Raw genomic sequence first — 71,867 nt, 5'->3', positions numbered from 1 at the left:
ATGTAATTTAAAGCCAAAATTTGTCTTTGACAAAAGAACCAAGAGGTTACTATAACATAAACGTACAAACATTCACAACAAAAAGGGGAGAGACTTATCAAATACTTAACTTAATCAGCAAAGTAATATAATCGTAATCAGATTTGTTGAAAATATTGAAATGCATAATTAGGGGAGAGGGATTTACATTATAAAAGAATACCAATCACCGTATGCAGACAATCATGATAGGATCTCTATAATTTTTAGGGTAACTATTTCGCAGTTTCTAAGATCCAGTTTATCTATCTTGGAGTGAGTCGATTGAATTTCGTTATATCATTAATAATTTAAATAAATATTGGTTATCACTTTTTTTTTCATCTATCTAAATTATAAATAACGTGGTAAAAACTATTCACTAATTTCAAAATAGCTAAATATGATTTTAGTAACCCTATGATGAAGTTACATTAAGACTCTTTAAGAGTTTTAACTGCAAATAATCACCCATAAATTCCTTTTATTGCGTTCATGGGCTCTCACTTGTTTTGAATACTACCCATTAAATAACCTGACATTGTTGTTTGCTTGCTTCATTGAAGGTAGAAAAAAAAGTTTAAAAAGGTTGCGCTCTAACTATAAGCAATATAAATGTCTATATGTTTTGTTGAAAATTTGTACTTGAAACTATATAAAAGACAAAATTTTTGCAGTTAAGCATTAAATAACTAAGTTGTCATTTGTCAAATTTATAATACGTCGTTGTCAAAAAAAAATTTATAATACGTCTGTTTTGATAGAAAAAAAAAATATATATATATATATATATATATATATAGGAAATGATTCATTCTCTATAATAATAATAATAATAATAATAAACTATATTTTAAATTTCTCTCTCTCTCTGATTTGGTTGCCCTAATTTTCTTCCTAAATGAGGTGAGTAATGAGAATTACCATATTCTTATGGTGAAAATTTCAAACTTACTCTTATACTTTGTTTGGGAGTTCATAAATAAATGAAATGGAATATATTTAATTAATGAGAAGGAAAAAAGGAATGAAATTATATTAATTTTATCTTGATGGGATATTTAAAATAGAGAAATGTTAACGAATACTCTAAAAATATTGGTTTAAAAATTATTTTTAGAAATATTTCATGGAAAAATGATCATAAAGCAATTAATGTTGTTGATGATTTTTTATATTTTCTATAAAAATGATGTTAAAATTTCTTAATATGGTTTATTAACAATTATCTTAAGGGTAGTCATTAACATGACCCTTTAAAATTATAGAATAAAAATGAACGAAATGTAAGTAACCTAATTTGGGACTAACATTGGAATAAATAGAATGAAATCATTTATAGCAACATTACTATTATACCCCCTATTTTTCAAAAATAAAATGTTGAAGTATAAGGATATTTTAGGAGTTTTAGTGACAATTTCATTAAATTTAATTTCATTCCCTTTGAATACTCTCAATTTTGGGTGGAATAAGAATTTGAAATTTTGAAAGAAAATTGAGAAATGAGTGTTCCATTCTACCAATTTTATTTTCTCCTATTTAAACTCTTAAAATAAAAGAAATATTCTAAAATTATTCTTTTTATTTCATTCTTTTTCTCCCTTCTTCCCATACAAAATGTTAAACAAGAGATAAGGTATCACTAGACTATAAAAGCTTTAGTTATGTTAAGTCACATCTAAGGGTTAGTACATTAGATGTTTGCCAAGATCAATGCCTATAGGGTACAACCGATATTAATGAAGGGTGTACTTATGTGTCATCACAAGACTTCAATGGTAGTTTTAGCGGGAGGGGCGGGGGGAGGGAGTGCATCATTCCAACTTTTGCTCCATGTCAAAGGAGTTTAGTTTTACTACCGAGTGAGTTGAGCCAAACGGTATCTCCCCATATCTGAAGTGCATGGGAGAATGCAGTTACTTCAGTTTTGAGCCCTTGGGAAGAGTTCAAATTTTCTATCCCACTTTTCCTGCTCCACCCTATACTCCACCAATAAAAATTTGCCACACGTTCACCTAATTAATTAATTACTATCATTATTAATTGATAAGTCAATAATGGTAGTATTTAATTAGTTAGGTGAACATGTGACAAGTTTTTATTGGTGGAGTATAGAGTAGAGTAGAAAAAGTGGGACAGAAGATTTGGACTCCCTTAGGAGAGGGATGTGGTATTTGTGCAGTAAAATATTACTAACTAGTTCAAAAAAAAAAAAAAAAAAGGAGTATTTTAGTTTTTTTCCCCATAAAAAAAATACAAGAGACAAGAGAGTTCAAGAGCTAGCTAATATGGTTATAAACAATATTAAATAGTTTTCCAATTTTTGAAATAGTAAAAAATCTAAATAAGAGTTAGCAAGCCAACTTGGGCTGTAAACGAGCCGAGTTTAGTCTATTATTGAATGATTAAGCTCGCCTCAACAACAAATATAAAATGTTCAAACTTGGCTTAATCTTGAACAAAACCTCCAAACTATCTAACAAGCTCAAGCTCAGCTTGATTTATTAGTCAAGTTGAACTCAAGCTCAATATCAAATTTTTGAGTTCGAAATCCAATACAAATATAGTATCAACCCCATATTAAGCACATTTTCAAAACTATTAAGTTTAGACATATGGTTTCAACCCTAATTTAAGCCCAGCCTGTATTTTATCAAGCCCTTTTATTCACAAACTTCTTCTTCTTCTTCTTCTTCTTCTTTTTTCTTAGGCTAAACTCGTTTTTTAAACAAACTTAAAATTAAGACTCAAATTTGACTTATTTAAAAACAAACTAACTAAAAATTTTTTTTTTTTGATTGAATCAAAGCAGAGCTATTTATGAATGGTTTGATTCATTTATGACCCTAAAGCTAAGCTTAACCTGAATAGCAACCTAGTGAAGATTTATCTTCTTTTTTTTTTCTTCAAGAAACTAGTGAAGATTTATCTTGCTAACTTGAAAGTGACTAGCCTAAACATCCTACCATTTATTTAATTCTAAATAATAATAATAATAACAACCTAGTGAAGTAGTGAGTAACTCCATCAGCTCTATAATTTATATAAATATAATGCCTAAATTTTAGAGTCAGTAAAGGAGTGTTTGTTACTATTATTTAAATATCATTACATGTATTTTTATATAATTTTTCACTTATATGTATTTCTACAAAATAATAATAACATTATTAAAAATATCTTACCAAACCGGATCCTAATTCTCTAAAGATTGTTCGTTTGCCTTGACAAATTGTAGTAGTGTCTGAGTCATACAGATTACAGACTCACCCGTGACAAAAATGTATTATTTCTACACATGATATAAAAAAAATAAAAAATAAAAAAAAAATAAAAAAATTAGTTACAATTTGTGTACCTACTCCTACAATTTGTTTACCTAGAAAACTTTAGTTACGCGCCTAAACCGCACCTAGAATTTATACGCTGAAATCTGTATCAAACAAAATCCAAAGACCGGTTTTGATTACAACCATAATTGCATGGCAAAGTCCAAAAAAGCCTAAAAGATTAACATTTAAAAGTACTTTCCACCGTACACAATTTATTTTTTTATTTACTAATCTTCTCACGCGCTAGTAGGGTATTTCATTTTTTCTGAAAAACATAACAATTTTCTTCAGCCAATAAAGTAGGAATAGCGACCATTTCGGGATTGAGTTCAGAATCTGTGTGTTTATATCAAACAGACCTTTACCTCAAGTACCTTTTTTTTTATTGGTAGTGCTACACAACTTTTTAACAATAAAAAAAATAAAAACAAAAATTAAGGATTTAAAAAAAAAAAAAAAAGCATAGGAAAATAAATTATATAAATTCATTGTATGAAGCTCCGAGTCATTTTGAGTAAATCCAAAAATATAAATAAAATAAAATAAAAGATTACATGAGAAAAAGGCCAAAATTGTGGGTCCCCAAGCACCTTCAAAGTGGGACCCACTTTCACCTTTCACTTTCAGACAAACACCCCCAGTACTCTGTCAGTGTGATTATTTAAGCAGAGTCATACAGCACATTCATTAAGCAAGAGTTGCAAAACCATTTCACGCGACAAACTTGTTATTATTATTATAGCAGTGTTGTAGTGTTGTGTTGTAGTGGGTGTGAAATTCTCTCTCACACTAGTTATTTTTCTTTCACTCACAAAAGAAAAGGAAAAGGAAAGACAAAAACCAGCTGTGTTGGTTTTCCTTTACTTTCTCTCTCCAAAAGAAGCTTAGAATAAAGTGTTTATATAAGAGAGAGAAGAGAAAGAATAATAAAAAGGCCATTGCTTTGTTAAGTTGAAGCTGCTTAAACAAAAGAGGATCACTTGCTTGCTTGCTTCCTTCATGGTCACCATGATGGGGTTGAAGCTTGTAATGTGGAATGTGGTAGTGGTGGTTTTGTTGGGTTTATGTGTTGGTATTGCTAAAGCTTCTGTGTCTTATGATTCTAAAGCTATCACCATTAATGGGCAGAGAAGGATTCTCATTTCTGGATCCATTCACTACCCGAGAAGCACCCCTGAGGTATTTTGCTCCAAATGTGCTTTCTGGGTCTCTTTTATTTTCTGGTTTTTCTCAGTTTCTCTGGTCTTTTGTTGTTTTTCTTTAACTGGGTACCTCTAAAATTCCCCCCTTTATAGCTTTTTCAATTTTTTTGAAAAAAAAAAAAAAAAAAAGCTTTATTTTTGTTGCTTATTTTTGTTTTCAAAGTTTGAGTCTTTTTGGTGTTGTTGCAGATGTGGCCAGATCTTATTCAGAAGGCTAAGGAAGGAGGTTTGGATGTGATTCAGACTTATGTTTTCTGGAATGGGCATGAGCCTCAACCTGGCAAGGTAATGAATAATGGCAGCTGTTTTTCTTTTATGTGAATCAATGTTATATTTATGGAATAGAGTATTTGAATTATGTGTACTGATACTTCTTATTTGTTATAGTATTACTTTGGGGGGAACTATGATCTGGTCAAATTTATCAAGCTGGTGAAGCAAGCTGGCCTTTATGTTCATCTCAGGATTGGTCCTTATGTTTGTGCTGAGTGGAACTTTGGGTAATACTAAATTTATCTGAATTCTAAAAATAGAAATATGTACATAAATTTACTGTAAGTTTTGAAAATCTGAGTGTGAGAATATATTTTCTTTTCAGGGGATTCCCTATTTGGCTCAAGTACATTCCGGGGATCAATTTCAGAACAGATAATGAGCCTTTTAAGGTTAGAAACTTCTGATTCTTACATCTGAAATACCCTCATGTATCTCAGTTTCTTTCATATGGCATTGATTTGATTTATTTTTCAACTGGATTTTGATTTTCAATTTGTTGTAATGAAGTATCAAATGCAAAAATTCACAACAAAGATTGTCAATATGATGAAGGCTGAAAGGTTGTTTGAGTCTCAAGGTGGTCCAATAATTCTATCCCAGGTTGGCACAGCACTGTATACTTTTTCACTTAATCCAATGAACTTCTATAATTTTTTACCAATAGAACTTAAATTTGTATTCATTTAATAATAAGAGGTAGTAAACTAAGAGAAGTATCTTTCTCTGCCGATGTTTGTGACAGATTGAAAATGAATATGGACCCGAGGAATATGAAATCGGTGCACCCGGTCAAGCTTACACCAAATGGGCTGCCAAAATGGCTGTGGGGCTTGGCACCGGTGTCCCATGGGTAATGTGCAAGCAAGATGATGCCCCTGATCCTGTTGTAAGTGCAGCCTAACTTTCTTTCCTTTTGTCATTACCTTTTTACCTTTACTTAGCATGTTCAATTAACTCAAACCAACCCTTGATGATCACATGCTGATGCTATGTTCCCACAGTCCTTTTAGTGGGGTTGCTACTCAATAGTGTGATGTCCCCATGTTAATCATCGAGGAAATGAATAATTATTCCTCATTGCACATGGCTAAACACTATTCTATCTCTGTCCTGTCTGTGACTGTTGTAATTATTTAATTCACTTTAGCAATTGAGATTTGTAACAGAGATTTATGACTCTGTTTTCTAATTAATTATTCACACATACATACACCTTCTAACTTCTATAGTGGCACAGGTAAATAATACCTGTAGCTTTTCTAAGCTTGTAATCCTAAGTTAATTGTTGTGAGTCGTGTATATTACGTTGGGTGCTTTCCAATAAAAATAAAAAATTGGTGTGAGTCATGTATCTTTGGTTGACTTCTTGGCTGTTGGAATTATAGTTTTATTATTGCTTTGTGCTCTGGTGGTTTATCCTTTCTTTCCTTTTTTTTTTTTTTTTTTCTTCTTCTCTTTCTAATTTCAAAGATGCATCCAAACAGATTAACACTTGCAATGGTTTCTACTGTGACTACTTCTCTCCCAACAAAGCTTATAAACCCAAGATGTGGACAGAAGCCTGGACTGGCTGGTAAATATGTGTGCTTTTAGCTTGAACTGGGCACTAGATTCTGTCATTCTTTGTTGAATATATAAATTTATTATGATTCAACCACTAACCTAGAACTAAGTGAGTAGATTGCTTTAAGTTATTTTCTGATTAATTATCCTTTGTTCTCTGTAACATGTACAGGTTTACTGAGTTTGGAGGTCCAGTTCCTTATCGACCAGCTGAAGACTTGGCCTTTTCAGTTGCAAGGTTTATACAGAAAGGGGGATCATTCATTAATTATTATATGGTAACTTCATTGTTTGTGTGGAGTGACTCCTATATCCTGAATAATTGATTGAACTGAGCTTTATTTGTTTGTTTTCATGTTTTCAGTATCATGGGGGAACCAATTTTGGCCGAACCGCTGGTGGTCCTTTCATTGCTACTAGTTATGATTATGATGCTCCTATTGATGAATATGGTATGCACAAAGGAGTTATGTTATTAAACATTTCATTTGTGTAGTTTTAGTAGTATAGAACCATAACTACTTATATGTTTTCCAATTGTTTGTATTCATTTTAATAGAATTTATTTTTTCATCATCCAGTTTTGCTGCACTTACATTAGTTTTCAAATGTCACTTGGCGCCCTGTGCCACATCATAGTGGAGTGGTTGCCGCTGTCACTTCACCATAAAGCAAGCAGAAATTATTATTATTATTATTTTTTTAAATCCCCCCATTTATTTCTGACTCTGGTGTAATAGCGACTATATTGTCCTTATTATGCACGGGGTGAGTTTGTGATGGAAATATCATGATTATTCTAATGACTATGTAAAATCTGATAATTTGATTAGTTATACAATATATCTGGTAAGAAAACAGTTGACCATCATTTGATGGGTAACACACATGTATCTAACAAGCTAAAGATTGACTAAAGATGACTGCAACCTAACTAGCTATAGTATCTTTTAGACCTTTGGTCATATAGAGTCATTTTCTTTGTATGCAGATTGTGATAACTTAAGATATTACCATGATATGAATGAAAAGATTTTGGATGGATGTAGCTCATTATCTGGCGGTTCCTTCCCTTGTCAAACAATCAAATCTATCATCATTATAATTTTAGGATAATTCATATATTCTCATATGGTGAAGTAAAAGTTCTTTGACTATTTAACAGTTTTTCCACCTAAGGAACACACTCACACTGACACAGAAAAACTGAAAAATTATCAACTGTGCTTTCTCCAGAATTTATTTTCTCCCTTAAAACTAGGATTGCACTGCATGAATTTTAAGAATTGCTATTTCTTTCTCTATGTAGGACTTCTGAGACAACCTAAATGGGGTCATTTGAAAGATTTGCATAGAGCAATAAAGCTGAGCGAACCAGCTTTAGTATCTGGAGATCCCACTGTGACACCACTTGGAAATTATCAAGAGGTTAAATGAATTTCTGTTTACTAAGAATCGTTACTCATTCAGTCATACTTCAGATTGGCTCACAACTAAAACTCACGCACAAAATTTCATTTTTCTGGTACAGGCTCATGTATTCAAATCAAAATCTGGAGCTTGCGCTGCATTCCTTGCCAATTATAATCCAAAAACTTTTGCAAAAGTGGCTTTTGGGAATATGCATTACAACCTGCCTCCTTGGTCTATCAGTATTCTTCCAGATTGCAAGAACACTGTATACAATACTGCCAGGGTGAGAAAAAAGGCTTTTGATACTCTCTGTTGAATTTCATTGGTCATGGTTGTCAGTACTCGAGACTTTCTCTGGTCCAAGCATATGCACGCTGCCTTGAAAAAATATTTGTGATTTACTACAAAGAATGCAAATGTTAGCTCTACCAAATAAGTTTTGATTTCTTTGAATCTTTATTAGAGGGTATTGTAAGATACGTTCATATTTCCACATGATACTTATGTTTAGTATCTCACTGCTTTGTGTTTTTTAACTTATATATTGATCTTCCTCAAAAAAGAAAAAAGAGGATTTTCCTGTCAGAAGCTTCCTGGTAAACAAACTTCAATAATTTATACCAAAATTTCTGTCAGGTTGGTGCCCAAAGTTCACTAATGAAGATGACTCGGGTTCCTGTTCATGGAGGATTCTCTTGGCAGTCATACAATGATGAGACAACCTCCTCTGATGACAGTTCTTTCACAATGGCTGGGTTGTTGGAGCAGATAAATACAACAAGAGATGCCTCTGACTATTTGTGGTACTCGACAGAGTGAGTAACATAAGCCCATACATAGTAATTTATTTTTTGAGAGGGGGGGGGGGGGGGTGTGTGTGTTTGTTAACGAAATATTTTCTTATAAATTTCATATGCCCTTTGGATTTCCAATCTTTTAAACGTAATATTTTCCCTTCCCAGTGTTAAGATTGACGCCAATGAAGAATTTCTGAAGAGCAAATATTATCCTTATCTTACAGTCTTATCTGCTGGCCATGCTTTGCATGTTTTCATCAATGGTCGACTATCAGGTAGGCAGCATATTGCCTGTTTCAGGCATTTTCTTAACCAACTTCTGTGGATAGTAACTTCCAATAGCCACGGCAATGATGAAAGGAATTTTGTTTAGTCACTTTCATTGATAGTGCTTGTTTATAGTCGTATCATTCTGTATGCTCTCAAACAAGGTTACTTTAACTAATAGTGCTTAATCACTTTGTGTTCTGCCCTCTTTAACACGCTACTTTCTTGATTTTTATCAGGAACTGCCTACGGAAGTCTAGAAAACCCAAAACTAACATTTAGCGAAGGTGTGAATTTGAGAGCTGGTATTAATAAAATCTCACTTCTAAGTGTTGCTGTTGGTCTCCCGGTTTGTCCTCTCTCTCTCTCTCTCTCTCTCTCTCTCTCTCTCTCTCACACACACACACACCTGATTTTTTGTGAACAATGTGCATGGCCATTTTCAATTTAACCTGTCTTTCCTGCTGTCTGTGATATGTTCAGAATGTTGGTCCACATTTTGAGACATGGAATGCTGGTGTTCTTGGTCCAATTTCATTGAGTGGTCTTAACGAGGGGAGAAGAGACTTGTCATGGCAGAAGTGGTCTTACAAGGTTTGTCTTCAAACATATATTCTGTATTCTTTCCCTGAAACGCTACAGAATCACTTAATTTCTTGTTTCCCATCAGATCGGTCTTAAAGGAGAAGACTTGAGCCTTCATTCACTTAGTGGAAGTTCCTCTGTTGAGTGGATTGAGGGATATTTAGTGGCCCAAAGGCAGCCACTGACATGGTACAAAGTGAGTTTCTCAAACCTTAAGTAAAGCTTCTTATTATTAGTGAACTTTGTAAGGTCTTGTTTAGGGGTTCCATCAAGATATAATTAGTGACATAATTGTGGTATTCTTGGTCTGGCACTTTCTTATATCTTGTTTTTAGTTCTTAAAATGAAACATAAGTTATGTTTGGAGTTTTAGCTGAATTACAACTTTTCTTGGGTGAAAAAAGAAAATTTAGATAGAAATTTATATCAGACATGTTTTCATATAATAAGGAATATGCAAGCAAACCCATTTAAGCGGCACTTTTCTGCTAAGGCCAGAACTGACATCGTTGTGTCATGTTTCAGACTACGTTCAATGCTCCAGCTGGAAACACACCATTGGCCTTGGATATGGGCAGCATGGGTAAAGGTCAAGTATGGATAAATGGACAGAGTGTTGGCCGCTACTGGCCTGCTTATAAAGCATCTGGTACTTGTGGTGAATGTAATTACGCTGGAACATATGATGAGAAGAAATGCTTAAGTAATTGTGGTGAGGCTTCCCAAAGATGGTAAGAGAAAAGTTATATTGCTTTAGAGCTTTGTTGTGCTGATAATGAACTATTGGGAACTTACAAATGCTAATAAATTTCAGGTATCACGTTCCTCGTTCGTGGCTAAAACCAGCAGGGAATTTGCTGGTTGTTTTCGAAGAATTGGCAGGAGACCCAAATGGGATATCTTTAGTTAGAAAGGAAATTGATAGTGTATGTGCTGATATCTTTGAGTGGCAGCCAAACCTCATGAGTTGGCACATGCAAGCCACTGGTAAAGTTAGTAAACCAATTAGACCTAAAGCTCATTTATGGTGTGGCCCTGGCCAGAAAATTTCTTCAATAAAGTTTGCTAGCTTTGGAACACCAGAAGGTGCTTGTGGAAGCTTCCGCGAGGGAAGCTGTCACGCCCACAAATCATATGATGCTTTTCAAAGGGTATGCTACAATCTTGCTTTACTTATGCCATCTTTTTTTGCCCTTGCTTCTTCATAATCCATTGCTATACCAAGTCAAGATGCTAAATGATAGCCTCATGCCCTCTTCCAGAGAAATATATACAAAGTCAATAATGCCATACATACTATAATAGATGCCCACTTCTAATTTTAATGCTTGGATGGTGCTCCAACTTAGCTGAGTTATATAAGGCATAACTTTTGAAAACTTTCATCTTTTAAATAATCTAAAGTGTTGAACCTGCAGGCCAACTAAACTTTTTGGCCTCTGTGTTCACACTTTTTTATGCTTTCGTACTTGATTCCTTAAACAACTAGTTCTTCTTGCAGAATTGTGTTGGGCAGAACTCCTGCTCAGTCACTGTAGAGCCTGAAAATTTTGGAGGAGATCCATGTCCAAATGTCATGAAGAAACTCTCAGTGGAGGCTGTTTGTAGCTGAAGTGAATAAAGGTCCTACATCGATTTTCTCAGGACCCCAATACAGAAATTTCAGCTGATATATTTTTGGATAAATTATCTACACGTCCAGAGCATCATGACCATTCATTTTGGCTTTTCCAGGGTGAAGTTGTACAAATATACAACACACTGACTGGCTAAAAGCATATACGGATTGTGAAAATGATAGTTGATAAGTTACATGTGTATACTAGCCATTGTGTTTTGATTGGTGGCCAGCATGTTACATGAAGGTAGAAGTGAAAGGATTGGTCAGAGCACGTTGAGATGATACTAATTGAGTCCATGTGCAATTTTTTTTTTTAGTTTTAGAATTTGGAAGCCTCTGGTTCCTGTAATGTTATGTTTCATTTTCTTGTAAGAAAGGTTTCAAATCTAATAAAAATTATCAAGCTTTTTTATTTGTTTTGCATTCTTCCACACACACACACAAAATCCTTGTTATGGTGCTTTTCTTGCTTCTGCATGCACTGAATTAGTGAATTTACAATAAGAATTGACAACAATAGCTGAAATATAAGGTACTAAATCTTTAAAAATTACTCCTACCTTCTTCTGCCATGGAATGTAAAATTGATGGAAAAAAATTATAAAACCTAACAAATGGAAAAATTTATGAGCCTACTTAAAGTAGACATGCACCTTTATTTACTGTTATATAAATAATATATTGGTCTTTTATATGCTTTGATCAGTGATCACAATGAAAGAGATATCCAAAGTAGGTTGTATTTATGCAACTCTACTTTCGTGTGTTAAAGGAAATTTAGATTTTTTTTAATTAAAATTTCTTGTATTATTTTTTGAAAAGCAAATAGTAGTGAAATTCATAATAAATGAAGAAACCAGCTTTTTTTAGCACATTGATGACTCATTAGGCCATATATTCATAATAAATGAAGAAACCAACTTTTTTAGCCCATTAAAGACTCATTAGCCCTATGGGCAACAAGTTGTGTAGTTGTCCAAAAAGACTGTACATAATAATAAATCTAAACTTTAGTTATGGTTGTGAGAGTTAATATTATTAAGAAGGGAATGTCAGCATAGAACCTTCAAGTAACGAAAAAAAAAAACAAAAGTATTACAATATAGTTTATTATATCAAAAGAAAATTTGTAATGTGATAGCCTTTTGTGGCCTCGTCTGCAAATATCCTTAAGCAATGCAATAGAAAAAATTTTAAAGCAGTACTCTGTGGCGACCTTTTACTGACTTAGTGAGTCATATAGACCACATATTTTTCAACAATAGGTTATGTTGGCATAATATTTATGATGAAAGAGGGAAATTATTCAGTACTTTCTGTGAACCAAATCACATACACCCTTGAACACTGCCTAAAGCCTAAGTTTTTTAATAAGCTATCCAAACAGAAAAAGGGAAGGAAAAAAATATTGAAATTTAGTCACAGATCCCAATTTGTCATCTCTTTCTTTCATAAGGTTGGGATTGTGTCCAGTGTATCAGTTACACTGGATATATTAAGATACGGATATATGTCCAAAACTGGACACGTATTCATATTTCAACGTGTCTAGTGCACTAATACATTGGACACAAGTTGTGTCACTCTTTTAATATGAGCTTCTTTTTCATCATAATTTCTTTATACATAATCAATTATTATTAATAACAGTGGCCGCAACCCATGCCAAGTGTAAAAAATTTTCAACACACAAATATGATAAATTTTGACAATTTATACTCGTAAGTTTGCCTACTAATCACTTATCCCAAATCTTGCAAAAGTAGTCAAGTTTTGCAACTACAAAACTAAAATAATAATGAAAGAAATAAAATTACCTAATAGGTCCAACCGTAATCAATCTTTTTGCTAAAAACAATTCCCAAATTTCTCAAGAGTAAATTGTAAAAGGTGCACATGAATGATGTAATGTAGGTGTCTTCTTATCTTAAATAAATGTAATACAGAAATCATATATGGGAATTAAAATTAAAAAATAAAAAATAAAAAAAAGAATCTAGAACACTTGCTGACATGGCACAACAGGAGATTATAAAAATTAGCAATATATATTTTTTTCAATGTAATTTTCACCATGCAGTGCATGGATTCGAGTAAGAGAGAATTTTGTTTGGAGTTACACTGCAAAGCAGAAGGAACAACGAACTGAAGGATTTTCTGAATATGGGTCTCCATATGGTCTAGAAAGACTAGGTTTAACTCAAGCTCATAGCTCAGCCCAAATATAGACCAGCTTAATATTAGCCCATATCTCAATGTAAAAATTCATGCTAGTCTAATAATAACCCATCCAAATTAGTCCAAGTAGTGGCAACCGTCCCAAAGGCCCAAACTCATCCCCCCTTGTTTAATTCTTCAAGTTCCAATATCAAATCCTAAGGTCAAATGGAAAAGAAATACCATATTACTAGCCCAAATCTCACAAGACCCATAAGAGTAGCAAAAGAATTCCTAAAACTTGCAATGCTGGAATGGGCTTTGTCCCAAACAAGAGCTTTGGGCACATAGTTGTTGGTCACGCTAGAGTTTACTTCATGGATGGGTGTTGGGCTTGTATTTGCACATGAGTGAGCACTTCAACATTCCACATTTGCAACATGAAGTAGCCCCATTCAAATTGAAACCAAGTTCGTAGATACCATACTTTTGTTTCATTGAAATGTCCTTTGATTTGGTCAATTTTTTTTGCTTTGATTTGGCCAAATTAAGAGTATCTTCTTGACACTTAACTCATTTTTTTTTGGGTCTTGTTTTGTTTACTGCTTCTTTAACTATCATTTTACTCTTTTCTATATTATAATAATAATTGAACAAAATTTGGTAACAAACTTAATTGCTCAATATCTTTTTATTGTATATGAATTGTGATAAATTTTCTATTGGATTATATATATTTTTTATATCATTCTTACTTGCAAAATTTTTAAAATTTCAAAAATCATTAACTATGTTACAATCAAATATTTAAATTTCTAAGCTATTTTATTCTTTCTTTTTTTATGAACTAAGCTATTGTATTCTAAAATTATGCATAAAAAATAAATTTATAGATCGAATAGTAAATATTATCTAATTAATACGAAATTTGACGTCCGTTTGAAGAACATAAATAATATGAAATCTAATTGTTAGATTTTCAAAAAACTTTTTTTTGGGCTACAACTAAAGTTTCTAACCAAAAAATTTTCATAATAAACTCTATATTTTGTTTATTGATGCTTTAACAATATCATTTACCCTTTTTCATTTTAAAAAAATAAAATAAAAAACTTTAACCATTACTTGGGGTTAGACCATTCGATCACAGCGATGGTCAATTTAGCTGACACAAGAGATTACGTAAGGCAGTAGATTAACAAGGTTTTTGAATGGGTGATTTGGAACTACGATTACTTGTTGCTCACTCTACAATTTGACCTAATATACCTTAACTAGGAGAGTCATTACATCAGATGGTCGGTTCCAGTTGACCATTAACCTGGATGGATGTAATTCTTTCGAAACCGTCAAAAAAGTAGACTCCACCTTCAACATCAACCATTTATTTTAACAATAAAATCTAGCACGTAACTTTTAGCATAATAATTTATTATTTTAGTAAATAGAAACTACTTTTTCCATAGTTTTATGCGCAATTTGTTAAAATGATCAATCATTTTACATAAATTATATCACTTTTTTTTTCATCACTCATAATCAATCACTAAATTATACAAAAATTGTGTTTTTATATTTATTATAATTTTAAAATAATTATACAAATATGTGACACATTCAAAGGGCCAAGTTTAAAACCACACGACCCCTTTAAAAAAATTAGTTTAAAACCTTATGACAACCCTTGAAAAATATTTAAAAAAAAGATCCTTCTTGAGCGAAAAATATTTTTAAAAAAAGATGAAGACACAGTCTCTAAATCTTGAGTGCATGACCGATTTAGCAATAAAGACCTCTCTCTCCCTCTCTCCAAAAGAAAGAGTCCATTCTTTTTGAGAAAGAGAAAGAGTCCATTCTGAGAGGTGTGTAAAATTAGTTTTTAATGGTCTGTTTAAATAAGTATTTTCCGTTAGTTAATACTTAATATACTTATTTTTATAGCATAGTTTTTTTTTTTTTAAGTACAACTATATTCTTAAAAAAAAAACCTTCCCATCAAAAAATATATATAATATATATATTCTTAAGAAAATTATTAAGTACTTCCGAAATATCATAAATACGTACTCATCTCTCTCACATAAATGGCGGGTCTCACCATGAATTTAATTAGTGAGACCTATCATTCATGTGAGAGGAAGGAATACGCATTTATGATACTCCGAAAGTATACAATAATTTCTCATATTCTTATCTACCTTTTTAACAACAAAATTTAATCCAATCATTAATCTATTTAACTTTGATTATTGAAGGTTTGTCCGAGGAAAAAGTTTCCACAGATAATCAATGCGCAAAGTGCGCCTTTTTGTTATAATACTGAGATCATAAATATTTTTTCCTATTTTAAAATCAAATTATATAGAAACCAAAATCTATTGCTTGGCTGTGTGCTAGCTATATATGTATATACTAGAAAAAAAGCATACAAATATGTTGGGAAATTTTTTTTGAAGAAAACAATTTTATACTATCTAAATTCTAATAAAAATTCAAAGCCTGTCGGTTATAATAATATTGGGTAAGCACCAAAGCAAAGGTATTAGTTAATTTATATAAAAATAAATTCATCAAAAAGATTTATATAAAATAAATATGTATATTTGATGATTAATTGCAAATATCATTGAGTATATGACATGAAGCTACACATATATTGAAAACTGAATATATATAGTTACCACTTAAAAAGCTTAAGTCATGAACTTTGGTAATACTTGTTAGGGAGAGATGAATTTAAAAATACTATTTATAACCTGCATGTGTGTTTGCATGAGAGAGAGAGAGAGAGAGAGAGAGAGAGAGAGAGTAAATTGATAGGAACGGATGTAAATTATACATCATATGTGTGAATGTGTGTGTCATATTCTTATTACATTTGAATGGAGATAAATTAAACATTTTTATCAATAAAACCATAAAATTAACTTATTATATAATATCTTCTTATTATTTTCATAAATTAAAATAAGCAACAATCCCAAATATAAAACCTTTGATATAGGTAACACAAATAATATTAGTAGAACTGCTTCTTTTGAGAGAGAATTTAAAATGACCTCACCAATACACGTGAGTTAGTCAAAAAAAGAAAAAAGAAAAAAAGGTTGTGATCCTTCACATGTGGCCAGTTGTAACTGAAGTTTAGTTGTAGTCTTGCACTTTGGTGTTGGTTGCCAGTGTGAAAGGGCTCCATTACAACAACAACAACAACAAAATTTAATTTTTTGATTTTTTTTAATAATCAAACAAGTTTTCAAGTTGTTATTTTCTAAAAATTATTTGACAATAAATATTTATAAAAAAATTTCTAATTTAAAAACACAAAAACATATAGTAATCTTTAATTTCAAAAACAAATTTTAAAAGTCTCTTTTAGAGTTGTATTTCAAACTAAATAAACCTTAATTGTTGTCCTTTTGATAAATACCAAAAAAAATGAATATTTTTTTTAAAAGAATTTCAACTTATGGCATCTATTACTAATGGTAACTTTTTATCATCAAATCAAGATATCAATTAAGTTTTGGAATAAGTGGAGATTGAACTCCAGATCTCATATACAACCATCAGAAAGTTTATCAGTTGAGTTAACTGGAATCCAAAAAAATAGACTCAACTACAAAAAAATTTAATAATTAAACTACTTGGAAGTTATAATAAAATGCTTTTAAAGAGTATCATGAAAGTGAGAATTCTTATTGTTGAAGTGGGCCAAAAAAAAGAAATGAATTTAGACTCGGCTACAAAAAAATTTAATAATTAAACTACTTGGAAGCTATAATAAAATGCTTTTAAAGAGTATCATAAAAGTGAGAATTCTTATTCTTGAAGTGGGCCTAGGGTTAATATTAATAAACTTTCTTCCAATTTCACTTCCCAATCATATGTGTGTTTTTTTTTTTTGAATTTGAACAAGAGGACCACACCACACGGTAGGGTTGACCTTTCCAAGCTCATTTCACACGGCTGTAAATCAGTCAGTTATCCACACACACACACACACAATAAAAATAAAAAAATAAAAATCAATCACACACATCAAAGCCCACCGTCACCGTATTCTTCTCAATCTTTCTTTTCACTTTTGTTTTGTTTTGTTTTTCTGTCCCACAGATAAAGCAACACCAACAAAAGAAAAGAGAGAAACAACATAGAAAAAACATCATTTGCAGTATCATCAAATCAAATGTGGAACCTTCAAAAACACTGTACTGCACTATAAAAAAAAAAAACACACACAAACGGAACCTCGAAGTACAACATTTTTTTTTTAGTTAGTACACAATCACAGACATAAACCCTCTCTCTTTCTCGTTTCAATGGCGGCTGTGCTGCTTTCATTTGTGTCAAATTCTGAGCCTAATTTTCCGTTTTCAATAGAGAATCACTCGCAAATATACAAACCCATGTTGTATTTTTGCTTCTTGGTCTTCTTCTTCACCTTCTTTCTCTTGGTTATCTCCTACTCCACGTACAAGAGGTTGAAGAAACCTGAGCAGAACCGAGAAAAGGAGGATACCCAGAAGCCAATTCGGAGCGACCAGTTGGAATTCGAGCGTGCTTTGGATGAAACATCGGGTGCGGCCCGTGAAAATGACCCGACCCATTTGACCCATTCGCTTCTTTTGGAGATCTTGCCCTCTGATTCTCCCAAATGGGACTGTTTGTTTGGGGAAGAAAAAGGTGGTGACCCGGATTCGAACGGGTCGGGTTTGGATATGGATGGTGTGGATCACGGTGGGGATCAGAGGGTGATGAAGAAAAAGAAGAAGAGGGCCAAGAAGAAGAGGATGAATTCACTAGCTGAAGAAGGTGGTGGTAGTGAAGAGAGGCCGTGTGTGGAAAGAGGAAACTCGGGTCAGGGTTCTCGGGTCAAGCAGGAGTTGGTATGTTTGTACCCGTTTACATCATCAAGTAGTGCCATGCAGAGGAGGATCAAGCAGCAGTATGATGAGCTTGTGAAGTGCAATGAGACCAAAGGATTGACACTGGCACAGGTTTTTTTATTTTTTATTTTTTATAGTGTTTTTCTACCCAATATGTTAAAAAAATTGTGACTTTCTTATTGATGAGGGTGACTTAGAAGTTGGTCTTGTTTTCTGTTCTATTATGATCTTTGTGCATTTTTATGGAAAATACTGCGAATTTATTAAAAAAATAAATTTCTTCGAAACTGATGATAGGATTGGTATCTTATCAACGACGTAATAAATAAATTAATCAGTTTGTAAATTTCTATATAGCAAAAAAAATTAATACTTGTAGGCTTGTTGAATTACTCAAATTCCATTTAAAATTTTTGTAATGTGACAAGGAACACTCTTAATGGCTTTGGGTTGCTGCTTGTTTCACTCACTCTTCTTGCCTGTGCTATGGCAGATAAATACATGCCAGGGATATGAGTAATTCCTTCTTTTTTAGTTGGTTGGTTGGTTGGTTGTTTTGGTTGGGGGGGGGGGGGGGTGGGGGGGCGGCGTTGGGGTGAAGCTCTAGCTTTTGTAAACTTTTAATCATGGAAATGTAAGCTTAATATGTTTGGTTTGTGATAGACTTCAACAAGAAGGGAGATAGTTGACTTGGCCTGAATAATACGGCAAGCTTTTGAACGAGTCTTTTAATGGGATGGGTTAAAACTTTCAACCAGATAGGTTGTCAATGCAGGTAGAGAGATTGATCAATCAAATAAAGAGGAATTAGGCCAGGTGGAGAATGCGATAGTTAGCTACATGTTATTTATGAGTTGATATCAAGACCTTGATTATTGGACTAAAACAGGTGGTGGCAGATTTATCAAATGTATATGGGGTCTTTGTCAAGTAATTCTTAGATACTCCTGAAGCATGGAGAATGGTGTCAGAGGAGGGAGCACCATTTATGTTCCGGGAGTACCTAAGAATTTTCCGTTTTTGTGAACTTGAGAGGATCTTGGGAAACATTCTCCATTCTTTTGTGGGGTTGGGTGGGGTTGTGCACACAGTCTCTCTCTCTCTCTAGGAAACATCCTTCATTCTTTTGTAGCTTCATTTGTGTTTTTCCAAAGTTTCCTTCTTTAAATTAAATAATCAACTGAGGTAAATAACTTGTGCCAGGGTGATTTATTTGTGAGCCTTACACCATGTCTTGGTTCAAGGAGAGGTAATGAAGGATTTTGAAGGTTGTCTCAAGGCTGAGGTTGAAATCAGTATACATTTGCCTTGTACCCAGCTCATGTTTGAGACACAGAATCATAATTCAATGAAAACTCAGGTCTTCCTAGGGAACTGGTCCTTGTGGCTGCAAATATCTCCTTATGCACAGCACACATGCACTTTAGAAGTTTTTGTAGATGTTTTGTTGCAAGAGCAATGAGGTGTAGAAGAATTGAACTATGAGATTAAAGCCTATAACTAGTTTTTACACACATCCACATATTATTGCTTTGCTCACAGCTCAAGATATGTTGTTGTTCTCTTCCTGAAGACAATTGATGGTTCACCAACATCATATCAGATTCTATTTGCCCTTGACGTTTTGATTTGATTGCTAAGAACCACCATTTATAAAATTATGTTTGTCTGCATGTATCCGCCACTACAGAATATCTGAGGTCAATACTATTCATTTTCATTCCCTCTTTTATATATGTATCATACATGACAGGTGTTCTATTCTTTTTCTTTTTGTGTGTATGTTAATTCTATTCTTATTGTTGTAATGTAATCATCTTTGAGAGGGATAAATTTCAAAAAATTTGATTCAAAAGATAAGATTAATCCCATGGTCTTTCTGATTTATAGTTCATGAAACTTGTGATATACATTCCCTTTTTTAAATTGGATGATTGACTGATTTTTTATCTAAACACCAAGTATCTGCAATTGTGATGACTTTACATGTATCACCAAGCATTTGTGGTTGTCATGACTTTCTGTATATACGTATTGCAGGTTGGAGATTTTGCCAATTGCTTGATTGAGGCTAGAAATGAGCTACAGCATAAGTATGTTCTAAATTATTTTGAGGAAGCTAAGTTTGTCCATTATGTTTGTTTTCTTTTATAAATGTTTTTGGGTTGGAATCATTGTTTAGGACTCTCCTAGTATGTTGCAACTTGTTCTTCAAGTATATAAACCTATACTGTTGTGTGCCATTCAGAAGCTCACAACTTATTGATTAGTACAGTGAATATTAGGAATAGTTTCTTGATTGTTTAGTTAATGGCAAAATTTTCTTCCTAATTTCCCACTTGACCCCAAAAAACTTGGTTATTTCTGAGTTTCTTTTTAAGATATGGAGTTTTTAAAAGCATTGACTACTGTAATTTCACCTGATAGTTTTCCAATTAATTTCTGATTTCCGAAATACGCCTTGCAAAATTTAGTATCTCCTTTTATTTTTTGGGTATGCACAATTCTCTTTTCTCAAATACATTTCTATTATCCTTTTTTCTATGACAGGGCTGATGTCATCCAACGTAGGTTCACTATTACTAAGGCTCTACTATTCAAGGCAGACAGATCTTCCTTCGACCGCCTCCGCCAACAGGTTGGTACTTAATTCTTGGATTTGTAGGAAGCTGATGTGTTTTCAAGTATCTTGCCACCCCCATAAGTGGATTAAATTTAATTCCTTGATTTGATTTTTCAGATATACAAGCTAGAATTAGAACAAAAGAGACTAGAAGAGGATGCATTTGTTTATAATTGGCTTCAACAACAGCTAAAACTCTCACCGGCATACAAAAAGGTGCAAATTTAAGTCTTATTTTTGAATAAATATTTTATTTAGGCCTTGAATATAGATGGTTGGTCTGGGAGACTGGGATACTCTTTCTTGTTCCTGTAGAAGCTGCTTATAGAAGCTAATTGTGTAGACAAGAAATCATCTATGAAGTTTATATCCCCCCTACACAACACTTAGTCTTAAAGTAATTGCTAATTCTTATATTTACAGAATTTACATTTTCTTTGCACACTCTTAAAGTTTTACTGAATACTGATAATAGTGAACTTTGTCAAATTCCACTCCTAATACTCTCTTATGAACAAAACAAAACAAAAAAACAACTGCCAAAACATCCTTTCTCTTCCCTCAATTCTATCAAACCAGATGGAGTCTTTAGTATCTCTTTCTGCACCCGGTCTTTGATAGGATATGCTGATGATTCTAACATCCTATCTCTTATGAAAGATGGTTGAAATTAGCGCTTCCATGGAATTGAAGGCAAAATCTGGGGAGCTGGTGGAAAGTGTGGACACAGACTTTGCTGACATTTCATTTGAAGATTTTTTAGCACAAGAAAAGAAGGATTCATTTTGGTATGCTTCATTTGTAGGATGACTTTTTTGTTTGTTTGTTTTATTTTTGTGCCCTGCTTATATAATCATATTTTCCATTGCTATGTGTAGGCAAAGAAATGGCAAATCAAGATCATTCTCAAGTTGATGACAATATTTGCTCTGCTAACCATAATCACGAGTTTCAGTAATTCAGTTCAGTTGTATGTATATCCAATACCCAAGTCTTGCACTGTCACGGGAACTTTTTTGGCTGCCGGTGCTTCTTCAAATAGGAATATAACCATTGCTAATATATGTTCAAATTTTCTTTATAGGATTTTTCTATGGAAACTAGTTCATCAATATGGATTTTGAATGTAGCATACCATGTTCTACTGAAATTTGGCATTTTTGCTAACTACTAACATTGCCTTTTAAGATTTGAAATGCAATAGATGCTTGTAGATCTTATGTGGTTTGTCGCACTAGTCATATGTTTTTTATTTGAAGCTTTTTCTAGATATAACTTAAACATTGTGATTGACCCTGTAAGCTTTACCAGATGGTGCACAGCTATATGTTTGTACTGTATAGTTGAGGATGTGACTATTGTGTATAAAATGTTAGACAAATACTAGCCTTTGTGCTTGCAAAATCAAGTAAGCTTTTAAGTGCTAAGGTGGGTGGTCAGAATCATTGTGGATATCATGCTTCTAGATAAGATATGATCTCCAAGGCAAGTGCAAACAAATTGTCTATTGCAAGCATTTAACACCATGTTGTTTGAGAGTGCTACCAGGTAAAGGTAGTACTTATCAAGAAAAAGAAATCATTTTTTGTTTACGTTTTGTGATGTAGAAGGTAAGGCTCTAAATGGTTATTGAAATATCAAGTATGGAATGCGTAAGATGGTAAAGCTTTGCAGATCAGAATGACTAGTTCAAGCATGTCACGCTCAACAGCGTGTACAAATTTAGGACACCTAAAACCATATTTGAAAATGCCTTTAAAACTAGCTCAAGGACTGAAAACTTAGAAGGGGAGAATAAGTTTAACAAGGTGAATCCTACATTTACCATCCTAAGTCGTGGCCCAACGATTAAGATCTTGATATGGTGTAGTTCTCGAGTTCAAATTTTGAGGTTGACAATGAGGCTTGTTTTTTTTTTTTAGGCTGAATGACAATGAGGCTTGATTGGACTTCAGATCTATTTCCTCCACCATTTGAAACCATTGCTGCTTTAGGTTTGGTTGAGATTTAGGACACCTCTTAAGCATATTTGAAAGCGTAATTAAAACTTACTCAAGACCATGTGGAGAATTTAAGTTTTATTGTTTTAATAAGGTGAATCTGATACTTACCATATATAGTCATGGCCCAATGATTAAGTATGGGTTAGATCTCAAGTTCAAATTTTCAGGGGTAACAACATGATACTGGTTTGACTTAAGGCCTATTTCCTCCCACTATTTGAAAAACTATTAGTGTTCTAGGTGAGGTTGAGTTTTAGGAAACCTCCAAAGATATTCAAAAAAGTGTTTAAAACTAGACCCCAAGGCCCAAAAAAGGGAAGAATAACTTCATCAGTTATGAAAAAAAAAAAAAAAAAACTTGGTCAATTCGAGGTGACTAGCGTCTTGAACTTGAGAGGGATAATAGAGTTTTTGGTTTAATTTCTGCTTGCTTCATTCATAATTCTTACGTACATAAATACTAGTGAGGAGATAATACTCATCACAACAAATTCCTAAAACATAGGATCCAACTCCTATTTGAATTGAAATACAAATACTAATCTTAATCCCAATTTATTGCAGAAATTCTCTTCTTAATCTACTGCAGATCTACTGCTGAAGCTTATATGAAATTCAAGAGCTTTATTTGAATTCAACTTGAAAACCAGCATCCTTATCCTCTTATATTGTTATCCACATGCAATGTAATCTCCTTTTGGTGTTGTCTTAAGTCTGAACATTAGCAGAATCCTAAACTCACCATCTAAAGGTTGGACTTGTCATGGTACATATATCTCAAGTTCCAAATTTTTGGGTACAACGATGTGAAATACTAATTTTACTTGAGGTCTATTTCCTCCCACTATTTGAAACAATTGGTGCACTAGGTGGGATTGAGATTAGGTTATGGTTCAACTCATATGAAGGAACGCCCACAACCTCATCCCTAGGCCCATATTTATAGGTAGATAACCTTATGAGACTTACATATATGAGCCCTCCTATGTGAAAGGGACAAACCTTATCTTATTTTTTAGGATAACTTCAAATTGGTCACCAATTTGTCCTACTATGCACCTTCCTCTCCCAGAGTCAACTTCTTTTTTTCTTTGGAATGAAGGAGAAATTTATTACATCTAAAGGAGGGGCATGGGTCCAGTTCATCCCTCCCTAGGGGGAGAAAATTCAAAGGGGATAGAGGAGGGGAAATCAGCCCATCCACACTACAATGGCCCAATGGGCAGTCCTAGAAATAAGTTATGGGCTAGGTAATTATCCTGTCCATTTACATAGCAAAAAACCCAACATACAAAAAGTGTATACGTCTGATTTCAACCATGATTGTTTCATTGTTCGGACTTAGCCCAATTCACTTCAGACTGGGCTAGCATAGATTGCTGTGGCCATGGAGCTTGAGTCTCCTTCAAAAATCGCACAACAGATTCATCCTGAACCTCCTCACGATAGTTGATGTTGACATAAATGGCAATTTTTTTTTGCAAAACTATACTATTAGTCCCTGAAATTTATCCTGTGAACATAATTTGTCCCTCAAGTTTCAAGTAAGCACTATTGGTCCCTAAAGTTTAAAAAATGAGTGCTACTAGTCCTTCAACTAACTTCTGTTAAAAATATTGCTTATGTAACTAACGGAAAAATTACGTGACATTTATAATTTTACTGCAGGTACTTATAAATTGACATGGCAACTTAAGTGTCCTATGCCATATCAGCTATTTAATTATAAAGTTGCCATGTAATCTTTAATTGGATTTTATTTATTCTTATGCCAAAAAAACAAAAAACAAAAAGAGATAGGATTGGCTTCAGCCCCTCACTCTCTCCTCCCCTATTTTCCCTTTCTTTACTTCACCATTTTCCAGTTTTCTAATCAAGTGGCCGGACCACCTCAAAGTCAACAATAATTTACTGGAAACTCTCTTAACAAAAATCTAGATATGAGTTGAAGAGGACCACCTTTGAGGATACAAAGTCTTTTACGTAACTCTCTTTCTAATCTAAATTAATTGGCCACAAATCCTCTCTTGTTAACGAGAGTAGTCTAGTGTCAGGACCAAGAAACCAACAAATATTTTGAGAGTAGTGATAGACAACAAAGATTCCCACAGTGACTACCATTGGTTCAAGGCAGAGAAAGAAAAAAGACCAATTTTTTTTCAATTTTTTTTAAGGAAAATAAAACTTGAATATAATACTTCATACGTTTAAAGATTTATAATGAAACAAATTTAAACACTTTTTCATGCTATTTATGGATACTTTGGAAACAAATCTGAACAAAGAAACATAAAGATCTTTAGGAGATAAGCAGTCGATGGACATTCATGGAGAATGGTGAAGGATAGAGCTTGTATTGGCTGCTGCAGTGGCAACGAAGGCCATTTGGAGGAGTCGCTACGGCAAAGGAAGAGTGGTGGTGATGATAGTGACTGCAGCTGCAGCCACAATGGTTGGGAGAATGGCAGGAATGGAAGATGAAGTACTTGGGTCACAGGAAGATATTGAGAGTCTAAGACTTTTTTAGCAAAGGAAGATATTGAGAGTCTAAGACTTTTTTAGCAAAATAAAAAAAATGACGACTCATATGCCACCTCATAGTTTGTAAAAGCACTTGTAAATACAATGTAAAAGATGCACCAGTTGTAAATAATTTTGTAATTTTTTATTAAAAATGCCACATTATTAAAAAAAATGACAACTCAATATTCCATTAACCATGTAAGCAATCCTTTTGACTGAAGTTAATCATTTGACTAGTACCACTCATTTTTTAAACTTGAGGGATTAATAGCGCTCGCTTGAAATTTGAGAGACTAATTGTGCTCACAAGGTAAAATTTAGGAACCAATAATATAATTTCACCATTTTTTTTTTTTGAAAGAGAATTTCAACCTATTATAACATTCGCTTATGATAGAATTAAACTCAAATCACTTTTTTTTTTTTTTTTGAGAGAGGAAACTCAAATCACTTATCCAACCATAAATAAAAATTTTAAAAATAAAAATAAAAAATAAAAAACTTTATTTTTGGGTGCACCAATGATCTTGTCTTTTTTTTTTTTTTTTTTTTTTTTTTTGGGTTGATAATTTGTAAATATAGCCTTGGAGGTTGGTCTTTCAGCCACCAGCCATAGTTTAAGAGGTCAAGGGCCAGAAAATCAAGGAATATTTAATTATTACAAACTACAATTCACAACAATGCAGGTGCAACAAAAATACATTACCTATTGCCTCTAGAGCTGCATTATTTGATTTCTAAAATATCAATTATAAGTGCTCCTAACCAGATAACAAGAAATCAAACCACTTGAGACACATCAAAGATCAGTTGTAACCATATGGATATTATATAAGTATCCATACTTTAGTCACTGCTCAAGCTTCTTGCAAGAAAACTACTAAGCTACTGTTCATGACATTAACAAAGGTGTAAACAAACAGGCCAAGCCCATGCTACCGTCAACATAGACAAGGTTTTGAAGAGATTGCAAAATAGCTTTCAATTTAATCTTTATCCCTTCTATGCTTCCTGTCGTGGTCTGGAATTCATCCTCATCCTCATCACCCTCTTTCTGCATCTTTAGATCAGTCGATTTTAACAGAGGAGTAAATCTTTCGAACAAACCAGAAGCTTGCATAGAAGCCAATGGTTCCCGTCAAGACAAAGAAAGCGTAGGATACAATTACCATGTACCCAAAGTAAAGGATGCCTGAAACCAGCTTTGTGATCTCCAACTTGGTGAAGAAATAGAAGACGGAGTAAAGGAACAGGTAGAGGGCAGAGGAGCCGGCAGTCAAGTATGATCTCCACCACCAGTGGTAGTCTTCACTACACAACTGGAAGTAGCAGAGCACAACTGTTATCTCCGCACAAGTGATTAGAAGGATAACGAAGACTATAAAAAGGAAGCCAAAGATGTAATAGAACTGGTTTAGCCATATTGATGTTAGGATGAAGAAGAGCTCAATGAAAACAGCCCCAAATGGAAGAATGCCTCCAATAAGTATAGAGAAGACTGGCTTCATGTACCATGCCTGCTCTGGTACTTGTCTGGGGATTTTGTTAGTCTTCACAGGGTCTTCAATGGCTGGTTTTTTGAATCCCAAGTAACTACCCACAAAGACCAAGGGCACTGATATACCAAACCATAAGCAGAAAAGAGCAAACATTGTTCCAAAGGGTACTGCCCCAGAAGATCGCTCCTCCCAAATTAAGGCATTCAGAACAAAAAATACTGCGAAAAGAATGCCAGGAAACATAAATGCAGTTTTCAAGGTATTCCTTTTCCACTCTGTGCCCTTAAACATCTTGTGCAGGCGTGCTGAGGAGTAACCAGCTAACAAGCCCATGAAAACCCACAACAGTACCATGGCAGTCATAAGCCCCCCTCGGTTGGAAGGAGATAAGAACCCAAGCAAAGCAAAAATCATTGTCACAAGTGTCATTGCAAAGATCTGAACACCTGTACCAACATAAACACAAAGTAAACCAGAATTGATCGGTGCCCTGAAAACATCTCCATGGACAAGTTTCCATCCTGTTTCTTCCTGGGCCTCATCTTGGGTGTCCAATTGATTGTAATTGGCAATATCTCTGTACAGAGTTCTCATCATGATCATGGCCACCATGCCAGAAAGGAAAAGGACAATCATCAGAGAGTTTATAATGGAGAACCAGTGGATCTGATCATCATTCATGAGGAGGTATGTGTCCCATCGAGATGCCCATTTGATATCACTTTCCTGAGAAAAAGACCAACACAGGTTAGTTAAATGTATTATACAAGGGAAGGAGTTGAGTATGGAAGAGAGACATAGACAAGGATTTTATGAGTGAGTACCTTAAAGGAAACATCAAATGTAAAAACAACCTCCTTATCTGTCTCAACTTCTTGTGGAACGACGTTACCTTGCACTAAATTTTTGGTGTCTTTGTTGCACGTTGCTAATTGAGGGTTCTTATCATCCCAATCCTTGTATTCATGATTAATGCTGTTTACAGTATTTACAAGAGTCAAAAGCGATGACAAGAACATAAATAAGCTTTATATATATATATATATACATACACACAAGTAAAATTTCATTAAAAGGTTGAAAGGGTGCTACCCAAGTACATAAGAACATAAATAAGCTAGTTGTAACCACTTACAAATGTACTTGTCAAAAAACAACTTACAAATGCACTTTGTGGGCATTTTCAAAAAATTCCTATTTTCTTTAAACTTATTGGCATTATTCTTTTAAAATCTAAATTGGTATCATTCTTTTAAATCAATTTCAATGTATAAAATTACAAGGGAGCTTCTACATTTCATCTTTTCTATAATTTTCAGGCCATTGCAGAAAAAGTTATAGCATGTAGCACAAAAACAAGCAACAAATACATGCATCTCATATAAAATTCCCACAGTTACTTATCAAAAAAAATAAAAAATAAAATTCCCAGTTTCCCACAGTAACTCTTTAATATCAGAAGAAACGTCCAAGTTCCACACCAAAGAAGCAGAATGAAGCAAAGGAATATAACGCAAACAGCATTGCAGCATCGGACAAGTTCTGGGAGTAAGACTAGCTCAAACCATAGGTGTAAAAAAGCAGAGAAAAAAAATCAAAACATTTCAATCCATAGACAACTCTTCACAGTTCAACCCTTCTTTATCATGATGTAGCTGATTTTGAATATTTGTCTCTTGGTAAGATCATCTAAGCAGTTCACTTTTCTATGGACTTACACATGCACCAAGTGGAACCGAACCCACCCTCCACTTTACTCTGACAAGGGGAGGAGGTGCCATATATCAAAAACAAAAGAGGAAAAGATTCTCACACCTGTTTGGGGTAACCTCAAACCCTACAATCCGAGCCGAATCAGTCTCAAGATCCTTGTGATACATGACTCTAAAGCTCAAGTGGTTATTAATGAAATATTTCTCCTCTTTGCTCTGTAAAAGAAACAAATGTTTAAGATAGAACAAACACACAAAAATCCTAAAATAATAAGTTGCTTCTGAAGCATACCCCAGCATAGTTTCCTTTGAACCCAACACGGAAACCATGTTCGTAAGTTGTTGACTGAATTCCATCCCTCCTCTGTCTAAGGACAGCAACTGGAAGGTTATCTAAAATCCTGCAAGTGCATTCTGGAGATTTCAGAAAAAAGAGGAATATACTAAACATTCTAAATAAATTAATGCCTTTCACTTAGGAAAATAATTAAAATTCTTAAAACCCACAATGGAAAACTAAAAGATACTAATGGAAATAAGAAAAACTACAGAGACTTCATGAACAATATACAGCCAGTTCATCGACTTACATGTTAACTCGATATTCATCATCGATTTTTTCCTTAAAATTCTTAGCAGTTTCAGCATTAAGTTTTTTTTTACAGGCTACTTGACATGATTGCTCCTTCCTCATTTGGAACTGTCATAAAATTCATAAATTTAGTCACACAATAGTCAATAGACAATGAAAAAATAACTGAAATAAGTAAATGAAAAGGTTTTTTCCTATTCAGATTTGTAATACAGAAAAAAGGTAAAAGATACTCACAGTATAGACAGAATTCTCAATGCGGTCACCTCGAAGAACTTCCCCCAAGTTTTCAGCACTGTTCAAAATCTTGCCAGGCTTACAATAGTCTAGATAGTAGTAGTCATATGGAAGTTGTGTTTTAGTAGATGATAATTTGTTCACTTTGACTGGCAAGGGGTCTCCCTGTTCAAAGTAGACAATAATAATTTATAAGAAATTTGTGAGGGAAAAAAAAAAAAAAAAAACGCTGCAAGGAAATCAAACAGTGAAGAAACTTCTTAACCAAATTCTCAAAATACATAAGCCCAGCCCTTTTCTTTTCCAACAAAGTAAAAATATATTTGAACAAATGATACTTCCTGAGCTGGCCTCTAATCATCATAGAGACAGTAAACACTTGGAAAAATGAGATCTTTATAAAGACTGAAACTAATATCATTATACCCATAGTGATTATAGCACCCATTTTTATAAACCTTGGCAATCAGAATGGCTGCAAAAACTTCAAAACATATTAGGAGATCCAAAATTCAAACCAAGCTATGTACAATCCTATAGTGGAACATTCTAACCAAATCAAATCATTACCAAATTCACAAACTTGTTCTACAAAGAAGGATACTTCATTATGTGATGCAAAAGGTTGAAAACAAAATATGGTTCAAGAGTTCAGCTCAATGTACAGTCTAACTTCTTGTCCATGTAACTTGAATCAATTGTCTTTCATTTACACTTTTATGTGTAATATATTTGCACAAGCAGTACTTCCTGAGCTGGCCTCTAATCATCACAGAGATGGTAAACACTTGAGCTGGCCTCTAATCATCACAGAGATGGTAAACACTTGAAAATATGAGATCTTTATAAATTCTGAAACTAATATCATTATTACCCATTGCGATTAAAGCACCCATTTTTATAAACCTTTGCAATCAGAATGGCAGCAAATATTATGTAAATCTCAACAAAAACTTTCAAACATATTAGGAGATCCAAAATGCAATCCAAGCTATATTCAATCCCGTAGTGAAACATTTCAACCACCTACATAATATCCTATCTTGGATCACTTTGCAATTCACATCGAATACTTGATCACATTGGCTAGCTCATGCACACACAAGCTATTCAAAATTTCAAACTTTCTACCAATAGAAACATTAGACATAGCCTCCAAGTGCAATCCAAAAATGCCCATAGATACACACACATGAGCTATCCAACATATCTAACTTTCAACCAATAGAAACATTGAACAAGGCCTTGAGTGCAACCCAAATATACACATAGATCAAACCAATCCATCATTTCCTAGACCCAAAAACCAGAACAACCCAACAACACCAATCAAAACCTTTTAAAAAAAAAAAAAAAAACAACAACAACAGCAACAAATACAAACACCCAAATCACATTCCCAATTCCCAAAAATCAAAACTTTGACCTAAATTTCAACAAAAATCCAGATCCAAACAAAACCCATAATCCAAAAACAGCTCAAAAACAATCCCACAGATCCACCACAACATAAAATTAGATCAAACTCAAAAACCCAGATCCAATACTGCTCCACATAAAGCAAAGAGAACTCAAACAATACAACAAAAAACACAGAAAATAAAGAAACCCCAAAAATAGAACTACACAGGAAAGCAAGCAATGAGAGGTGAAAGAATGAAATAAAGCACAGATTTTGAGAAGTGGGTTTGGATTATAAGGGAACATACAGTCTGGAAATCGCGAGGAGCAACGCCAGGAAGGTAGAAGGAGTGAGATAGAGAGACAAAGAGGAGAAAAAACAAGAGAACTGTGGTCACTGTAAGCCCACACAGTGTACCCATTTTCTTCTTCTTCTGTTTGTGCTCAGAGCCACGGGGAGAGAGAGATGGGGTTTGAGGTTTCTTAGAGAGAGAGAGAGGCGATGGGGTTTGAGGTTTTTTAGAGAGAGAGAGACAGGAGACCGGATTTTGCAATTATTACTTGCACGGTTTCACTGAGAAAATCTAGAAAAACATAAAATTTTCGCAATATTTTTTTATTATTAATAATTTATCATTTTTCTTTGCTTCAAATTGAGCTGATATTCATAAATTTATTACGTTATTGATAAAATCAAAAATTTACAATAATATTTTTATTGATTTTCATAAATTTAGTACTTTAATTGATAAAATTAAAATTTTACAATAATATTTTTAATATATAAAAAAAAATCTAATACTTACAATATATAAACTTTAGGCATGATTTTCTATTAGTTTTTTATTTTATTTTTTGGCTTTTTATAAATTTTAATGTGAGTGTTAATCTTGTTATTTGGACTAATAATAACAATTAATCCTTGCATAGTTGTTGCACTTTAGTTTTGTAACAAATTAAGCCTTTTATTAGTATTTTATATTAAAAACTAACACACTTGATCACACGATTTACTTGATTTTATTATCATGCATTCATAATGTGATATGGAAATGTTGTCTAATTTATTACTAGCTTAATATATTGAGAGTAATCGTTCAAATAAAGAAATCCAAACCAAATTAACACTCACGTCTCACGTCAAAGCCTTAAGGGGCTTTATAATAGTAGTACTTTCTAATCATTTTCAAAAAAAATTATATATATAAATAATATTTATAAAATTATTATTAAAAAAAAAAACCCTAAATGGTTGAGAAAATTTTTGGTCCTATATTAATCGAATTGTTTGCCTAGTTCCAGCTCTCAAGTGAGGCTAATGACTTGTGGACATTTTTTTATCCCATATTAATGAAGCGTTTGGCTACTCTTAAGTCTAAAGTGTCCCTCTCACCCACCAAAAAAAATAAAATGTCTAAAATGTCCCCTCCAAAAAAAAAAAAAAAAAACTTTTAGGTTAAATGCATTTATTAGTATTTTTAATGGAGTCAAGCATTCAAATCTATCTCCAAATACATGATGTAATGCACAAACTAAAGGGGACTCGTAATTTATTATACTTATCAAAGTACATCTATTTCTTTATAAGAAATGCTGCGTCTATAACAATTTTATAACATTTTTACAGCATTGCTTACCCATCATTGCCAAGTCACAAAACACAATTTAAATAATCTGACTAAGAAAAGAAAACAAAAAAAAAATTTGAGAATTCAAAACAAAATAAAAAGATTAAGAAGTGAGCGCCTCTGCCTCTACCCTCTGCCCTCTGCCCTCTACCTCCGTCTCCACCTCCACCTTCGCCTCCGGTGTGTGAGAGCAAGATATGTGGGTCTCATCGTTTTGAGGAAGATAGAGAAGCAACGATGTGTGACGACGGGGAGAAGAAGTGAGCGTCTCTGCCTCTGCCCTCTACCTCCGCCTCTGCCCTCTGCCCTCTGCCTCCACCTTCGCCTCCAGTGTGTGAGAGCAAGATTCTTCCTTCTACAAAACCCCTAAATATGCTGATGTTTTGAATTTCATATGATTGTTTGTTTTGTTTTCTTAATCTTTTTATTTTGTTTTGAATTCTCATTTTATTTTGTTTTTTGTTTTCTTTTCCTAGTCAAATTATTCAAGTTGTGTTTTGTGACTTGGCAGTGACAGGTAAGCAATGTTGTAAAAAAGTTGTAGACGTAGCATTTTTCTTTATCTATACTGTGGTATTAATAATAGGATTTCTCTTTTTCGTTTTCAATTTTTGGCATACCAAAATATTATCATACAAATTCTAAAATAACATACCTTTTAGTTTAATTTTTGTATACAAAAAGGCAAAAAAGGTTAAAAGAGTAATACTACTCATGTATAAAAAAAAAATGGTCATTCTCACCACTTATTTGAATTCAAATGTTTGATTCTTCTATGTATTTGTTATCTATTTGAATTCAAATGCTTCAATTATCTTCTCAAAAAAAAAAAATCAATTACATCTATAAAAAAATACTTCAATTTCATACACGGTTATTTCTTCCAAAAAAATATTGACTCTTATTTGTATTTGTTATCTCTTTTTTTTTTTTCTTTTTTTTTCTTTTTTTTTATGGAATGTATTTGTTATCTACTTGAATTCAAATACTTCAATTACATCTATCAAAAAAAAAAAAAAAAAAAAAAAAAAAAAAAAAATTACATACACGGTTACTTCTTCCAAAAAAAAATCTAATTCCTATTTGTATTTGTTATTGTAAGGGCCAGTTAGCCAGAAGGTACTATTAAAAGCTGTACGAATTGGGCCTATAGCCCAATCTGAGGATATTAACTGTCAAATAAGGTTATTATGGGAATGGTATGATAAGAAAAAATAAGGATTGTGTGTGATAGTCCAAAATATGTCCGAGGAGGAAAGCTATCTCGGAAATAGAGGTCCGAGGTCAGTAAGAATGTCTTATCATCCTGGACATCCTTCAAGATTGCATCACGATTAGAAGTCAGACATTGGATAAGGGATGAGTAAAGGGAGGCAATAAATATCTTCAAAAGCTGCTACATTCACATTAAATGCATCCCAATTAACTCTCTGGCCGCATTAATGTGGAGGTGATACATAAATAGTGGTTAAGCAGCCTTACAGCTGCTAGTTGGAGGTTCTAGGAGGTGTTGGATGGGACAAGAAGGAGTTCTTAGAACCTAACCTACACGTGTATGGTAGAGATGATACCAAGATTATAGTATATAGCATAGAAAGGTGGCCAAAAAGAAGGGATCGAAAAAACTAAGAAATCTTTGTAATAGTCCTTTGAACTCTTGTAACCTTGTTCATCAATAAGACATTAAAACATAGCTCCTCAGGCCGTGTCGAGGACATATTTTCTTATCTTAATTGTGTTTGATGCTCTTAAATCAACAATTGTTATTGTCTTCCTTATTGGATAAAACTAGTTCTTTCACCCACGCTCTACAAATTCATTGTTTGGGCTTATTAGGCTAAACCCAATCCTATATTGGGTCCAATCCAAATTCTTTCCCTATAGTTATCTTCTTTCTTTTTTTTTTAAATTCAATTACATACACAGTTACGTCTTCCAAAAACAATTTGATTCTTATTTGTATTTGTTATCTTTTTTTCTTTTTTTTAATGGAATGTATTTGTTATCTATTTGAATTCAAATACTTCAATTACTTGTATCCAAAAAAAAAATCAATTACTAAATTACATACACGGTTACTTCTTCCAAATCATTCCTAGCTATTTGTATTTGTTATCTTTTTTTTTTTTTTTTTTTTTTTTTTTTTTTTTTTTTTTTTTTTTTTTATGGAATGTATTTGTTAACTATTTGAATTCAAATACTTCAATTACATCTATCCAAAAGAAAAAGAAAAAGAAATTAAATTACATACACGGTTACTTCTTCCAAAAAAAACTACTCATTCTTATTCCACTCCATACAATTATCACATCAATTAGATAGGCTTAACTATTAAAAAAAAAGTAATAATAATAAACAAAACAAAAACAAAAACAAAAATTAAAAATTATCATTTTGAATACAAGGAAAAAAAGTTTCTAAAAAAATATAACGAAAAAAAAAAAAAATCCTACCAAAATACTATAACTATTTCTAAAAACAAATACAGTAATAGATACTATTTTAAAAAAATTTATTAAAAGATATGATAGTTACAATTTTTCTTTACAATTTGAAACTTTAACCCCTAAAAAAAAAAACTCTCTTTCTCTATAAGAAGTCCTTCCCTGCCAGGTCATTCTCTTAATTATGTTTTCTTTTTCTTTCTTTTTTTTTCAATCATTGCTCATATGATTTTGATTGTTGTATGAGATTTTGATTTATTTGTTAAGAAAATTGTAGGAAAATTTTCTGGAATAATAAAAATTGTATATAACTATTTTCAAGGTTATTAGAGCAGTTGTCGTTGTTGTACATCTGGTTTTATGGAGGGCAAAACTAAAGAACTAATTATTTATTTTATTTTATAGGAATTGGTTTGTCCATGAAGCACATGAAAATAAGAGATTCAAATAAGGGGAGATTTCCGTGAAAAACAAGGTCATTAGTCAATTTTTATTGTTTAAGTCTCTATGGTTATTTGCTTCAATTTTTATTTACTTACAAATTTTTTGACCTCAAATGTCCAAACTAAATTGCTAATTTTTCACCATTGGAAATTCTTTGATTGGCGAGCCTCTAAAATTTATGACATTAGAATAGAAATTAAACATGTCAAATTTAATATGCAAAATTGACCAACATAGTAAGTATTTCTTTAAGCAAAATTGAGTAATAAAGTAAGTATATTTCCTCTCTTTCTCTCACCTATTTTGGAACCTAGTGTGCATTTGGATTAGGTGGAAAAATTAAAATTATTTCACTATTCAACTTATTTTTACTACTATTCATGAGTCTCACTGTATTTTTTGACACTATTCACGAGCTTCACTGTACTATTTTAATTAACTTTTATCTTTATTTACAGTACTTTTAATAATAATTTTTCAGTTTCAGTAAAATAAGCAGTATCCAAATACACCCCTAGTGTGCCATTGCAACAAATTTTCTCTGGCAAGCAATTCAGTAGTCTTGGTACCAAATTTCACTTCTCTTCTCATTTAGCAAAAACAAACTTTAAACAGTATACACATAGCTTATAAATTCGAATTTTGAGCAATATTTAGCCAAAACACTCTAGAGTTTCAAATATAATAATAATGGAATTTTAGACTCCAGTTGATACAAAATATCCTTTCGATCCTACAGAGTTCTAAAATTTTAATTAATAAAAATGAATAAAAAGTATTTAAAATGTCACAATAAACTATGTGTTAAAGTAAAGGATGATGATTAATGTCCTCTTGAATCCACATGTATTAGAATTTATGGTTATTTGGCTTCTAGTAATATATTGGAGAATTTTACAATATGGTTTTTTTTTTCTTTATTTATTTATTTTATGTATCATGCTTGTTTAATTTAAATGGTTAAAATTGGGTATTACTTTATCACATATATTATATAAAATAGATGAACCATTACGGTTGCATATATTTACATATGAGATGATACAAAGAGTGTCTTTTTATCAGCCTCTTTTTAACTAAAATAATATCAATTATGTGATAACCATTTAATAAAAGAACATCCTCTAGAACTATTGCAGGTACTGGGAAATTGGGGGCCCAAGTCCACTAAAAACAGTAATGCCTTGTCCCTCGTATGCTCAACTCAAGCCCACACAATAGAATTTTTAAAGAGAGTGGAAAAAAAGTTCAAGCATAATTTTGGGACTAAGTTCTGGTCCAATTTGAGGAACTAGAAGCTCTAGAGATAGACAATTCGAGTAGTAATTTAGGATTTTATTGTCTTCGAAAGAATCCAAGGACTTGTTCTTAAAGATGGGTGATACAGATTCTACACTAAACCTTCATTGTTCATTCTATAGTTTATTTTTACACTTCAAGAAAAATCCCCCCTTTCCTTATAAAGCTTCTTTCCCCTTATATATCCTCCTTCTTGGCATCTTATCCCTCCACATGTACGCCCCATAGCTCTTTTCTGGATACTTGTCCCATCAAGGTTCTGCTAAAGGTGGTAGAAGGGGTTGCTAGTTATGAAAACACTGTTTAGGGGTCACTTCTACATTAATGCAGCTGATAAGGTTATTACAGAGCATTCAATGCGATGATGGAAGATATAACCTTTCAGGAAGCCTCCTCCCACCATGTTGATCCTCTCCTAGAATGCTATTTCTCCCATTCGGGCGCTCATCAGATACTATGCACCTTCCCCATCTTCTTCTCGGGTAGACCAACTTCTCAGGTATGCATTTTACAAATGAGTGGGTACAGGACATCCTACAGCTTACTCTTCTCGGTCCTTGAACACCCCCACAACTATATTTTAAGTATTGAATAAAATTAATATTATTTTTCCTATAAAATTTATGTGAGATTTACATAAATTTTTTCATATGCTAAACAACCGTTAATTTCATACTTCTATTGCAAGATGGTAAAGGATTAAGGAATATGCTATCCTCATTTTTCCTTTCCCTCTTTTATCTTTTTTTTTTTTTTGGTCTTTAATTTTTAGATATGTTTTTTTAACAAAAAGAGAGAAAGGGGAGGGTTTTTTTTTTTTTTTGGCCCCCACAAAAATTCGGAAGATAAGATTTCAAGCCCAGGTTATCCCTATGCGAGGAATTCTAATGGCACTTGCAGGGCATGAAATATCCAAATGTGACCACAAGGATTTTGTTCTATTTCCAATAAATATTATATGTGATTTATGCATTACAAAAATGATTAAGTTAATCCACTTTCAACCTTTAGCAAAAGTTGAGATTGGATTGGGATAAGACCCCCTATCATTGAATCCTTTAAATTACTCAAATTTTTATTTAGATGTAAGACGTATGACATTTAAAAATCAAATAAATGTCATGTGCCTCGCATCTAGCAATACAGAGGAAAAAAAAATACTTCTATTTTTAACCAGTCGTGGGATGTCTTACATTTAAAACAAAATGGGGAGGGGATTTTATTTCTTGGTATACTTTCCACCCCGATGAAAGTTGTAATCTTAAACCTTGAAAAATGCTTAAGAGGTGAGAGATTAAACAAAACTTTTAAGATTTTTAAGTACATATCATGGTTTAAGTTGCCTAAGTTCCCTTAGTTTCTTAGAACTCTTTCTTATGTACTAGGCCTTTGCATTTTGTGTTCCATTCAAAGGGCACAGGAGATGAACTCATAACTTAAATTCCATTGTTGTCTAGAAAGCAAATAACGAAGATCAAATGTTCATGTCAGTAACAAAAGATGGAATACATACAACTAGGCCAAAGAGGGTTGACGTCTTATTTCCTATGCAAAACCCCCCTCCAAGGCCTAATGTTTGTTACTGGTACTCATATCGCATTGACCAAAAAGTAATGTTATGAATGCAATAAGGACATAATATTTTCACAATTATTGACATAGCCTATTGTAATTGAAGATCACTTTCATCCATGTCCACTACTGATACTATTTTTATTATGCACCAGTCACCACTTATAATTTGTTGTGAATTTTTCTTCTTAAAAGTATTGTATCCATAGACATATTGTTAATGAACAGAGTTAAAACAGTTTAGATTAATTGCTATGTCATTTGTTTAAAACTCCCACACGGGTAGTACTAGTATTTGAAATGAAGGTCCAGCTAAATGACTAAACTGTATCAGTTACCAAATGACACAAAAGGAGCTCAGTTTTGCTCTTAATGAACAGAGAGAGACACAGAGAGAGGATATTTTAATAGTCAAATTCGGAACCAACAAAATATTGAACTACCAAGGTTTGGAAACTTTAGGTGGAAGTCATTTAGCTTGAGCAAACTGAAAACGAAGGTTTAACAACTTTTTAAATAGGCAATCAAGAGGAACATGTTAAAATGTGGGACTTGAATGAATCCAATTCAGCTAGAACTTCTTCCTCGGGCCTGTATATCAAATCAATCATCCGCCATATCTGCACCAGAACCATCACTTTTTCATCAAGGAAATGTACAGCAGCATAAATACAAAATATTTTCATATCTTGAAGTACATTTTATTTTTACATGCAAGTTGATTATTATTCAAGCAAAATGCTATCCCTCTGATATTTTTCACTATTAAACTACTGAAGGAAAAAAATGCACATTCTATATGATAAGCTACTAGGGTTAATATATATATTGATTACCTGCAGTGTACCACCTCCTCCAGTACTTTCACAATCATCGGACACACTGACAATTGTCCACGGATCAGATGCATTCCAATGGAAGTCCACAACCTTGTCCCTACATGCATAAAATAGAAATAAAGTATTGTGTACAAAATCTTCAGAAAAAAGCATCCAGAAAGCATATAATTGCATTAACATCCAATCAACAAGTAGTAACAAACACCAAATTCAGCCCCCCAAAAAAACCTGTTTGTATAGCAAATCACACACACATAAGATACACAAATTCATACCTATGGCCAGCATGTCGGAAGAATAAGCCTGGAGGAACATTTTGCATTTTAGATCCAACATTACCAACCTGAAAGGCAATAGGATCAGTTACATGCATAACACAAGAAACATAAATGCCACAATGACTAAGCAAGAATTGAGCAATGAGTTTCAGATTGGGATGAACCCTAATAAACAAAATTGATAATTTCCTGTAGCCAGATTCAACAGAAATACAACCGAAAATTATAAAAAGAAAAGGGAACACAACCATCGTCCATCCCACCCACCCCCCAAAAAAAAAAAAAAACTTAAAAGGGGAAAAGTGGGTACAAGAGTGATGTGAAAGCAGGGAAGATCTAGTTGGAGTAATTAAATCTCACTTAACCGCTCTGAATCGCTTTGGTGTAATGCTGAAGTAGAAATACTTCAAAGTCCAAACCCATGTATGACTAAAATCATCCACGCAACAAGTAAAAAATTATAAAGTGATACAGAATAATACTTATAATCAGTCATAGTAGTAGGAACCATTGGATTGATAATTTGATATCCTCACTACTAAAGAATAATACCAGTGAACGAAACCAGATTACTTCTAAAACTTCCTGAGAAGCTTGAGATTAGCAAAAAACAGCACTTGGAACAATAAAAAATAAATAAAATACCCTCAATACTTATCAATAATAAAAACTACCTCTGGAAATCAGTTGCTCGCTAATAAAATAGTGAATGCAAGGCACATTTATAACAGGCAAATTGTGACGCTGGAAATCTGCTTGAAGGCTTTACATATATTCCACCCCCCAACAAATCAACCCATACATATGTAGAACCATCTTATACACTGCATTTGATCATTATAGGAATAATAACTTTCCTTATCTACTGTCAGTTCACCATATATTTATCAGTTTCCATCTCTTACCATCACAGCATTGTTGGTTCTTTTTTTGATATGATCTATATGTTGTCTTATGATCATGTGTGTGTGTGAGTGAGAGGCAGAGAGAGAGCAAGGTTGTATAGAGAAAAATTATAGCTTCATACCTTCTCATGATCCCAAATGTTCAAAATGCCATCCTCAGCAGAACTTCCAAAGACGGATGACTTGTCAGGAGACCACTGAAAACAAATGCATATTTTTGTTAAAAATAACTAAATAAGTCCTATTCCTGAATATATAACAAAAGGCATGATGTAACATAAAGCCAAGAAAATAATCCCAAAACTTTTCTATCACCTGTACACAAAGGACAGCTGCATTGTGACCCTCAAATTTATGAACATGTGATCCAACACCCCCAGAGGTGAGATTACGGCGATCAAACATGCGAACAGTAGCATCAGCAGACCTAAAGGAAAAGCAAAGCAAATTTAAGTAAACCAAATAACGGTATGAACTGTTTAAAAAAAATGACAATTCAAATAGGTCCAGAAACAGAAAACATTGAAACAAAAGCACACAGATCATGACACATTCTGCATTGTGAAGCGTCCAAGAGATCAATTTCATTATGCAAAGCCTGAGAGAAATAAATACCCTGTCAGAATGAAATTTACGTCATGAGGATTCCAATCAACACAATGAAGATCAGCATCATGAGCTTTCTCAACCTGCCCAAATGACAACCAAATAACTGAGTTGCATCAAACATTTAATGCAAAGCCATGAGAAGAGAAGGCGGCAGCATTTTCAATTCTACAACACAAAACTTGCATAATAAAGAGCACTGTAGAGAAGGAAAAAGGATCCCTAAAACAATCAAGACGGGAAAATAAATAAAATTCCTATTAGAATAATCAAATGAATATTTAGATTTTATATGTCAGTAATTCATACTTAGAAAATCTTTGGTATTGTACCACAGCTTGCCATGGCACAGTAAACTGATAGACAAAAGAGGAAGAATTGCAACCTTGACAACTGGAGAAGATCCCACTCTTGCATCCCATAATATAAGACAAGAATCATCGCCTACGCTACAGAACTCCTGTGCACTTTTAACACAAATAACAAATAATAAATGCATATCAGAAAATCAGGGAAAAACAGCACCTACAGTTCCTGTGCAATATAAGTATAAAAAAGACATGAGATTCAGGAAATAGGGAAGAGCTTTGTTTTCTCTTGAAATATCTACATGGGGGTAATTCCCAAGCACTACTTGATGTCAAATGACAAGAAACAAAGAACATGTTAATCACTAAATTAAATGCATGATTGCAAATATGTGACAGATAATAAGTTATAGGCCATGTGGAAAAATCACGAATATAGAACCACAAAACCATACATAATCAATGCATTTGACTATGATTGATGAAAGCTACCTTGATGGGCAGAACTGCACATCTTCTACGGTATCCCCATGCCCTTGGTAGACACCCCGTGGACCAATAGAAGGGCTGTCTGCAGGTTTATCATTAGTCCCACCAGCCTTAGAGGCATGCTTAGCGCTGCTGCCACCAGACCCCGGAGACTTTGTAGCCCCTGTGTCTGCTGCTAAAGTCGAGATATGATCGTGAATACTCCACAAAACTACAGACTTGTCCTTGCCTGGCACAGAAAGTTCCCCAACAAATGATATGATTTGAAAGGAGATATAGTTCATAACTTGAGTAGAGGAAGAAGATGATCAACTCAAGTTCAACATCACAAAGAAGTTTTAATATTGACATTATCTGGGGGATAGACATGCAGCAAGTTTATTCAATTACAAACCCAATATCACATGACTCAATAAATGAGAACACACACACACACACACACACACACACACACACACATATATACACACATACACACACGCACACATGGCTGGTTAGCTGACATTGATAGAGGCACAAGATAAATATATCCATCACACTAACACTATCTGACATTAGATAAAATGATAATAAAAGAAATCCAACCTCCAGAAAGCACAAAGGGTTCAGTAGGACACATAGCAAGAGCAAATTCAGCATTATCTTGATGCCCGGTCAATATCTGTAAGACAATGCATTTAGAGTTAACAATTGCCTGATATATATATATATATATATATTTAAAGATACGAAGGGGGGAAATGAAATAGGACAAATAACAAAGAATTTTCAATGTATTAAAACATTCATGAAAAGGATAGCAAAAAGAGTTTCATTTGCACGGGGCGCACCAAGTCTGGACGAGAATTTGTAGCTCCCAGAACAGCATGACGATTTGGTTGAGCCTCAACGTCCCAAATAAGGACCTGATCATAAACTCAAAACTTTAATGCATATTGAGCTTCCCCGGTTTATAAACTTCATATTCAAAGACAAGTTACAAGATTTAAAAACCTTGAAATCTTGATAATCCACATTTAAAAGAAAAGGGCAACATGAAGATAAATGCTTACATCAGGACTGTCAGTGTGTGTGGCCACGATCTTACTATTCTGTGGGAGTTCCCTGATTCTGTTCACCTGCAAAATAATAACAAGAATAAGAACAAAAACAACTGTAATCATTGAAATTTGATAGCTAATAAGACTAAAAGATCCTCATTTGCAGCCATTTTAAGTAGAAATGTAATTTTCTTTAAAAGCCACATGTACCTCGCCAGGATGTATAATAGTTTTGAACTTCTTTACAAATGGAGAACGCGCTTCCTCATTGAACTGTAAGATCAAGCAACCAGAGCATGCCAAGAGAATGCAACTGATGAGCAAACATCTTCACAGAACCACCACCAAAAACAAACGGAAGAGTGGGTGTGGGGGATTATGAATAATGCATGTTCCATCAGGAAATCACCTGTGATATGTGCTCTGCAGCTGCAACCCTAGGTTTAACTACCTCACAGTTTGCTATGACAAGGGTATTTGGAACACTGCCATCAGTCTGATTAAAAAGACAACAAAAGATAAAACCACTAGGATAAATCAACATATACAATCCCAGAGTAAACAAGATGATGCACAAACAACAGACAATGACATCACACAGTGACTTAATATCAACTCCACATGAGCAGGCAAGTAAATCACAAATGCACAATATGAAAATAATGACAAGTTCAACAATATTAATAACTTATTTCAAATCATACATGATAAAATACAGCAGCAAAGATCTGGCAGTTGGAATAAGTAATCTAGAATGCATGACAAATTTCCAACCAGGCACTCATGAGAACGTTTTAAATTTGTAGTGTTAAGCTCTTAGAAATAATCATTACTGAACTTTAACTTCAGAATTACTCATTTTCCAGAACAAACATATTGAACCAATTCCCACAATTACAGAATAAATTCATTGGTAATTTCTTTCTTTAATTTACAATTAACAGTCCAAAATCAACACAATGCCTTAACAATCAACAATGAAAAAAAGATTCAAACACTGCAAGAGACAGAAAATATCTTGCCTGTTCCGAAAGGTAAAGACGTTGGCGATTCTTGTAAGTGGCTTGCTCTAGTTGCGGACCCCATCTATCAATACCAACAAATAAAGGATCAGATTACTTTTTCTGAACCTTTAACCATAAATAAAGTGTAGCTATGTTACCTAGCAGCTTCATTTCATTTCCATATGAAAATCCCTAACTACAAGATTTTTATGGACAAACACATGCCCACCAAATAATTTACAGTAACACATATAATCAAAACCCTTAAAGTGGAATTTTTACATAGGCGTGATACGAGACATATAGTTGAGCACCACCATAATCAAACTTTTCATTCCATTGCATTCACGGTTTAGAAATTAAATCAGACATAAGACATTATCCCAAACGATTCATTTTTCTTTTCCTTTACCCACATTTTCCCACCTGCCAAAACAGATCTAAAAATTAACTTAGTACTACAAATTCACAAACACTCTTTAAAAAAGACAGTATTCTCAACATCTTAAAAACAATGAAATGCATGTTTAGTACCCATCTTCCTTCACATTCTAGAGAACAAAACAGCATAAAACTTAAAGCCCTCAACTTTATTCTAAACCAACTTGTCCTTTCTCCGCTTTCCATCTACTTTTCCCACATTTTCTCAGCATCCAAAAAGACAGTAAAAAAAGCCAATATTACACAATAAAAAGATATTATCTTTAACTACCAAGAAAAAACCCTCTAGAGAGCATAGTACGGACAACCCACATTGCTATTTGTTCTTAATTTTCATCAAATCCCAGAACCGAAAACAGCATAAAACCAAAAACCCATCATTCTAATCTAATTCAACTTTTTCTTTCCTTTATTTTCCCTACAGTTTTCCCAGCATCCACAAAGACAGTTATAGGCAATGTTACACAATAAAAAGCAAGTACCTTAAAATGCAAACAAAACCCTCAAAACAGAATAGTACGGACAACCCACATTGCAATTTTTTTTTTAATTTTCATCAAACCCCAGAACCCAAAACAGCATAAAACCAAAAACCCATCATTTTAATCTACTTTACTTTACTCTCTTACTTTTTTTTTTTCCTTTGGTTTCCCTAACACTTTTCCCAGCATCCAAACAGACACTAACCCAACAAAATCAAACAAAAACGGAAACCCTAAAGAGTGAGAAAGAGAGAGTAAATGGGGGGTTTTGTACAGACCGGCAAGAGAGAGAAGGCCAAACGAGGTTGTGATTGGCGAGCCAGTCGTAGAGCACTGGCACCAGCGATTTCCATTGAGTGTACCTCTCATCCACTGATGGCTCTGTTCCTTTCCCTCTCTCTTTCATCTCTCTCTCTCTCTCTCTCTGATTCTCTCTTTGTAAGACTCTTCTTCTACTTCTTGCTCTGCTTTTGTTTTATATATCAAAGCTGGTGAGGTGGGTTTCAATTTCCCGCCTATGAAAATGTAAGGTCTGTCTGTTTGTCAGACTCTCTCACTCACTCTCTTTATGTAAGAAGTGAAAAATGGACCAATGCGTGTGTCTGTCACCTGTCAGGGGCCTCAGGGCTTTAACACAACGATAGTCTCCTATTAACAGAGAATAGTAAGAGTAGTGATTAGGATTATACTACTATCTCTGCTTCACATAAATTCACGTAAATGTACACTTAAATTAGGTTGATGTATGAATTTTATATTGCATTATGAAAAAGAAATGAAGTTACCTATATTTAAATAATAATAATAAAAAGAAATTTGTTATTTTCTTTCCGTTTTCATGAATAAACATCATTTCTCGATTACAATTTACTCCATTAGAAACTTCAAACCTAAAGATTATTAACATTATTTTTTTGCCAAAACACCTTGTAAGATTTCAATTATTTCTTATGGCTTTCTGGAATTTGTATATCTGCCAAATTGAACATTGAAACTAATTTTTATTAACTCTTATGGATGGAAAAATCACTTGATCATCATGCGATCATATTAAGGGTCTATTTGGCTAGGCGTTTTGGGAGCCTAAAAGTGCGTTTTTAAAACCCAAAACTCTATTTTGCAAATAACAACTCTTCATAACTTTTTTTACAAATACTCATTTTAAATCCAAAACACCATTTTGCAACCACTTATACAAACGCACCCTAAAAACACTCACCAATTGATTTACATCATTACTCACACGATGGTCGCATGATTTTTCGTTCATAAAAACTAACAAAAGTTAGTCCCAAAAGACAATATGGCAAATGATAAAAAAAAAAAAAAAAAAAAAAAAAAAAAACCTTAAGGTTTTAGAATGAAGAATTGAAACTCTATACATTCTAAGATTATGAATTTATGGCCATTAACTTTTTGTGTTATTTGTTAGTTTGCAACATATACTAATTTTATGAATTTATGGCCATTAACTTTTTGTGTTATTTGTTAGTTGGCAACATATACTAAGTTTATGAATTTATGAGAATTGACCCAGCTAGTGTGAGACTCATCCTTATGTGATAGGGATGTTAAAATTTACACATAATGCCACCTTGGTTAGCAAGTACCCAATCTAGATGGGTAAATTTCACAAACCTACCATGAGGTTTGTGATAATACTAACTAAGTCCAAAACATTTTAAAACCCACCAATTTAGGAAATTTAGTCCTTAAAAGACAACTTTGTTCCTAAATTTTACTCTCTCTCTCTCTCTCTCTCTCCCTTTCTTAAACTCTCTCTCATAATTCTCTCTCTAACCAGTGAAACCCATCACCCAACAAACCCATATCACCCACACCCGTAGTCACCTAGAAAACCCACCGCCTAGCAAACTCATATCACCTACACCCATTACCGCCTACAAAACCCACCACCCAACAAACCCATATCACTCATAGATCCCACACCCACAACCATTAGAATTGAACCACTACCACTATCACTATCACAATGCCACCTAAAAACCAACAAAACTTCAACACACCTACCCAAAATCATAATCCACTTCCACCCAAAACACAACCCACCGATCTATTGCTCAACCACTGGTCTTCCTTCACCCAAAATCACGAGACAAAGAGAGTTAGAGAGTCAGGGTGTGAGAGGGAGAAAGCTAAGAGAAAGTCAAAGGGTGAGAGGGAGAGAGCTGAGAGAAAAAGAGAGATTTAGCAACACCACCTCGCTTCGATCAATGAGCAGTTGATTGTGATCTACATGATTGACAAGGTTTTGTTGCCAAAGGAGCTATTTAAGGCTTAAGCTAAGATTTCAATGTTGGCTTCGGCTCTCAAAGAGGCTGTGAATTCTCCTAAGACAAGCAAGAAGAAGACGAAGAAGATGGGTTTTGAAATGGGTATTTTATGAGAGAGAAAGGGGAGAATAAAAGTTAGGGACAAAGTTGTCTTTTGAGAACCAAATTGTGTGTTTTAAAATGTTTTAGATCTAGTTGATATTATCACAAACCTCATAGTAGGTTTGTGAAATTTACTCTTCTATTTAAGTCGTTAAGTAGATGTGGTAAGGCAAGGCAATGGGTAGATCCTTCACATATAATTGATTCGAGCGAGGCAATGATCGTTATCTTCAACCCAAACTTGTCCCAATCATATTAAAAAGATATGATTAAAATTTTTACATTTTGGGGGGGGGGGGGGGAATATGAGAGAGAGAGAGAGACTTTAGACTTGATCAAATAACAAGGAAATTAAATAACTAGACACCCAGGCTTAGGTCGAATTTGATCAAGGTCTAGAGATCTTCAGGCTTTGTCTTAATACATTCCAAACAATTTTCTATAAGTAATTGCAGTCAAACTGCGAAAGGTTTTCAATGACCACTTGGCTTTGCCTTTATTTGGTCACTCCATCATCATTACAGACTTGCCCACGTGATCATGCTTGCTTCCAATGTCATGCAGCAAATAGAGGAATGTGATCAAGATTTACTATTTCAGCCATAATGGGCTTTTCTATCATCCAAACAATTTTATAGAGGATTTTTCATTTCATAATTACCGAGCTCGTAATTATTCCATAAGATGATAAATGGTCATGGTGTCGATTGACACTCCAGACTTATGGTACATACTTGTAGCCTTATTATTCGCTTTTCTAATTTTTCCTGGAGATAATTATGAGTTTTAAACCAAATTTTAGACACATTTGATGGAATGTTTTGGTTATTTCAAAGGTGTATTTGATATCCTTATAAGTAAGATATAAAGTTACCACCATCTAAGAAGGTAATCATCATATTATAATGATTTATGGTAATGTGAAATTTTTGTATTGTTTACAAATAAATGAACTAAACGCTATTTCTTCTCAAAAAAAAAAAAAAAAAAAAAACCAAACACTTTGATATCTACATTATCGTAATGTCTATCACATTACAATGAATTAAACACCCCAAAAGGATACTTTAAAATTTTTAAAATTTAATTAGTCATCCTTTTTTTTTTTTTTTTGTTTGATAAAAATTAGTCATCCATTTTATAAGAAGATAATATCTAAATAAAAATAGCCATTATTTATTACATTCATCCTATGCACTCTTGTCCATTTTTGACACATTATTAATTATGATTAATTCTTTTTAAGAACCAATCATAATTAATTATTCATAATAACATACGTTCAACCCTAATTCCAATAATATATTTTGTCAATTGAAAATTGATATGGTTTGATCTTTCAACATGATAATTTCAAAAAAAAAAAAAAATTGAGTGATAATTCAATTTTTGAAAGCAAAGTAGAATTAAGTTTTTAATAAAATTACCATTTAATCCTTTTAAATTTAATGTTAATTTGGTCTTCACTAATCTCTCTCTCTCTATATATATATATATAATAGGTAAAGTTGAGAGAAAATCCAATCAGATTTCAAATTGGAATTCAATTAAAGTCTAATTTTGTGCCACATGTCCCATCTAAACTAAGTTTTTAAATTTTTGTGCCAAGTGAGTTAATTCAATGTACAAATTGGATTTTAATTATAGTTTAATTTTGCAACATGTGTCTCATCTAATCTAAGTTTTTTAATTTTTGTATCAAATGAGTTAATTTAGTGTAAAAAACGAGAAGACCAAAATAAGTAAACCATAAAAAACATAATTTTTTAATGATTTTATATTTATGAGCCTTTCTTTTTGTAAAACTAAAAACAATTTAAGTTTATAAGTCATCTATAATAATAATAGGTGAAACTGAGAGAAATTCAAATTAGAATTTCAAATTAGAGTTCTAATTTTTCGCTATGTCTTCTAAATTATTTATTCTTAAAGAGTTTTATTTCTTAATTTTAGAATTAAATGTGGGACCACATCATAAATATTTATCAAAGTGAGTTATTAAGTACAAAAACCGAAGAGTCTAAAATAAATAAATCGTAAAAAAAATGCTTCACAATAATTAAAAAAAATATATGGACAATTTACATTCTATACCTAATAATATCCTTACAACAAATTTTAAAGAGTTAACAAAATATAAAAATGATTATTAATAGTCTTTAAATTATATATAGGAATTATATTATATATCTTATTGTATATATATCTTTAAGTGTTTCCATGTAAATGTACGGAGTTACAAGCAAGTCCTTATAGATAGTTGGACAAAAATCATCATGCCATATAATTTATTTATAGAATTACCAAAATAATTTCACAAATGCATTGTGAGAGTCAAAAGGCATAGTTGAGTATTATAGAGAATAAATTCAAGTTTCAAACTGAACTCAATTTATTAAGCAACATTGCCAGCAAGCCAATCATTGTGTTTTTTTCTTTTTTGTATACCCATCCTCACCCCCCCCCCCCCCCCCCACAAAAAAAAGGCGAAATTGTGTGATATATATATATATATATATATATATACAAAATTGTGTGGTATTTTAACTTTAGAGCATATAATATAAAACATGGTGTAAGAATATTGATTTAAAAAAAATTCATAACATGTTGAATGAAACATGCCATGATATTATTTTGACTTTTGTTGATGAGTGCCATAAGGGCACAAGTCAAGTTATATTGAATGCTCCATTAAAAATGTTTTTATAAATGTTCAAAAAATATAGTTACAGTGTACATACATATCAAGAAAAATACAAACAGCTACAATAAATTTATGTGTACAATGAATTAGAATTATTGACAAGTATGTTTGATTTTTTTTTTTAAATGCATTACATCTCATAGTTGAGCCAAGAGCCATGTAGTTTAATTGATACTTCCCTATACATAAAGTGTTTGGGGGTCTAGGGAGATAAATGTTCGAGCTACAGGATTATGAATATATTATAACTATCTTAAATACAATCTCATAGCTGAATGTTTATTATTTCTTAATTAATGTGTGTCCTTAGGACACTCATTAATTATTATTATTTTTTTTTCTAAGTAATAACTATTTATTAGGGAAAAAAAAGAAAAAAGAAATATAAGCAAGGTACAAAAAGGAGGATCCCATACTCATTCTATTAAGGACAGACAAAGTTTGGTTACAAATTTGGTTGTAACCAATGGATATAACTCTACTTAATCTTTTTACTTGATGTGAATTTTGACAAATTCATTATTGGATAATATTTTCTTTTAATATCGTTTATGCTTGAAAATTTTCCAAATAATCAAAGATCAATAGTTATATCATAAATCAAATGTTCAAATTTCAAATTTTTGCAGTATAAAGTAATGCATAAAATATAAGTTTATGGATCGAATAGTAAATAATACTTCCTCCGTCCCAGTTTGTTTGTCCTCTATTCCATTTTATGATGTCCCAAAATATTATCCTGTTTCAAAAAATAAAAGTCATTAATTTATTAATGTTCCTATTATACCTCTACTTTATTTTCAAAACTATTTAAAAAGAAAACTAACAGATATTTAAAAAATTAATTTAATTGGGGCATCTTTTTAGTTGTCTCATTAAGAATAACTCTTTTTTAAAAAAAAGCTGATAAATTTATTTAAGAATAATTTTGTAAATTTATACATTTTCATAAGGCAGACTAGATAATAAATGATATTTTCTTAAAAGGTTTTACTTTTCAAACATGACAAACAAATTGGGACGGATGGAGTATTTGATATGCACAGAATTTGACATGAGTATTAAGAACATAAAAGAACATGCAATTCAATGATTAGGTTCTCAAAATATGTAGCCATTTTATTTATTTATTTATTTTTAAATGGGAGTTGTAGTCCTTGGCTACAACTAAGTTTGTAGCCAAATTTTGTCATTCTATTAATTCCACAAGGCCATTAGGAATGGAAGGGATTGGGGTAACTCAGTATATCTCAAATTGGCCCATTCAACTATCAACAATAAAATTAGCCTTTCTATGGGTACGATATACAAACCATTCAAATAAGGCATTCAAAATCAATATGATCTCATCAACAATATGTTTGATCACTTGATGGGGGGAATTCGATAGATGTTGAACAACATTTAGAATACCGGCTTCGAAAGTTCTTACTTATATCCAAATTCTTATTTGATGAGTTGGTAATTATAATAGGGGAGATGATATTTGAACACTTGACATCTTTGTTTTAAACACCAGGAGGTGTTAGACAACTAACAAAGCTCTTGGTGCTTATACCCAAATTCCATTGCCTTTGTTAATGTGAACTTAGTTGTTTTAATACTTTTTAATAATTCAATAGTTATAACAAGGGAGAACGAAATCAAACCTTGAATATGCTAATAAGTTGAGTTATAAGGCTTTTTGTTGACTGTCTTAATAGTTAAGAACATGTCATGATACTTATTAGTACATTGTTTGGTTAGGTTTATATTGCACTTAATTTGATCTAATTTATTCAGTTATATACAACTTTTAAAAATTATACTGTATATTTTTTCATATCTTATTTTCTAAACTAAATAAACCAATAAAAAAAAAAATCTACACCAAATGATTCCAATCAATACAATTACATTTAGTCCGATCAAATACAGCTTACTAAAGACCTTTTTATAGTATAGAAATATGGATTGTATGGAGCTTTAAAAAATAATTATATCTAACAATATGTATTCTATGGGTAGATCTATTCCGTTTGGATACGACTTATTTTTACTGATATTGAAAATTAAAAATTGAAAACACTGTAGCAAAATAAATTTTAAATGAGTGAATAGTACTGCGAGACCCATTTTTATTTATTTTTTTTCTGAATAAAGTGACTGTGGGTTTTGTGAATAGTATATAAACAGTATTATAAACAGTGTTTTTTTCTCAAAAAAGCAGAAAACAAGTGGAAAATAAGTGAAAAAAAAAAAAAAAAAAACACAAACGCAAAAACGCGGATCCAAACACTCACAAAGTAAGGTTGGTCCGTGTGATGCATTGAATTTGCATGAGGGGGATCCACTAGTACCCAAGTTACAACTTAAAATTTTCTCAAAAAAAAAAAGTTACAACTTAAAAGGCCGAAAGCAGCACTATGAACGATACTGATTGGTTCGTATCCCCACGCGCTCACCGTTCGATCAAACCGTCCACTTTTACTCCTAGAAATCATACATGGGCGGCAAGGGTCCCACTAGGGTCGGTGTAAATGGGTCCCAATTTCCTATAAAGCCTAAAATCTTACCAAACCATGGGAATTGTAAACATTTATGTCAAACTGTAGACAATCTCCATAGTCTTAACCAATGAAATCCTGCCACGTCCTCAACCAAAAATTTTGTGATGGACAAATTTTCATATTATTTATGGGGCATCTCCGATTGGGGTGGGGGAAGGTTGGAACTTGGGGTTTGCATTGTTTCATTTATTTATGTCCCCCACATTGGCCTCAATTATTGTAATTATACAAATAGTCAGTACAAATTTATTAGAAACTAGTACTAATTTCTAATATGAATTTAAGACTATAATTAGAATTATTGTAATTATACAAATAGTTAGTACAAATTTATTAACAGCTACTACTAATTTCTAATGTGAATTTAAGACTATAATTAGAAAAAGCTTGTTTGGGAGGTAACAAATAATAGAATATAATTGATTGGAAGGAATTTTTATGGAATATTTTATCTATAATGTTGTTTGAGAGCAATGGTAATACAAAATATATGTGTGTAGTATAACTTGTTTCATGTTGTCTTAAATATTACCGTGGCTTGTATTATAATCTTATTTATTTAGAATCCTATTTGTTTTCACTTGTGTGTATGTTTGTTTCTAAATAATAATAATAATAATAATGAATACTCATTTCATCATATTTATTTCCATATATTTATTTCAAAAGTGAGAGAAGAGTGAAATATTATTATTTATAAGGAGATATTGTTAAAATAAAAATAAAAAAGTCAACTGTATAATTGTAAAATCATATATTTGTGCTTTTTTTAATTATTTTTTTTATATTATAAAATTCATTGATATATTATAAAACAACAACATTTTGATTAACTTCTTTTAAGCGTTTGTTTGTTTTTCACTTGCCTTAAGCCCTTAAGTATTTTTTTTTTTAATTATTTAGTTACAGTTTTTTAAAAGTGTTGTACCTCATGGTGTTAACTAAAGTTTACCCCACAACAACATTGACCAATGGATTGCAAATAATGTTGAATTTTCCAATGACAATTAAAAGTGTTGTACCTAATAAATTGTATCTTTTTTTTTTTTTTTTCATGAATGCATTCAATTTATCTTTTCGTGTAATTTGCTTAATTGTTGTTCATTATTACATTGAATAATTTTCTGATTCTCAAAAAAAATTATTTATTTATTTTTATTTAAATTAATTTGTGCGTGTGTTTCTCAAAAAAAAATAAAATGTGTGCATGTATTTCATTAATTAATTAGTAGATCATATTCAATGCACTTACCTTTTTTTTTTTTTTTTTCCTAATAAATAATAATTTTTTTTTTTATATTCTTACATAAAAGGTATTAGTTTTGATTTATTATTTTGAAATTAAAAAAAGATTTTGAACCTTCTATCACACGGGAATAGCACAAGAGACTATAATGGGTGTTTGAAAGAGTAATTTTTGTCAAGAGATATATGTTTAGACGAGTTTATTTTGATTGACTTATTTTACTTCAAAAATAGATCATACCGTGGGTTCCAGTTAGCTCAATTGGTAAAATCTCTGATGGTTGTATAAGAGATTTGAGGTTCAATCCCCGCTTACACCAAAAAACTGATTGGTGTCTTGGTCTGATGATAAAGAGCTATCATCAGGAGTGGACGCCATAGGTTAAAACTCTCTCAAAAATATATCATACCAAAAATATAAAGTTTTTAAAAATATTTCACTCATCTAGCATTCAAATTTATTTTGTATAATCTTGAATATTTTCACATGATTTTGCAATAAAAATTTGATTGGTTATCAAACAATAGACTAATATCTTATTCAACACAATCAGCATCTCCCTTCTACACAATTGTTTTTCTTTTAAAATTTAATTAAATAATTATTAATAATTTAAAATTCCCCATACCATATTATAATTTTTTCTTTTAATAATATATCTAGTATCAAAAAATTTATCATAAGTTTATTCACAAGGATTGAATTAGCTATAGTTATGAGTTCATACAAAAGTTATATTACTTCAATGCAAATTTATCATTTGATTGTAAAATTTTTTATATCTCTAATCACTTAACAGATTTGAGCTAATACCGATCAAATTCAAAACATTTCAAACTAATCAATTTGGTTCCTAAATTACAAGTTAGTTATTTTTCTCTTCTTTGTCTTAGAAATCATTTAAAAAAAAAAAAAAAAAACCTTAGGAATCAAGTTGAGTTTAGAAAAATTGGATAATTTTGAAATATTTTGGACAAAATTAGCATTAACCCGAACCTTAGTGTATTTTAATAAAATTTACATTATATTATATTACTATATTTTTAATATTTTTGTAATTTTAATTTTAATTTAAAATAAACTTTATGAAACTTTTTTCATCTTTTACCCATAAAGATACCAAGGACAAGGAGAAACAATCGTTGTTGTGTACTACTTTCGACATAGGGAATTAGGAACCATTCCAACACAGTCAATCCCAAATACAATCAATCCCTCTCCATCCCAGATCTCTCTTTTTCTCTCTCCTAGTCTCTCTCTCTCTCTGTGTCTCTCTTTGTTTCTGTCTGAGCATAATCATCATCGATCTCCAATCTATCTCTCACATTCCTCAGAAGCTCGGAATCCGAAGCAAAACTCAATCTTTTTTGATGGGTATTTCTCTGATTCATCTGATTTATACTATTTACTTAATTTATCACACAATTATTGCCTTTTCTTAATTTCAATTTTACGTTTCCCTTTTTGTTAGTATTGTATTGATTTCAGTTTGGGGTTTATTTATTTATTTATTTTATTGTATTGACCAATGTAACCGAAAAAGTGGGAAGTTACAACTGGGTTTGTCAAAATTTTTAATGGGGTTTTTGTTTTATTTAATGGGTGTAATTAGTTTTTGATTGATTTTGTGTCAAATTGAATTTTAGGTTTATGGGTTTGAGCTTTATTAACTTTTTTTTGCCTTTGGATCGTCAATAGATTATTGGGTTGCTTTTTGTTTGGTTGCTGAGAAAGTGTAGGGAAAGGAAAGATGAGAAATTGGGGTGTGAATTTTAGTTTTTTGGAGCTTTTTAGGGCGTGGAAGTAGAAATTTATGGTGTTTAAGGCTTGGGGGTAATGTGATCTATTTGGCTTACTCGAGGAACCACATAACATGCAAAAGATTTTGGTTTTTGATTTGGGTGTTGTTGTTGTTGTTTTTTTTTTTTTTTTTTTTTTTTTTTTTTCCCTCTCAGTTTTATCAGCAGCCAAATACAGGTTTAGGTGCAAAATTTTGTGATTCTTATTGGCTTGCTTATTTAGTTGGTGCAAGAAGATAGATAGATGGCTATGGTTTAAGCCTTTAAGGAAATGCTATACTTATTGAGGGACTTGTACGATAAGGTTGGTTAGATTAGTATGGCTGCAATATTGAAATTGGAAAAAGATGGTTGTTAATTTGATAAAAATAAGGGAGAAGTGTTTTGCCAGCTTATAGTCTTCAATCTTCAAAGAAATTTTCTCATAGCAGTGCTTGTCATTAGAATGCACGGCGAAATATTCATTTTGAGGTTTCTATGCGACTTCTTGCTTAGTCAAGTATATGAGAAATTTGAATACTTAGAAGCCTTGACTTGTTTTCCTGTTCTCACCAATATATGAACTATGTTCTTATGCAGCAAATAGTGAGGAGTCCTGTTCCACTCAACTCATTGATGGAGATGGTGTGTTCAATGCTACTGGAATTGATAAATTAATCAAGAAGATAAAATTAGCTGAATGTGGACTTTCATATGCTATTGTCTCGATCATGGGCCCCCAAAGTAGTGGTATGCATTTTTTCCTCATAAACTCTTTGATCTTAAGTATTTTTATTCGACAGTTATGCTTTTTTTTTGAGAAGGATTTACATGCAATAGATTTCGTTCTAATAATCTTCTAAAGCTGTTACAATGTTGTTCTTGTGAACAACATGGAACAAGATTTTGAGTTGAGACTTTGTGCTATATGGATTGAGACATTAAGTGGAAGTGGGTTCACTTTAATCTTGTGCAATCTGAGACATGGCTATCATTCTGATGTCAAATATTAATTTTTGTTTATCTGATTTCGCTAAGCTGTTAATTTTGTTTACCCTCCTTTTGTCATTTGCTTTTACATACTGGGATTTCACCTTTTTCTCCATAATGGCAATTTAATGTAATTTATTTTCTATTGGAACCCTGCAACTGCCAATTGCTGCTTATGTCAGTTGTTAACTCATGGAAAAATTAAGAGTTTTACATTAATTTCTATGGTCTGAACAGGGAAGAGTACTCTACTAAATCACTTGTTTGGTACCAACTTCAGGGAGATGGATGCTTTTAAAGGAAGGCATGTTATCTTAATTCTCTTAATACTGCAGTATTCATGTTTCTCAGCAGATATCTATGAACTGACTCAATTTGCTGTCTTTAGGTCCCAAACAACTAAAGGTATTTGGTTGGCAAGATGTGCTGGTATTGAGCCTTGTACTCTTGTAATGGATTTGGAGGGTACAGATGGAAGAGAACGTGGAGAGGTGCCTTTCCTCCGATATCTTTTAAATAAATTTAATAATTTCAAATTGCTCCAATCACGAAATGAATCTTATTGTTATCCTCATAAGCAGTTCTGTCTTATTATTGTCTGGCTCAATCTACTAAATCACTGCTCCTGTAATGCACATATATCCACCAGTGTCTTAAGTTCCATGATGGTAATTTTTGCATTCTGCTTGAGTGCCCATGCCATGTAGTATAAAGAGAAAAACTTTTGCATTACAGGTTGGCAATTATGTCCTTAATTTTTCAAGATTATATTAGGAATTTTTTTTTTGATTGTTTAAAGTTTATTAAAATGTAATAAATCCTTTGTTTTGTTACCGATCAAAAAATAAATCCTTTGTTTTGTTAATCATAAGTCAATTGTAAGATTCAATCCAGGTTCATTAAGCTGTTATGTACAATATTTGGGACTAGAGAAATGAGAATAAGCCATTTAATTATTGACATAATTGTGACAAATGATTTTTTTCCCCCCAAAGTTAGAATGGTGAAATTCTAGTTACATGTTAATTTCATATGTCATGACTCTTTATGGATGTAGTTATACATGGTGATATGGATATTGGTATCTTGCTGTCTGTTTTAATGGGTTTTATCTTCGTTTCAGGATGACACTGCATTTGAGAAGCAGAGTGCCCTTTTTGCTCTCGCTGTTTCAGATATAGTGCTAATAAACATGTAAGTTGTCTGTAAAACTAGAGAAATTTACAAGTATCCTTGTCTAGTAAGTTCTACTATCTTAAAATTTATACATTTATTTAATTATTGTTGTTTATAGTCTTTCGTTGTTACTTCTTCTAGATTGTAAAGTTAATCTTCTTGGGCCTTTTATCTAGGTGGTGTCATGACATTGGCCGTGAGCAAGCTGCAAATAAGCCTCTTCTAAAGACTGTGTTCCAGGTATGTCCATCTTCCTGCGATATATTAGTGATTATTCGATTCTGGAAGGTTTTGTTAAGTCAACTTTATGCTGGCATATGCTTGCAGGTCATGATGCGACTGTTTAGTCCACGCAAAACGACTTTGATGTTTGTCATACGTGATAAAACAAGGGTGTGTTCCTTTCTTTATTGATCTATTATTCCTTGTTGAGTTGAGAAAAATTTCTGATTGTGTTAAACCTTGTTTGTTTGTAGACTCCACTAGAAAATTTAGAACCTGTTCTAAGAGAAGATATTCAGAAGGTGAGGGATTTTTTTTTTTGCTTTTCTTATTTGGTTGATCTTTGGTGATTATTGATATTTTCTTTAATTCTATTTAATTTCAGATTTGGGACTCTGTTCCTAAGCCCCATGCACACAAGGAAACTCCATTAAGCGAATTTTTTAATGTAAGATGCTATGCTTTTTGCAAGATTAGCTTAGACATGTCCTTATCCCGTATGTTGGGAGTAATTATCATACATTTATGGTTTTATTGTTAATGATTAAATGGTCAGGTTGAAGTTGTTGCTCTCTCTAGTTATGAAGAAAAAGAAGAGCAATTTAAAGAGCAGGTACACATAAATGCCTCTTATCTCTCTTATTGGGACTGCCCTGGAATGATATTATTCTGTTGTGTTTATTCATAACTGTTGAAATGAGCCCATTTTTTTGGTTATTTTCTTGAATTGTTTGTAAAGAAATAAAGAAGGAATTGCAGATTTCTTGTAATGATTTGATTAAAAAGTTATAAGTAACGCCATGTTGATGAATTTTTCTTATCTTGCTCATTTTTGCCTTATTTTATCATTATTCATTCAAAATTTACCTTATTGAATTTATTAGGCACCTTAGAATAGCATTACTTAAAGTAATGGGCTAGGTTAGATGTTGAATTTAAATGATTTTAGTTATAAATTCTCCCAGCATGCTGTTATTTTAATTAATAATTTTAATTGTATACATTTCTTTGCCCATGACATTACTTAGAATCTGGGTTTCAGTTTGAAGCATAGAGTTGGGCCTTTTGGCTTGGCGAACATATCTGACATATATTTGTGTGTGTTTTTGTATTAGTTATTGACTTATTGTTAAAAAAGTAGGTTGCTAGCTTGAGGCAACGATTCTTTCATTCTATTACCCCTGGGGGGCTTGCGGGAGATCGACGGGGAGTAGTTCCTGCTTCGGGTTTTTCCTTTAGTGCACAGCAAATTTGGAAAGTTATTAAGGAGAATAAGGACCTTGACCTTCCCGCTCACAAGGTAATATTGTTAACCAGATGCCATATGTAGCATATGCATATTATGTTGTTGTTTATGTCATGCGAGATCCATCCATTTGTAGGTCATGGTGGCTACTGTACGCTGTGAAGAAATCGCCAATGAAAAGTATGCCTCTTTTGCTTCAAATGAGGTACCTGCAGTTCATATAACCTAGGATTATTGTTTCCTTTTATTTATATATATTTTTTATTTTTAAATTCCATAATTTTTGCCAAGATAATGACTACCAACATCCAATTTGCAACAAATGACCACAGGATTGGTGTCATTTGGAAGAGACTGTGCAGTCCGGTCCTGTTTCTGGATTTGGGAAAAAGCTCAGTTCAATTCTTGATTCGTTTTTATCAGAGTAAGTATGTTTCATGTAATTTTTAATTGGTTTAGCAGCATATGCTACATAGCCAAGGAAATATGAACCTTAAGATGGATATGCTTCCTGGTCACTGCTTGTGCTTGTAAACAATTGGCAGATTTGAGTAGATCTAGGACCTAGATAACAACCAATGAACTAGATGTATGCATAGTTGATGTATATTAATACTCAATTGTACACCTCTTGTGATAAGGATTAGAAGCTTGTCAGTAGGATCTTTTGAAGGGTGGGTAGTATTGTAGTTATTGTTTCCCATTGGCCTTTTGGGATTATGAATTGTTTCTATTTGGCCTGATGGCTTTGTTTGCCTTGTTGGTTATTAGTGCCTAATGTCACCATGTATGGCTTCTAAACCTTTTCATGTCAACTTTAGCAATAAGCTTTAGTGTGGATGATATCATTTATAATCATCTCCCTCCTCCCTCTTCTCATGTCTGTGGAAATACTGTTCATGATGAATTTCCTCAGTACTGAAAACTTCCTGTTTTTCTGTCTTTTTAGGTATGATGCAGAAGCTACCTATTTTGACGAAGGTGTCCGATCTGCAAAGCGGAGGCAGTTTGAGGAGAAATTGTTGCAGGTAATTCATCTCTGCGTGCGATTTGGTAGTTTCTCCCCCTGTTTTTGTCATTCATGTTGCTGAACCCATTAGTTGGGATCAAGGCTAAGTACAGTCATGTAAATTACATGACTGGAGTACAATGTGAAACTGAGAATTTAGGATGTTGGTTTGTTAGCAGTATCTGAAAATGAGCTCTGTAATTCTTTTGATAGGTTTTATAAGATCTGATAATTTCTCTATTCTATGTTCACAAGCTGGTCACCAATAATTGCATGTTTATGAAATTGAGATTAAATGTTTGAAATAAAAAAACTCTGTTGCACATATCTTTATAGGGGAAAGCTTTAAAAGGAGCTTCTAGGTCTTCTTATAAAGCATTGAAGTTGCTGTTATAATGATTTCTTTTGATTAAGCTCAGAAGGTTTTCAAACTTTTCTTATTTATTATCTGTTGGACAATAAAAACTGTGATTCAGTGTCTACTCATTTAATGATTCAATTATGTTGTTTTTTCTGATTTGTTAGCGTATCCAACCGGCATTCCAATCCCTGCTGGGACACATTCGTTCTGAAACTTTAGAAAAATTCAAGCAAGTATTTGATAAAGCTCTGAATGGAGGGGAAGCATTTTCTTTGGCCTCTTGTAACTGCGCACAGTTTTGTATGGCTCTATTTGATGAAGGATGTGCAGGTGTGTTAAACTTGAAACTGCCATTTTGTTAGCCAAGTGAATTGAAATCAATGGAGAAAAAGAGTTTTTAAACAGGAAACTATTGATGACAAAACAAGTTGATAACGGATTAATTATAATTGTCTTTAAAAGGGGTTTTGGATCATTTATATGAATAAATTTTATGAAAGTAATTAAACTTGGAATAGTCTGAATAGGTTTGAGAGGTATAGGGTTTTAGTCTTGTATGCATTTGATTTTGGGGATAGGTTTCAGTGGTGTGGCACTTGAGTGCAATGATTATATTGACGCAGTAGCCTTGCAGATGCTGTTATTGAACAAGCAAACTGGGACACATCTAAAGTGAGGGATAAACTTCGACGTGATATAGATGCACATATTGATTCTGTCCGCGCTGCCAAGCTTTCTGAACTTACTTCTTTGTATGAGGTATAATAACCTGTAGCCATTTTGATTCTCAACTGATTTTATTCAAGCATAGTGACAATGTTAAGATTCAAATGGTTTGGTAACTTCAACATCTGATGGGAACTATACTTATATAGTTTGGTTGGCTCCTCCTAGTGTTTCTAAAGGACACATCCAGGGTTCAAATCCCCTCTCTCTCAATTATCAAATTATAAAATTAAAAAAAAAATCACCATAATTAAAAAAAAAAAAATTCACCATAAAATAGATAGAAAGAAAGGAAAAAAAGAAAAAAGAAAAATCCGCTGAAGAAAGAATTATGCAAGTCTGATGTGATCATGTCTGTCATGGCTGACAAAAGAAGTATGCTTTTTTGTGTGATTTGTATACTTGTCAATTTGAAAATAATAAAAATTTTTTTGGTGGCCAATTAACAGCTAACTGGTAATATCCGTAATTATTAAAAACTATGGAAATTGGCTTTACATATATCCTTAAACCATCAATTTTATAACCTTGACAATTTAAACAAAATCTGTGGAAATTGGCTTTAAAACCATTGATGGAAATTGATCTGATTTTTCTATTAACTTTTTTAATATCATGAGATATCTTGTTACATTTGATATTTCAGATTAACCATCATGGTTTTCTTTTTAGAGCCTGTTGTCTCTACAAAAACTTGTTGTGCCCTTGTGCTTTATAACTACTCATATGGTTATGGATTTCTTAATATATGGAGAATTGTTTACTTTCTTTAGTGCCTAGATATTTAAAGTTGGCAGAATAAGCAGATTATGATAACCTTGCTGATGATTATAACAAATTTGCAGGCAAAGCTTAAAGAGGCATTATCAGGACCTGTGGAAGCTCTATTAGATGGAGCTAGTAATGAGACCTGGCCGGCTATAAGGAAACTTCTTAGGCGTGAGACTGAAGCTGCTGTTTCTGGGCTTTCTGATGCGCTTTCTGGTTTTGACTTGGACGAACAAACAAAGGATAAAATGCTTGCAAGTACTAAGGACTATGCGAGAGGAGTGGTTGAAGCAAAAGCAAGAGAAGAAGCAGGAAGGGTCCTGATCCGCATGAAGGACAGGTAGCAACTACTTGCAATATCTGATTCTAATTATTTCATCTTTTTTCAGATTCCTCTTGTTGGGATTAACTTTAAGTTGCAAACAGGTTTACAGCATTGTTTAGTCATGATTCCGATTCAATGCCGCGGGTTTGGACTGGGAAGGATGACATTCGAGCAATCACCAAAACTGCTCGCTCTGCAGTATGCCACAGTTTATATAAATATTTTCTGTTAATTATTAACTGTGTATTGCATGTCTGTTAATTATTCCTATTAATTTGTCCAGTCCTTAAAGCTTATGGCTGTTATGGCCGTGACCCGTTTGGATGATGATCATAGTGATAATATTGAGGGTACACTATCTGTTGCTTTGGTGGAATCCACAAATGGTGCTGTTAAAGATAGGAGCGTTACATCATTTGATCCACTGGCCTCAAGCACTTGGGAAGAGGTGACTTTTGTTTAACTGAAGTTCTTTCTTCTGGAGTTCATAATTTTATGCTAAAAATTTTATTCTCAAATCTCAACATAATAAACAGATGTAAAAGGAAACAACAGGGTTCTCTCTAGAAAAGTTTTTCTGGCATAATGTTTGGACCCTTATTTACTGTTCAAGATCTGGTCCTTGTAGCTCTGACCAAATCTGTCAACAGGTCCAATTTGGCAAGTGGGTTAGTCTTAAGGAAAAATTTGGATATGTATATGATATGACACGTTAATTTTGAATAGGATATTATGGTGGCAAAAAGTACATCATGCTTATTCTGATTAGTTGACAATAATCCAAAGAGCCCACTCAAATTTAAGATTTAGCCTTCTAGTTCAATTTGAGTATATGACATGTACATGTTTTGCTTATCAGAAACACAAAGGAAAAAGTAAAAAAAAAAACAAGAAATTTGCTACTATACATACAAATGTAGTCTTGATTTCAGAAATTAATTTATTTAGGTGAGCAAGCTTCCATAGTGGACTCGATGCTCGATTTTGATTCAATTCTGTGTGTCTCTCTCTTGCATGGTTTTAGTGTTTTTTATCATTGTTTTGCTCTTAAGCTCCAATTAGTTAATGTGGTTGGTTTCTTCCATGCAGGTTTCACCGAAGAAAACATTGATTACACCTGTCCAGTGCAAATCTTTGTGGAGACAATTCAAGTCAGAGACGGAATATACTGTCTCTCAGGCCATCGCTGCACAGGCATGATATATTGCATATTAATGATTTAGATGATTCATTTCATTTTAAATATTGATTCTCTTAAAAGGATGAAAACCAAAATTGCTGAATACTGGATTTCATTCTGCCATAATTTTTTAGTTTGATTGGTTTTAAGATTTGTTGGTGGGAAACCTGTGTAATATAAATTATATAATAATATTAGAAGAAAGGAAGTGATAAATATTATAAAAATAGTCCTGTTAAAAAAAAAAATCCTTATAGGTTGTTAATCTCTCATTTTTTTATATAATTTAATTTTATATTATTCTATAAGCAATTAGAACTATTGTATGCCTAATAAAATCTCTTCACAATATGACTACCTGCAGCATTTCTCTCAGGGTGCATTATTCAGTATCTTGATTTGCAATTTCTTTTATTCAGATGTGTGTTTATTATAGTTGAAGATGTACACAAATGCATATCAAAAGACCATCTTTATCATTGTCATTTTACTAGGAAATAATTTACTAACTTCTTTCACTCTTATATGATTTTTCAGGAAGCCAACAAGCGTAATAACAACTGGTTGCCACCACCATGGGCCATTGCTGCCATGGTAATCTTGGGATTCAATGAATTTATGACACTTCTAAGGTACATGTTTTTCATGTATTGTGAAATTTGATTTTGTTTAGGTTCATGTATATACCCCTGATGTATAATGGTTTAACTTAATTTGGTATGTCTTCATTGCAGAAATCCTTTGTATTTGTGTGTCATCTTTGTTGGTTTTTTACTATTCAAAGCCTTGTGGGTGCAGCTGGACATTTCGGGTGAATTTCGCAATGGTGCTGTGAGTATTAAATTCAATTGTGATTGTTTAAGCCCCATTAGTTTATTGTCAATTGATGGTTAATTTGGAAGATTGATTTTAAGAAATTCTACAACTGGTTGATTGTTTGAAAGTGCATCTGAAAACTGAACTTTGAGACTTTGTCCTTTTTCAACTACTTAATTGCTATATAACAATAGGCTCTTGAATTAAAGTTCAAATCTCAAAGACGCCAATCCATATAATTGAAATTCTTCACAATGAGTTCCGTAAATAGCGGACGTATTATTGTCATTTTATTTTTTCTTTTCTTAAATTTGTAGATTATGGTTTAGAAAGACTGTTTCTTTGAAGTTATCTTTTAAATTGATTCCTGCTTGTATATTTTATCTTTAATAGGGATTATTGAGAGATTAAGAATGCATGCTGTTTAGGCCAAGCAATATCTTATTCATCAAAACTATAGGCTCGTGCAGTTGATATTGGAGGGATAAATCCCTTTAATATTTTAAACTATTCTTCAGAAAGACAATTCATTAAGAAAAGCCCCAAAAGATTGGTAGTTTCTCATGGACCCATTTTATGCTGTGGTTTTCTCTTAGCATGTGGGTCTCGTGGGTGTGTTGGATCCACTTGCTGTGAGGGGGCCGCTTTATGATAATTTTTCCCAAAAGGGGGCCCAACCCAATTCATGGGTTGTATACAAGAAACGCCAATAAGTGAGAACCAAAAAATACCAATTAAGTAGCTTTAACCATTATGACATAAAATCCCTTTTGAATAAATAATTGTGTGGCCAAAAAAAAAAAAAAAAAAAAAAAAAAATCCTTTAGTGTTTTTAATTATTTATCTTCTGTTTTTTTTGTTTGAAAAAATTCTAATGAAGCTGATTTATAACTGTGTAATTTGCAGCTTCCTGGGCTTATTTCCTTGTCCACCAAGTTCCTTCCCACTGTCATGAATCTTCTTAAAAGATTAGCAGAGGAGGGGCAAAACCCTATGACTAATGATCCCAATAGAAACCCTGCAACTAACGATCAACAAAGAAACCCTGCACTGGAATCAAGAAGCTTTAGGAATGGAGTAAGTGCCAGCAGTAGTGTGTCATCTAGTGCTTCATCTGAAGTAATTTCGTCTGAATATTCCAGTCCTGCAAAAGAAGACTAAAGGAACTAATCCATCCGATTAAATAGAAATTCTTCATTTTAAAGCGCTGGTGTCTTGCTTGCTCTTTGGCCGGATGTTGCACGTTTATGGCCCATGAAGCTTAACTCTTGTGAGCATGCGAGAGGAATAGGTTTTTAAGGCATTGATTTTTGTTCGAGTGCCACATACGGGGGCTGTTGCTCAGGAGGCCCCATCAATAGTTTCCATATTTAAATAGGTGTTTCCATTTTGTTTATTGGATGATGTGGTTCATTATGCTTGTTCTTATTCAATTTTGTCTTGTGAGTTGTAACGCTGTGTGATTGTAATATACTTAGATTTGTTAATGAGCATTCTTATTTGATATTTTACTGGTTTGAAAACCAGTTGGAGACTAATTTATGTAAGGTTGATAAATCATAAGTGTTTATTGATCGGCACTTATTTCTTTCTTCGATTGCCTTTCCTATTACCTTTAAACTTTTAGTACTTATTTGTCACCGTTACATTGTTTTCAGAGTTTCAAGTAAAGAAGTGAAGTATCAATTAGAGGCAGGTCTATTTATCTTATATCCTAAACATTATATAAATAACAAGAAAGCAGAAATAGTATCTGTTGGGGGTAGGATACTTTTTATGTGCATTGTTAAAATTTATCAAGGGAAAAGTTTATACACAAGTCTGAAACTTGAAAGATAGTTGTAGTCTGATTACTGATGTTTATCGAGGAATGTAAAAATAGAAGGTAATAATCAATGCTGATGGTAATACTTAAGATACAAACTTAATAAAGTATAGATAAAAAGTTTATAAGTGATCATTAAATTTGATTATGGTTTATCATTAACAATACGAATAAAATAGACGTGGGCAGATGGTAAAACACAAATCAGAAAAGGAAAATGCAAGCGAGCAGAATGATAAATTAGTTGACGTTCTTTAAGGGGTACTGGAGTTGGCCACCATGGGAGCACATTAGCTGACGTTCTGTAAGGGAGAAGGTATGGGAGTTGGCCACCATGGGAGAACAAAGGTGAAAACCTCATGAAATGCATTCCAATCTCTACAGCAACTTTAGTGGAGAGGATGATGTGCTGCTGCATTACAGTGATGTGATTTGAGCTTTGTTCTTTTCTCCAGAAGCTTTGGAGAGGAAAAGGAGCTGAGTTGTTTCACGAAGTGATGAAATCTTATACTTTGTGCTGGAAAGTTCTAGACTTAAATAACTTAAAATGAAGAATATGGGGATTTGCATGCTTTACAAAGTGATTTTCCTCGTCTGGAAAGAGGGTTTTTTTTTTTTTTTTCAAATAGATTAGTAAGGAAAATAGGATAATTACTAGTGCACACAATTAAATGTACACATGGTACACATAACTGTATTTTACAAGAGAACTCATGGCTTTAAGTGTGTAATAGACATACACTAGTGTGTGTAATAGGAAATGTTATCTTGTGAGACAGGCGCATGCGCCTATTGTCTCACTGACATGTGGGTCCCACATGTCAATGGTGTGGGACCCACATGTTAGTGAGATAATGGATGCATGCGCCCGTCTCACTCAAGATTTTTTAGTGTAATAGAAACTATTCAAGAAGATAAACATACATTGGAATGAAAAGTTGTTGAGTTGTCAATCAATTTTCTAAGAGTTGATTGTGTGCTTCCAAGTACACTTCTTTAGTGGCTCACTTATATTTGTGGGCCTTGAAATCCAACACATGTTGCAATGAGAACATGGGCCAAAGAGTCAACCTATGTAGTGACATAATTGTTGGCAAAGAGCTCGATAGCTTACGAAAAATAAATGGGCTAATACTTGTTTGGGCTTCACCTTTGTTTTCTCAATTTCAAATGAAAGAGAGAAGTATGCTATATGGGGCAGGATACATTAATTCCATGTCCAATGTTTAGGGTTATATCAAAGCTGCTTATGGTTAGTTGTTGTTGTGTTTCTTTATTGTAAGAGAAAGTCGTTATGTTTTGTGATTACCGATGTCTATCATTGAAGGTAAAAAAGGAACAAGTGGTAAACAAATTAACCATAAAATTTGATAATACTTCTATCAATTGTCAATACCAATAAAATGAATGTAGGCATATCACAAATCAAAAGAGGAAGATGCAAGCAAGTAGAATGATAATTAGATGGTATCAGAACACTATCCTCTAAGAGAGAAGGTATACGAGTAGGCCAACATGGGAGAACCAAAGTGAAAACATCATCAGCAGGGTGAGAAATGCTTCTTGTGAATTCTTCATGAAAGATCACTTCTAGTGTTTTTCTCCTCATGTTGCTTTATATGACCATTTGATATTGTTTGCAGATAAACTCATGATACCCCCCATATTTAATTATCAAATAGATGATATCCCCATCGTTTGGATGAAAGGCTAGTGATAGCTTTGGAGGATGTGGTCTATCTATGTATTGTTTGAGGTGAGAATATTTATCTTTCCGAAACCATCTTGTCAAAATGAACCTCATGCTCCAAGCACCATTTCCCTCCCTCATCATCATCATAGTCTTTGAGCTCCCAAAGACGTAAAATCCTTTCTGGATTCTTAAAAATATGACATACCCTCAAGCAACCGCGACACACTCCCAACATTTTTGGGTGCTCAAAGAGACGATAACGAGCATTGTTGTATGGATCAAACCCAATAAGGCGGCCATGCTTACTATCCCACCAGAAAAGCAAATTCTTATAGGAAACACCACGACAATGAAATTTACCCTGACAAAACACCACCATTGACTTCCTTCATTCACCCGTTTCTGATATAAACATATCCAACTCAACTTTCTTTAACTTGCTATTGAATCCACGAATTAGCACCACCCTATAACTGAGCTGGTCATGATTGTCATAACGGTATATAAACCCGCCAACCCAACCCTCACCCTCATATGAATCGAATATGAGTTGCCTAGTAATTGGATTTAATATGTGGGGGAGAGTCACGCTTTGCCTAGTAATTGGATTTACTGCATAGTCATTACACGAAGCTTCAACCGTTACTGGAATGAGTGAGGAAATGAATATGGTTCCGGTTCAATCTTGATCTGAGAGCGAATGTAAGGATTTGAGTTCGGGTTCCTTGGGAGTCATGTAGTGTTTTTTTTTTTTTGGCATATTTGCATGAGAAAGGTGAAGGGTGCATCCATGGAAGAGTGGTGGCTAACAAAGCGGTTAGCAAAATAAGAAGTATAGATTAAAGACAACCAAACGCTTCGAGACAGACTTGCATTGAAACAACACAAATGTTAAAGGCAATCGAAGTAAGATTTCCACCCATACTGTCATGAAAATAGTTCATACTTCTTCTGTCGTGACAGAATGGACCTTTGTTTGCGAGTGATGAGGATAAAAAGGATGCAGACGGTTTCACCCTACCACATCGACCATAAGCGGTGGTGCTTTAAGCTTAAAGTAATAAAGGGTGACGTTGCACAAGGAGACGAACTCTCCATGATGGTCGGATAAAAAGTAGACGGATACAAAGTGGACGGTGGCAATGCCATGTGGCATTCACGTGGCTTAAGTAACCTCCAAGGAACCCTGAATGGATCTTGCGCTCTACAATTGACCATAGTCAAGAAACCTCTATATGGGAAGAATTCCATGAAATACGTACATTTATTAGGATTTTTCTCCATAAGGAAGCATTTTCTTAGCCAAGAAACAAACGTCGGTTCAACTCTACTATAAAAACCCCAAGCCTTCCAAAAAAAAAAAAAAAAGGTTCGTATAATTCACCATAGTTTTGGCACTTTAGAGTTGTGAAAAAAATTCTCTAATTTAACCTTCAGAGGGTTTTTGGCTAGTACCATGCTGGTACTCTCCTAAGGTCTTCTTGTTTTATGTTGTGCAGGTATTGTCTTGAGCACGTGAGGATTGTGTAACTAACTGATGATTTTTGGCATCATCAACGAGGAAGAGAACATGGTAACAGATTCGCAGGTAACTCTTTGATCCTCCTCCGTGTGCGTTTCCATGAGCATAGCATCAAATCCATGGCAATATCAGTGTAGATGAGGGTCGAGCTTTAGTTTAGCCTTTGATTATAGAATACTACTATTTTGTTTATAAGAGGGAAAAGAGGATTAAGAGGTAAACCTAGGCCGCTAATCCTAATTGGGATTGGAATAATACTTCTCAAAATTGAATCGTTTCAGCCCATAAGGGGCCACTGGGATTGGTTTAGCAATATTATGCCTCATTGGATCACCCAACTAAGTGACAATAATCATGATATATCACATCTCTAAATAAAAAAAAAGGTAATAATATAACAAACTTTAATCTAAGTGAAACTCTAGAGATTGGGGTTCAACACTTCAAACGATAGCTTATATCCATGAAACGCTATTATTGATTCTTTTAAGAGTAATGCTATACTCACAATTTTGTTCTATAAAATTACACCATTTTTTTACTTACCAATAACTACTTATTACATCAGTAATTTATAAACTTATAGCTCTAGCATTTTTCTCATTTTAATTAGTGACCATAAAAAAATTTATAGATCTAAAATCTAAAATAAAATATATATACAAGCCCAAAAAAAAAAAAAAAAAAAAAAAGAGGCTCAACAACAAAAATTACCAATAAGACTAAAAAAAAAATTAAGCTCAGTTAACTAATTTTATCCAAAATAAATAACTCTGTCCTCTAAAAAATTCTAAACAAAAATAATTTTGTTCTTACCCAAAAAAAAAAAAAAAAAAAAAAAACTCAGTAACCAAGTGCTGCAAAATCATAGGTTTAAAGCACAGCATACACGACCAACAATAAAATCGCCCCCCTAACTCAAAGTTCTGACTCCATCCCTGTCTACATGGTGTTCCCTATCATGGTTTGCTTTTCTGGTGGAGTTTGAATGGACACATTGTTGGGTTTGATCCGTACACATTGGGGTTCAACACTTCAAACGATAGCATTACTCTTAAAAGAATCAAGTATACCATTTACTTGTACAGGAAAAATAAATCCAAATAATAAAGTGTAAGGACTGAATTTGGATTAGACCCAGTATGAGATTGGGTTCAAGCCCAACAAGCCTAAACAATGAATTTATAGAGCGTGGGTGAAAGAACTAGTTCTACTCTAAAAGATGGACCATAAAAGTTGCTGAATTAAGATTGTTAGGCATAAGTAAAGTAAGAAAATCTGTCCTCGATACAGCCTGAGAAGCTTATCTTATAATATCTTGTTGATGAACACAGTTACCAGAATCCACAATGTTATTGCCTAGATTTTATGATTTTTTCTCGATCCCCTTTTTAGGTCACCTTTTCGTGCTATATATTACAATCTTGGTGTTATCCTTATCACACACGTGTAGATTGGATTTTAGGAGCTCCTTCTTGTCCTATCCAACACCTCTTAGAACTATCAAATAGTAGTTGTAAGGCTGCTTGGTCACTATTCAGGTATCACTTCCACATTAATGCGGCCAGAGAGTTAGTTTGGAGGCATTTAATGTGGAGGTAGTAGCTTTTGAAGATATTTGTTGCCTCCCTTTACTTACTCCTTGTCCAACATCCAACTCCTAGCTGTGATGTAACTTTGAAGAAGGTCTAGGATGATATGACACTCTTACTGACCTCGGATCCTCGTTCCCGAGATGGCTTTTCTCCTTAGACGTGTGTTGGACTATCTCGTACTATCTTTATTTTTGTCTTTATATCATTCCCATTATAATCTCATTTGGCCATTCTTGGATTAGTTAATGTCCTCGGATTGGGCTATAGGCCCAATTCATACAGCCTTAATAATCCCTCCTAACCAACTGGCCCCCACATAAAGGATGATATATTTTTCAAGATAGATAAATGAAAAGTAATTTTAGAAATTGTTTAAGTTTTTGGCAAAACAAATTATTTTCCTCAAAATTTGGAGAGCAAATTATATATTATACCATAACTAAAATATAATTATCTATTTCCATACATCGCGTGGGTTTGCGTCTAGTATATATAAGGAAACCTCATGTGAGAGTGCATGAGGTCCTACCAAGTGGTGCTTTAAGCTTGCATTTAGCATTTTTTTTTTATCTCTTTCATTAAGTTTTTTTTTTCTGTTACCCAAAAGTTCACATTAACTTATTTTACTGTTATCTCATTAATGCCTCATTAATTGACTAAGCTTACACCACACTTTTCTCTATTTTTCATGTCTTTTAGCATACCCATCATTTTAGTATTTAAAAAAAAAAAAAATAATTAAGGACTAATGGTAATAACTAACTAGATAAGACCTTGAAAAGAGATAGAGAGACACAAAAAATGTTGCGGATTGTTAAATAAAACGCATTGTTTCACTGTATATTACCAAAATAAAAGACCTGAGATTGACAAAACATTTGAAAGAGAGAGAAAGAGGAATCTAAGAGGTCACCACCTCTGTTATACAGGCCTCCCACTATCATTAAGATGCCGAAACCCTTACGGGTATTTTTTTTAAAAAAAAAATTAGGGGCTTAAATATGATTTAGGTTTGGGTAGTTTGGTTGGATAGTTTTTGCTTTGGGTATATAAGTAGAGAGAATATTTGGTGCACAATGTAAAGCCATATTCTACCATGATTTAATTTTAAATCATCTATAAGATACATGCCTACACACTTGCCCACATCATGTTTTAATGTCACACTAGGGGTGTGCATGGGTCGAGTTGGGTCGGGTTGAGGGGATTTTTTGACCCAACCCACCATGACGGGTAAAAAAAAAC

The 71,867-nt window shown here is 33.0% G+C and overlaps 5 protein-coding genes across 5 annotated transcripts; 3 read left to right on the top strand and 2 right to left on the bottom strand.

The window, feature by feature from the left end:
• Positions 1-4,044: 4,044 nt before the first annotated feature.
• LOC126725124 (beta-galactosidase 1) lies at positions 4,045-11,489 on the top strand. The gene is made up of 19 exons (XM_050429654.1): positions 4,045-4,532; positions 4,745-4,840; positions 4,943-5,055; positions 5,154-5,220; positions 5,339-5,431; positions 5,574-5,717; positions 6,316-6,404; positions 6,567-6,672; positions 6,759-6,846; positions 7,704-7,822; positions 7,926-8,090; positions 8,444-8,622; positions 8,770-8,879; positions 9,111-9,220; positions 9,355-9,465; positions 9,542-9,652; positions 9,982-10,187; positions 10,271-10,607; positions 10,958-11,489. The coding sequence occupies exons 1-19, from the start codon at positions 4,353-4,355 to the stop codon at positions 11,066-11,068; spliced, it is 2,535 nt and encodes an 844-aa protein (XP_050285611.1). The 5' UTR covers positions 4,045-4,352; the 3' UTR covers positions 11,069-11,489.
• Positions 11,490-17,305: 5,816 nt separating this feature from the next.
• Positions 17,306-21,964, top strand: LOC126725122 (uncharacterized). Its single transcript, XM_050429652.1, has 6 exons — positions 17,306-18,234; positions 20,164-20,216; positions 20,674-20,761; positions 20,864-20,962; positions 21,407-21,534; positions 21,625-21,964. Exons 1-6 carry the CDS (start codon positions 17,557-17,559, stop codon positions 21,659-21,661), a joined length of 1,083 nt encoding a protein of 360 aa, XP_050285609.1. The 5' UTR covers positions 17,306-17,556; the 3' UTR covers positions 21,662-21,964.
• A 3,938-nt stretch (positions 21,965-25,902) lies between these two features.
• LOC126725120 (transmembrane 9 superfamily member 7) lies at positions 25,903-31,281 on the bottom strand. Its single transcript, XM_050429650.1, has 7 exons — positions 31,022-31,281; positions 29,313-29,477; positions 29,074-29,183; positions 28,776-28,884; positions 28,587-28,699; positions 27,596-27,746; positions 25,903-27,497 (listed from the first exon to the last, which is right to left on the bottom strand). Exons 1-7 carry the CDS (start codon positions 31,133-31,135, stop codon positions 26,340-26,342), a joined length of 1,920 nt encoding a protein of 639 aa, XP_050285607.1. The 5' UTR covers positions 31,136-31,281; the 3' UTR covers positions 25,903-26,339.
• A 7,079-nt stretch (positions 31,282-38,360) lies between these two features.
• LOC126725121 (WD-40 repeat-containing protein MSI4-like) lies at positions 38,361-45,123 on the bottom strand. Its single transcript, XM_050429651.1, has 15 exons — positions 44,771-45,123; positions 43,588-43,651; positions 42,975-43,061; positions 42,776-42,838; positions 42,578-42,643; positions 42,356-42,430; positions 42,111-42,186; positions 41,529-41,754; positions 41,114-41,195; positions 40,738-40,811; positions 40,438-40,549; positions 40,245-40,319; positions 39,215-39,282; positions 38,937-39,036; positions 38,361-38,720 (listed from the first exon to the last, which is right to left on the bottom strand). Exons 1-15 carry the CDS (start codon positions 44,896-44,898, stop codon positions 38,625-38,627), a joined length of 1,392 nt encoding a protein of 463 aa, XP_050285608.1. The 5' UTR covers positions 44,899-45,123; the 3' UTR covers positions 38,361-38,624.
• A 9,398-nt stretch (positions 45,124-54,521) lies between these two features.
• Positions 54,522-65,579, top strand: LOC126725119 (protein ROOT HAIR DEFECTIVE 3-like). Its single transcript, XM_050429649.1, has 23 exons — positions 54,522-54,764; positions 55,769-55,918; positions 56,396-56,462; positions 56,547-56,649; positions 57,282-57,352; positions 57,511-57,574; positions 57,662-57,727; positions 57,811-57,858; positions 57,942-58,004; positions 58,113-58,169; positions 58,698-58,856; positions 58,939-59,007; positions 59,135-59,226; positions 59,752-59,830; positions 60,337-60,502; positions 60,807-60,931; positions 61,744-62,006; positions 62,093-62,189; positions 62,275-62,439; positions 63,081-63,185; positions 63,709-63,803; positions 63,906-64,002; positions 64,894-65,579. Exons 1-23 carry the CDS (start codon positions 54,761-54,763, stop codon positions 65,146-65,148), a joined length of 2,460 nt encoding a protein of 819 aa, XP_050285606.1. The 5' UTR covers positions 54,522-54,760; the 3' UTR covers positions 65,149-65,579.
• The last annotated feature ends 6,288 nt before the right edge of the window (positions 65,580-71,867 follow it).

This window comes from Quercus robur, chromosome 5 (genome assembly GCF_932294415.1).
Source record: "Quercus robur chromosome 5, dhQueRobu3.1, whole genome shotgun sequence".
Taxonomy (NCBI): domain Eukaryota; kingdom Viridiplantae; phylum Streptophyta; class Magnoliopsida; order Fagales; family Fagaceae; genus Quercus; species Quercus robur.
This window is presented reverse-complemented; position numbering and strand designations above follow the sequence as displayed.

Excerpts from the sequence above, each read along its gene's own strand:
- LOC126725124 (XM_050429654.1), top strand. The coding sequence starts at position 4,353 with ATGGTCACCATGATGGGGTTGAAGCTTGTAATGTGGAATGTGGTAGTG. Across the intron at positions 4,841-4,942 it reads ATGAGCCTCAACCTGGCAAG|TATTACTTTGGGGGGAACTA; the intron begins GTAATGAATAAT and ends TATTTGTTATAG. Across the intron at positions 6,673-6,758 it reads CATTCATTAATTATTATATG|TATCATGGGGGAACCAATTT; the intron begins GTAACTTCATTG and ends TCATGTTTTCAG.
- LOC126725122 (XM_050429652.1), top strand. The coding sequence starts at position 17,557 with ATGGCGGCTGTGCTGCTTTCATTTGTGTCAAATTCTGAGCCTAATTTT. Across the intron at positions 20,963-21,406 it reads TCTCACCGGCATACAAAAAG|ATGGTTGAAATTAGCGCTTC; the intron begins GTGCAAATTTAA and ends CTCTTATGAAAG. Across the intron at positions 21,535-21,624 it reads GAAAAGAAGGATTCATTTTG|GCAAAGAAATGGCAAATCAA; the intron begins GTATGCTTCATT and ends TGCTATGTGTAG.
- LOC126725120 (XM_050429650.1), bottom strand. The coding sequence starts at position 31,135 with ATGGGTACACTGTGTGGGCTTACAGTGACCACAGTTCTCTTGTTTTTT. Across the intron at positions 28,885-29,073 it reads GATGAATATCGAGTTAACAT|GATTTTAGATAACCTTCCAG; the intron begins GTAAGTCGATGA and ends ATGCACTTGCAG. Across the intron at positions 27,747-28,586 it reads TTTGAGGTTACCCCAAACAG|CATTAATCATGAATACAAGG; the intron begins GTGTGAGAATCT and ends TACTGTAAACAG.
- LOC126725121 (XM_050429651.1), bottom strand. The coding sequence starts at position 44,898 with ATGAAAGAGAGAGGGAAAGGAACAGAGCCATCAGTGGATGAGAGGTAC. Across the intron at positions 40,550-40,737 it reads GTAAATTTCATTCTGACAGG|GTCTGCTGATGCTACTGTTC; the intron begins GTATTTATTTCT and ends CTTTTCCTTTAG. Across the intron at positions 38,721-38,936 it reads GAGGAGGTGGTACACTGCAG|ATATGGCGGATGATTGATTT; the intron begins GTAATCAATATA and ends GTTCTGGTGCAG.
- LOC126725119 (XM_050429649.1), top strand. Across the intron at positions 57,859-57,941 it reads TAAGAGAAGATATTCAGAAG|ATTTGGGACTCTGTTCCTAA; the intron begins GTGAGGGATTTT and ends ATTTAATTTCAG. Across the intron at positions 60,932-61,743 it reads AACTTACTTCTTTGTATGAG|GCAAAGCTTAAAGAGGCATT; the intron begins GTATAATAACCT and ends ACAAATTTGCAG.